Raw genomic sequence first — 70,518 nt, 5'->3', positions numbered from 1 at the left:
TTGCGGACGCTCCCATGGATGTTGTGGCTCAGCGAAGCTTGGCAACATCACATTGGTACCTGGCTTTAGTGTACCCTAAGCGGGTCAGGCTGGAGTTGTTCCCTTTGGCGGGAAATCAGGCCCCGGGGCCCGCCAGATACAAGGCTGCTATACCTAAGCCACTGTTACCTGTTTCCTCCTGTCCAGGCGACACAGACAGCGCTCTCCAATTTCTCCTTCAACTTCTGGAAGCAGCCACCACTCGGGTCCCTTCATTCACTTTAGTGGGAAGCTGGATTTGGTCCATCCAGTAGCCAATTGCGAAGTTGCTCCTGGTCTCCGGGCTGCCTTTCACTTTGGTGGGCTCTGGCTTGGATGAGCTTGAGCTGGTCAATTCCAATCTGTTCTCAGACCAAGTTTTATTAAGCCAAATCCACATTCCTTGGTGAAGACGGTCCCGGCAGATTTGCCAAAATCGGCACAGGTAGGAGGCCCTGACCTCTTCTCCCAGAGGGGTGATGGTGCGAGCAGGGAAGAGTTACGTGAGGGCTTGTGGCCAGGAGCGCCTACTTCTCTCTGTTCAGTTACAAGCTCTGTAAACTATTTCTTTCTCAAAACTACTCCAAAAATAAGAAGAAAGAAAGAAAGGGAGGGAGGGAGGGAGGGAGGGAGGGAGGGAGGGAGGGAGGGAGGGAGGGAGGGGGGAGAGAGAAAGAGAGAGAAAGAAAGAGAGAAAGAGAGGAAGAGAGAAAGAGAGAAAGAGAAAAGGCTGGAAAGATGGCTCAGAGGTTAAGAGCACAGACTGCTCTTTCAGAGGTCCTGAGTTCAATTCCCAGCAACCACAGCTCATAACCATCTATAATGAGATCTGGTGCCCTCTTCTGGCCTGCAGGCAGAACACTATATATGTAATAAATAAATCTTAAGGAAAAAAAAAAAAATGCAAACCTGAAAGAAAGAAAAGAAAAAGGCTTTTACTCTGTAGCCTAAAATGGCTTTGAACTCACAATCCTGTGGCCTCATGGCTTTGGAGAATTTTTTTTTTTTTTAAGATTTATTTGTTTTTATGTGCATTGGTGTTTTACCTTCATGTCTGTGTGAGAATGCCAGATCCTATGGAACTGGAATTACAGACAGTTGTGAGCTGCCCTGTGGGTGCTGGGAATTGAAGCCCAGTTCTCTGGAAGAGCAGCCATCTCATAACTGCTGAGCCATCTCTCTAGCCCCCTTCCACCTCCTCACCCTCACCCCTATCCCTTTTTACTTAAGGACCTGGGTTTCATTTCGAACATCCACACATTGGCTCATGACTGAAACTCCAGCCACAGGGGATATAACACCCTCTTCTGGCCCTGAGGCAAGCCATAGGTGGGACACAGACACACTTGCAAGCAAATCCCCTTTACACATAAAATACGTTTTTAAAGATGTGCAGGGGTACTTTGGGAGACTAAGGGATGAGTGAAGCTGGAGTAAAGGGGAGACCCTGTCTCAAAGGGGCTCCGGCCTGAAGAGATGGCTCAGCTTAGCGATTAAGAAGGTATCACTTTCAGAGGACCTGGTTCTTTCAATTCCCAGAACCCATGTCAGCCCATGTCAACCCATGTCAATTCCCAGAACCATGTTACAGCTCACAATTGGCTGTAACACTAGAGGCTCCTACACCCCTGACCTACACACACATGGCATATACTAATGTGTATATGATTTAAAATAAATATAGATAGGTAGAGATAGATGATAGATAGGTAGATTGATAGACAGACAGACAAATAGATTCTTTTAAAGAAAGAAGAGAAAGAGGGAGATGGGGGGGGGTGAAAGAAGTGGCAGGAATAGTTGGGAAACAACTTCAGCCACATAAAAAGCTGCCACTGGGCAGTATGTTAATAAGGAGAAAACAGTAAGTGAAACGCCACATTCCCTATTTCTATTGGTCAGAGTTCTTTCTCGACGTAGCTAACACCCTAGTCCTTTGCATTGCATCATCCAAAGACTTGGGCAATCGTCTGTGAAACTGTATACCTAGCCCTTTGATGTAGGGTTTTGTCAAAAGCCAGGCATTCCAAACGCATGACTGTTGCAGCAGCTGCCAAGAAAAGCCAACATCCTGGACCCGAAACTGGTCAGCCCCAGGCAGCAGAACCATGACCCCGAAGCAGTCAGTCAACCGTGATGATGTCCAAGTTAGAGCAGCCAGCCCTGGGGCCTAGAAGGCTGAAGAAGTGAGTGTACGTAGTAAAATATCTCCGATGGACGAATGCCCATCCTACTGTGCAGAGAACAAGAAGTTCTGCTTTCTCTGAATTCCTTCCTGGTACTCCCAGAGCAGTGTGATATGCTAGCTAGAGGAAACACATGCCTCTGTGTGTATCTAACAAAATCACTTAAAAGAAATGACATTATCAGCCAGGTTCGGTGGCACACGCCTGTACTCCCAGCACTCAGAGAGGCAGAGGCAGGCTGATCTCTGTGAGTTGAGGCCAGCCTGGCCTACAAAGTGAAGCCAAGGCTACATAGAGAAACCCTGTCTCAAAACAAACAAACAAACAAACAAACAGAAAAAGGAAAAGAAAAAATATGTTCTATATATCTTTTGGCCATCCATGTCACAGAAGGCTCAAGGGAGGATGCTTGAATCTCACTCAGAAAGGGAAATAACATAGTCATCTAAAGTAGATGGAGGGAGGGAAACTGGGTAGGAGAGAGGGTGTGGAGGGGAAGGAGGTGGGGATCAGGTGTGGGGGAGCATCTCTGGGACAAGGGAGATGTCAGGATTCTGTTAGCTGACCCTAGCTGAGACTCCTAGTAGCAGCAGGGGTTAGGGAGCCTGAGATTGCCACCTCCTATTGCCAGGTGGGACTTCTAGTGGAGGCAAGGTGACACCAACCCACCCATAAAACCGTCAGCCCAAAATTTGTCCAGCCTCCAAGATGTGCAGGGATAAAGGCATAGCAGAGACTGAGGAAACGGCAAACCAGTAACTGGCTCAACCTGAGACCCCATGGGAGAGAGCCAACCCTGCCACTGTTAATGGTCCTCTGCTGTGCTTGCGGACAGGAGCCTAGCAGAACTGTCCTCTGAGAGGCTTCATCCAGCAGATGGATACAGATGCAGAAATCCACAGCCAAACAATAGGCCGAGCTTGGGGAGTCTTGTGGAGGAGTGGGAGGAAGGATTGAGGGAGCCGGAGGGTCAAGGACACCCAAGAAGACCTACAGAGTAAACTAACCTGGGCCCATGGGAGCTCACAGAGACTGATCCACCAACCAAAGTCCTGGACCTAGACCCTCTCCCTACACACATGTAACAGACGTGCACTTGGTCAACGTGTGGGTCCCCTAATAATTGGAGCAGGGGCTGTCTTTGACTCTGTTGTCTGCCTTTGGATCACTTTCCCCTAGCTGGGCTGCCTTGTCTGGCCTCAGTGGGAGACGATGTGCTTAGTCCTGCTGCAATTTGATGTGCCAGGGTGGGCTGGTACCTATGGGGAACTTCCCCCTTCTCTGAGAAGAAGAGGGTGGGGTGTAGGGAGGGGCTTGAGGGTGGAACTAGAAGGAGAGGACAGAGGGGCTGTGATCAGGCTATAAAGTGATTAAATTAATTAATGAAAAAAAAACCTATGGCTTAAATAACATACTCTATGGCAATTATACGTATAAACTCGTTATAGGATTCAACTGTGCAGCTTCCACACAGAAGTAGGCTATTGGCAAATTACTCTTTAGAAAAACAAAGCTGGTTATTTTGCAATATGAAATTTAAAGTAAAGCTGGAATTATTACCTACCCCTCTCGCTGGACACAGGGGTGATGGGTATAATCTGAGCACTTCCAAGGTCGCACTCTGCTATAAGTTCAAGACCAGGCTGCCCTATGAAATCCTGTCAAAACCAAAACCTAAGAACCGCTAGAAGAAAGAAACTCATTCTGATTTCTCTGCTCACTGACGACTTACCCCCATAGGCCCATTCCTTTGGGAATCAGCTGGGGAGATATTTGACGTCTGCATGGGTATAAATGAAGGCCACTGCTCACAGGCCTCTCCCACCTCTCTCTCCCTCCTGCTCAGGTTTCCAATGGGAGGAGTCTTTTCAAGCATTTTACCAGTCATGCACACATGAATGACACGCTTAAGGAAGGACAGACACAGAGAAGGGACATACCAGGGTTTAAGGGTGTTCCAGGCTATTTGGTCAAAGAATTTAGGAGTACTTGGAGAGCCAGGATAATACTATCAATCTTGCTGTAGATGGCCAAGAACAATGGGTTTGATTCTGTTATTCTAGGGGTGAGGTGAGAGCTGCTTGTCTCTAGGTGATGCACTGACACTTGGGAATGATGAACTGTACATATTTCTTAAGAAAAGAATCAAACATTTTATGTTTGTTATAGAGCTTTCTTTTTGGTTTATTATCTTACAAAATCTATCCAAGGAATTTATATTGAATAGCTGATACTACAGAGCATATTTTGAGCAATAAAAATCCTCAGCAAAATGGGAACGGTATGTTGTTTTGTTTTGTTAATGCTGAAGCTGGACAGTGGTGGTGCACACCTTTAATCCCTGTGCTCAGGAGGCAGGAGGATCTCTTGTGTTTTCGGTCAGCCTGCTCTATGGAGCAAGTTCCAGGTCAGCCAAGGTACACAGAGAAATCTTCTGTCTCAGAAAACAAAACAAAAACCCAACCCAAACCAAACCAAACCAAAAACCTGAGTTTTTAATCTGCAGCAGTTGGCAGATCTCTCTGAGTTTAAGGCTAGCATGATCTACATGGTAAGTTCCAGGCCAGCCAGGGCTATACCCTGAAACCCTTTAAAATTTTTTTTTGAGGGAACTCTATAGAAAGAGATGATTAGATTATCCCAGCTTCATTTTTAAACCTCAAGATATCTGTTTTGTTTACATAGACAGACAGGTAGAGAGGCTGAGAAGATTTACCTATCTTTCATCCTCATTTCTTAGGGAGAGCCCTCGGAAAGAATTCATCCCCCTGGCACAAATGAAACCATATTTTGCTTTTATTACAAAGTTATGCTGTTTCCTTCTTCTCTGAGAGATTGTCTCTCTTGAGGAAGCAGCTAGTGACTTACTCTCTACTCAATCACACATCTAATTAGACGAGTAAAACATAGTCAACATCTAAATTTCACACTCCTTGGGAGGGAAAAAGTCGTTGGTGAATTTAGCTTGAGGTCTAAAGGAGAAGGAACAATACCTATAAACAGGAAGGCCAAAGGGAACGCTTGAAGAACAACAATCTGCCCTTAAGGCTCGAGGCCACCAAGTGGGGAAGGGGCAGCATCACTGTACTGTCAACTCAGAGCAGCAGAGCACCGCAAAATGCTCTGCCAAACTGCTGGTAAGAGAGGTGATTCAGGCCCAGCAAGACGGCTGGGGTAAAAAACCTGCTGTGCTGAATGCTACCCCTGAGAAGAGAACCTGTCCTGGTGGCACACACCTTGTATCCCAGCACCCCGGAGGCAGAGGCAAGCAGGTCTCTGTGAGTTCAAGGCCAGCCTGGTCTACAGAGTGAGTTCCAGCCACACAAAGAAACCCTGTCTCAAAAAACCAAACAATCAAACAACCAACCAAACCTGAGAGGAGAGACCTGACTCTACCAAGTTGACCTCTGAGCTACACAATACACACACACACACACACACACACACAGACACTATGGCATGCATATAGGCACTCCTACAAGCACATATCATACATAAACACACGTAATAATAATAAAGTTTAATAAAAACAAACAGGGCTTGGAGAGGTGGCTCAACAGTTCAGAGCGCTGGCTGCTCTTCCAGAGGACCCAGGCTTCATTCCCAGCAGGTGTGGTGGCTCACACCTGTGCCTCCTGTTCCAGGCACTCCAACGCCTTCCTCTGCTTCTGCAGGCACCAGGCATACACATGGCGCATGCAACGTAGGGAAAACGCCTATACACACAAAATAAAAACAAAATTAAAAAAACGTGAATCTTTCAAAAACTAAAAATGAATAAAAAAACGAAAAGTAAAAGAGAGACTTAATATTATACCTTACTTTTTTTTTCTGGATATAAACTCTTTCCATGTAGCTCAGACTGACCACCTCAGCCTCCTGGCCACTAGAATTACAGTGTGTGTCACCACACCTAGAAACTCACATTTTTTAATGGCATTTTCCTCAAGTCATTGGGTCAATTATGGCTGTCAATTTATGGCTGCTGCTTGGTAGCCATAATCTTCATCCTGCCCAAAGGCCCATGGATGCCACTACAGCTTTTCAGTATGGCAGGGTCAAGGGTCAAGGGGAGTTGCTTACAGAGAGACCTGGTTCATCTCATGCTCTGTAGACCTGGCTGGCCTCGAACTCACAGCAGTCTGGCTGCCTCTGCCTCTCTGGGTGTGCTCTCTCTGTTTCTGACTTGACCTCGAATTCACTTCCAGTCTTTTGTTAGCTATATGATTATAAACAATTACTTAGCTTCTTGATTCACAATAACTTTTATCTTCCATGGAACTAGTAAACCAACCAATAGTCAACAAAAGATTAATTTAGATGATGTAACATAAACACCTTTGACAAGGGGTGGGCTCTTTAAGTTTCCACCCACCTCTATCTTTTAAATAGAAGTGGAAATAGGAAACCACACTGTTCCTACTCTGTTATCTTTGTTGCTTAGAAATTCAAACTCACAACACAGGAGACAGTACAGAATCTAATGCTAGAATTGATGGAAAGCCAGGAAGGGAAGATGGCTGCCTTAGCCGCTCTGAGAATCGTTCAACTCTAAACAAACAAGTTCTCAAAGAGACAAGGGGGAAAAAATAAGTTTAGTTATGTTTTAAAAATATATTCCACTATGTAGGAATTTGACCTTTTGAAAGTTTTTAGAAACAGTCTTTGTTCCACACAGTAAGGAATACCTTAATGTCATCCAGCCCCTTACCTTCTACTATCATATAAAAAATGTCTCGGAAAGAATGTGATATTCTTGGCACCCAGAAATAGCCTAGCTGCTGTCCTTTCCGTCGCTGTGCTAAAAAGCTTCTTTCACTTGTGAAAGGTGTATGGTCATGAAGAGTATGAACAAGACTGAAGTGTTTGTAACAGAGGTTAGCTTGAGAATTTTGACACGTATTCCTTTTTATTTGCTTGTTTGTTTGGTTTTGATTGATTTGCTTTGGTGTGGTTTCGTTTTTGTTTTTTTGCTATTTTTCTTCTTTCTTTCTCTCTCTCTCTCTCTCATTCTTTTTCCAAGATAGGGTTTCTCTGCATAGCCCTGGCTGTCTTGGAACTCACTTTGTAGACCAGGGTGGCCTCAAGCTCACAGCCTGCCACTGCCTTCCAGTGCTGGGGTTAATGGCGTTCACCACCCCTGCCTGGAGGTTTTTGTTGTTTGGTTTGGTTTGGGTTTTGTTTTGAAACAAGGTCTCTGTTCTGTAGCCCTAGCTGTCCAGCTAGGTAGCCCAGGCTGTGAGCTCACAGGGCTATTCCTGTCTCCCAAGTGCTGGGGTTAAAGGCCTGTGACACCATGCCTAATTTTCAGCACATATTTCTAAGAGTTGAGATGCCTTATTCAAGAAACCACTAAAACATTTAATGACTATATTGTAGAAACAAATCATTTGTTATCAAAAAACATTTAATGTCCTGTAAAAAGGAAGGCTTTTCTATAAAATAAAAATCTCAGCTGGGCGGTGATGGTGCACGCCTTTGGTCCAAGCATTCCTGTGACAGAGGAAGGCCGATCTCTGTGAGTTCACAGCAGCCAGGGCTACAAAGAAAAACCCTGGCCAAGCAGGCAGTGGTGACCACACCTTTAATGATAGCACTTGGGAGGCAGATCTCTGTGAGTCTGAGGCCAGCCTGGTCTACAAAGTGAGTTCCAGGATAGCGAGGGCTGTTATACAAAGAAACCTTGTCTCTAAAAACAAAACAAATAAACAAACCCAAAAAAACAAACAAAACAAGAAACCTGTCTCAAAAACGAACACAAATTTCAACACCAATCCTACATTTGGTTACTGTCGCTGCGATAAAGTACGTTGGCATAAAGCAAGCTAGGTGAGAAAGGATTTACTCAGCTTACAATTCCAGGTTCCAATCCACCATTACTGGGAAATTAAGGCAGGAGCTTGAAGTCACAGCCATGGTCAAGAGCAGAGAGACAAGTAATAAATGTTTCCGGTGCATTGGAAGACTAAAATGGTGTGCTAATTAAGAAAGGATTTGAGGGACATAATTCCTAAAGTTTCTTTCACATTTAATTTCTGTCATAAATTTTCATAGACAATATAGAGGAAAAATGTAATCAACGCAGCAATGAACTAAGTGAAACATGCTAAGTGCAGAATTCCTTCTAGTTATCCCATTAGGCCATTATTTGACAGGTTTAAGTTTACATGGTGTTTCGTCCTTCTGAAGTGAATTATAGTCACTCAAAAGAACTGGGTCCCACCAGGCAGTAGCGGCTCACACCTCTAACTCCAGCTCTCAGGCGGCAGAGACAGAGGCAGATGGATCTCTGTGAATGTGAGGCTAGCAGATCAAGTTCTGCAGTGCCACCAAAAACAGAAACAAAAACCCTGAGATCCCTAGGGTGAAAAAGTGAAAAAGTAACATACATGTTCAATGTTTAGTATCAATTTCATAGACATTTGTTAAGACAGTCAAATGTCAGGGAAGAAAATTTAAATAACCACATTAGGTTTTGTTTCTGGTTTAGTTTTAAAAGGCAAAGGTCTCATACATCCCAGGCTGGCCCAGAACTAGACATGGGAGAATGACTTTGAACTTCTGATCTTCCTGTAGCCACCTCTTAGGGTTGAGATCACAACAATGTGCCACCACACCTGGCTTTATGCAGGCCTGGAGATGACAGCCAGGGCTTCCTTCCTGGGAGGCAAGCGTTCTACCAACCGACAGCCTCAGGCCTGTTTCTTTCATTCCTGTGAACTGCCTGCTAGAAAGTCCAGGTTAAATGAATTTAGAAGCCCAGCAAGAAGCAAAGCCCAGATCCATACCCAGGGGAGGACTCAGAGCACCACTCATTTCCCTTGCCAGCTTCTATTTAACTCTTCTTCAAAATTAGGGAATTTAATTAAATGTCCTGTAAAAGCTATTCCCACCCTAAAATATTCTCGTTGCCCTTAATAAAGGCTTGATTGTTTTGGAAATTCTAAATATTTTAAAAGGCTTTTATTTTTATTTATTGTTTGAGACAAGGGCTTACTGTGCAGTCTGGAAAAGCCTGGAACTCTTTGTAGGCCAGGCTGGCCTCAGACTCCCAGAGATCTATCTGCCTCTGTTTCCCAAATAGCGAGATTAAAGGCATGCACCATTACTCCCAGAGGGATCTATCAGTCTGTCTACCTTGGAACTGCAGTCACACTGACAGTGCCCTTTTAATAGCATTTAGATTGTTTGTTGTCAGTGCAAGTAAATTCTAAGAGCTAGTGTTTCAATATAAATTTAATTTAAAAATTTGGGGCAGGGTCTCATGTAGCCCAGGCTGGCCTTGAACTTACTATGTAGTAAGGAATGACCTTGAACTTCTGACCTCCCAGTCTTCACCTCACAGGCACTGGGGTTTCAGGTGTGCTGCTATGTTTGGCTCAATGTAGAAATATTAATATAAAATTTCTCTTGGGTTTAAAACCCATTTGCATTATAAGGTGAAATGGTATTACATTTGTCAATAAAAGGAAGAGTTGTTCGATCCTTTAGATGTAATTAGAACTGTAAATTTTGAATGGCTGTGTAAAATGGTTTTAAATATTTTATCACCCACTTATGTGACCACAGTCTCTCAATGATAATGAGTGTTCAGAATATGAGGGACTCATCATTAAAAAGTCTGAATCAAAAAACTGCATAAAGCCATTTCAACCATAAAACTCAATACTAAAATATAGTCACAGGATCAAGTTCAAAGTGATCATTTAAAAAAAAATGGGAATTTTTATTTGAAGTTTTATGCAAATTCCATGTGTAATAGCTTCCCTAATAATTTGCATCTTATTTTTTAATCACAATTATATAAAGGAAATGTTATGACAATTTTAAGTCAGCCAGCACTTAGATGGCTCTAAATCTCTTGCTGTTTACTCTAGCATGCTTTAAAAACCAATTTCCTAAGTTTGGGTCACCCTCAAGTTACACAGAGTTCAGATCAGCCTGAGCTGCATTAAACTCCATCTCAAAAATATTTTTTTTTCAATTATTTTCTAGGCAAGGTGTGGTGGTGCACACCTTTAATCTCAGCACTCTAGAGGCATAGAGAGGTGGATCTCTCTGAGTTCTAGGCCAGCTTGATCTACAAACCTAACCCTGAGTTTCAACATGCCAGGGTTCTATAATGAGGGCATAGGCCACCCACCCGTCCAACCGACCCTACTGTCCCTATTTCCCTGCCCCACAGCCCATCCTACACACCCTCATTTCAAAGAAAGTTAGGGCTACAAGAACTGACTGAAAATAAGGTTTGACAAGGCTTGAGTGTATGTTTTATAGGATCAAGAGCTGGAGCAGGGATATTTATATCTGAGATATATTGGGCCCTAGAACTGGAGGTACTTTCAGGGGGGAAAAAGCATAGAAAAATAACTGGGCATGGTTGCTCACCCAGAAGCGGAGCTTTGCCAGCTGGGTCTGCACTGTGACTTTCAGGCCAGGGCTGTTGCAAGACCCAGTTTCAAAACACAAAACCCTAAAAACCAGAGCAAAGCAAAACAAAAACAAACAAACAAACAAAAAAGGAAAATAAAAAGAAAAGCATAGAAAATAGTGCATCAGGGACAGTGGCTCACAGCTGTAATATATTGGGTAGGCCGAGCAAGAGGACCTCTTCAAGTTTGAGGCCAGCCTGAACTGCATAATTCCAGATGAGCCTCCTGTTCAAAAAAAAGTACCATCTAAAAACCATTTACAATTAGGGAAAATTCCAAAGGCGACATACTGTCTTCCCTGATGGAAGAATTTAGCATTCCAATTCACCCGACTTCTCAAATAATGGAAACAAAAAATTATTGATTATAAAGAAGTTGTAGACAACACATACACACACACACACACACACACACACACACACACACACACGGGCTGATGATTGCAGGTCTACACTGCTGAGCCTGGCCCCTGCCTGAGTTCTAACTCAGGGTGTAACTTTTCCTTTTCTCTTTCTTCTGGATAATGGTCAGAACCTTTGAGCAAGCTTTCCCAGACGCCCCAGACCCATTTCTCTGAAGAACAAACCATCCACACCTCATTTTTTCTACAGCTGCTTGCCCACTTCCACGGCCTACTCAAAAGGAGTCGTTTTCTTCCTTGTGTCTCACTTTCCAACAGGTGCTAGGATTTATAACTTGCCTACTCTGTTCTTTTTCTCCCAAACTCTATGAAGATGGTCAAACTTGAGAAAGTCCTAGACAAACATATAACATGCCCTGTACTGAAGCCAGGTAGTGGCTCTTTTCTGATCTCCCTTGCAGTGTTCCTTAGAGAAGTACGATCGATCTGGCTATCATCTTTTGAAGGTTTTGGTTTTTGTTTTGTTTTGTTTAAGACAGGGTTTCTCTGTATAGCCTTGGACTCACTTTGTAGACCAGCCTGATCTACCTGCCTCTGCCTCCCAGAGTGCTGGGATTACAGGCATGCTCCACCCACTAAGCCTGGTTCCCCGGCTCTTTTGAAGCTTTTTAAGATTGTCCTTCAGAATTGGTCAGGATTTTAGGAATCCTTCGCAGTAATCAGGCCCACAGAACGCTAGTGTTAACATGACGAATCTAAACTTTTTCTAATGTTTTCAGTCTGTGGGTGGGTAGCAGGAGAGCCTGAAAAGTGTAATACAAGTTTGTTTGTGGTAATGGAATCAGAGTAAAAAGAGGAGGCTCCTTATTTCAGTCCACTTACATTAAGGCTTAGTGACTGGTTTCTGTTTCCCAAGTAGAATGTCTATCCTTTATGGACAATACTAATGGCCAAAAATTCTTACCCTCTTCACATCGATATTCCAAACTCCAAGTCTATCTTTTGTTTTGTTTTTTGTTTGTTTGTCTTTGTTTCCCTTTATAGCCTTCACTGTCCTGGACTGGCTCTGTAGACTAGGCTGACCTTGAACTCACCAAGAGCCATCTACCTCTGCCTCACCCTGTGTACTTCCTACTTGTTAATACAAATTTTTGGGAGTTCTTGAGGCTGGGAGTGTTGGCTAGGTTTTATTCTTAACTTGATATAAGCTAGAATTACCTAAAAATTGCGGAATTGCTTTAATCAGGTTGGCCTGTGGTCACAGCTGTGAGGAATTATCTTGATTGATGATTATGTGGTGGGGGAGGCGCTGGGCTGTATAAGAAAGCTAGATGTCTATCCGTGGTGGAGCTCACCTTTAATCCCAACGCTCTGGAGGCAGAGGAGGTTGGATCTCTGAGTTAGATGCCAGCCTGGTCTACAGAGTGAGTTCCAGGACAGCCAGGGCTACATAGAGAACCCATCTCGAAAAACTAAAAATAAAAAAGAAAGCTGAGCATGAGCCAGAGGGCAAGCCAATAAGCAAAGATGGGCTATGGTTGCTGCTTCAGTTCTGTCTTCATTTCCTTCAATGATGCTCTATGACCTGGAAGTATACAATGAATTAAACCCTCTCCTCTCCTGGGTTTCTTCTGGTCGTGGTGTTTATTACATCCACAGACAGAAGGCTAGAACCGGGGTATTGTGGAGCCAGGGCTGCCTCACTCCCCTCCTTGTATCTGAATGTCCTTCAATTTTTTCCTTTTTGAGGCAGTCTGTAGCTCTGTCCTGGAGCTAGCTGTGTAGGCCAAACCGGCCTGGAACTCAGAGAACCTTCTGCATTTGCCTCCTGATTATTGGGATTAAAGCCACACCTGGCTGCCCTGATTTATTTTTTAGATTCTTCACGTCCACCCTCCCCCCACCCCACCCCCCCCCCGCCCAAAAAACAAAACAAAACAAAAAAACCCTGGGATTAGCTGTATCAATGAGCCCAGTGTGAAAAAGCGGAGGTCCAGGCTAGGGCCACAGGCCTTTGCCTCCCGACTGCTGGGATTAAAGGCATGCGCCCTGACCGGCTGCAACTTTATTGAAATACAGATCTGCCTATTTTTTTTTTTGCACGGTCTCACTATATAGCACTGGCGTCCTTCAACTCCACGTGGGCCAGAAACCCACCAGCCTCAGTTTTCAGAGAGAAACGCCCGGCCAACCTGTAGATTGTTGAGTGTTATCACCGGTGTTGGGAGATGACCTAAGCCTATGTTCACTTTTATTTGAAAAACTTAAAACTCCCAATGATTTGAAATCCCTCTGCCGGACAGAGAAGTCGCTCGACTTGTATTTCGTTCACATGCTGCACAGTAAAGCTCAGGACAGATGGCCACCTCAGAGGAGACACAAGCCACTGCCCAACAGGTAGCGCCCCGGGCCGCACGGCCTCTGGACCACTCGGGACCCCGCTGCGCCTGACTCCCGCTCGCTAAACGGTTCCGATCGGTAACGTCTTAAGGCTTTAAACGTGCGAGCGGCCTAAGGGAAAAATCTTATTAAATCGGCGGAGAGTGTGTGCGCGGCTCGGGAACGTCCGTGTCGCAGGGCTCGCACCGTGGGCCAACCCAGAGGGCGGCGCGGCCGCGCTTTTCAGACCTCGCCCGCGACCCTCGGGGCCTTCGCGCACCCTGAAGCGGCAGGACAGAAGAGCGGGGCCTTCCGGAGGGCACTGGAGTGGGGTGGAAACGGGGCCGCGGGGCAAGCGCGCGGGGGAGGGGCGAGAGGCGCCAGAAGAAAGGGAAAGGCCTTTCTCTGGGCTGACGCGCGGTCACGCGGCTTTCTCCCGACGTGGGCGCTCGCCATTGGCCGAGCTGCGGCTGACGTCGCCGCAGCCGCCCGGCGCGAAGCGCGGCGAGGGCGGCGCTGCGTTGGAAGTTGGCGGGGAGCGCGCGCGCTCCCGCGGCCCGGCCAATCCCCGCCCTCCGCTCTCGGCCCGCCAACCCGCTCGTCCAGTGGCGCGCCGCCTCGGCGTGGCCCCGCCCCCCGATGGGCGGGCGGCGCGCGGGCGGCGCATCACGTGATTAGTAGCCCCGCCTCTTCCTCTCGGTCCCATATTGAACTCGAGTTGGAAGAGGCGAGTCCGGTCTCAAAATGGAGGTAAAACCGCCGCCCGGTCGCCCCCAGCCTGACTCCGGCCGTCGCCGCCGCCGCCGGGGGGAGGAGGTATTAGGGGGAGAGCGGGGGGTTGCTGGGTAGTTGCCGGCGTGGGGGGGCTTTGGCTCGATGGGAGCGGGGAGGCCGGGGGGAAACCGGGACGACCGTCCCGCGCTCTGCGCTGAGGGCGGCGGGAGGGGGAGGGGAGCGGTCCGGGTGGCCTCCCCGAGGCTTCCCCTCGCCCGGGCCCTCTCGGCCGGCCGCACCGGCGGCCTTCGCAGACGCGGCGCGGCCGGGGAGGGGGTCCGAGGCCGGGCGGGGAGCCCGCGGGCTGCGCGGGCCTGGCTGGCGAGGCCGCGGGCGGCATGGCGGGCCTCGGCGGGAGCGGTTGGGAGGAGGCGGTGGGGGAGGGGAGGAGCACATCCGGGCGAGCGAGCAGGCGGGCGGCGGCCGCCACATTGACATTGATCTGCTGCCGCGTTACGAAATGGCGCATTGGCCCGCAATGGCCGCCGCCTTGCTACGCCGCCGAGGAGGAGGAGTGCGCGGGATTGGAGGGGACGGCGGGAGGCGGCCCGGCGGAACATGGACGCCGCAGACGGCCTCGGGGCGCGGTGCTCTGCGCTGGGGTGTCGCGGGCGCGGAGCGGGGCCCCGGCGGGCCTCCTCGCTGACGACAATCCGCCCAGTTCTCTGGCCGGGTTTTCTCCGCGCTCGTCGGGGGATCCATTACTGAAAAAGCTTGCTGCTTTGAGGTGCTTCCTAACCCGCTGCTTGTGCTCAAGTTTTTGGGGCGAAAGTATTTCTAGTGCCCTGTGGTTGAGTCGTTAATAACCTTTTCAGGGTTTGAGGGTAGATGAGTGTTTATTTGGAGTTTAGTACTTTTATTGGTCTGATCGTACTTGGGATTGGCCCGGATTCTAGTTTTAACTGGATTTTGGCTTTAGAGAACTGCGACCACGTTTGAAGATTTTCGCGGTGATGAAAATTTTGTGTGTGTAGGGATGCAGTTTTTGTGTGTTGTCAAATGCATTTATCCGAGACTTGAATAAATGGTTCTAAGGAATTAATGCTTTGGGCAGTTGATCACTTAACGTGTTTCTGGTATGTGGCAGTCTTTTTCGTGCTGAATGCTTTAACACATCTTTCTAAAAGGTTGAAGACTTTTTAAAATGTAAATGTGATCCCACTTTCCGTAAGGACTTGTGTTGATTGTCTTAATGCGTTCATTAAAAGCTGTAAACTTTATTGTAAAACCTTCAAAACGGAAACCTCGGGCTAGATGCTTATTGTTTCGTGCCTCATCCCCCTGGTCAGACAGTATATGCGATACCTTGTAAATTAATGTACTTGAATTGGGAGTTGCATTCGAAATCATTTAACTGTGATGTAATGGGTACACACCAAGTTAAATTGATTACAGAGAGCTGAGTACTGAGCCAGGTGTGATCGGTGTGTTCACACCTGCTGTCCTAGCACTTGAAAAGTTGAGGTAGAACTGCCTCAAGTTCCAGGGTAGCCTGGCCTAGAGGGCCTGCCTCAACACCCCCTTCCCCCCTCCGGCCCCCTCTCCAAAGTATTAGGGGGTAGTTTTAAGTCCTAGCTGTGTTTTGTTCTTTGTGGGATATGCCTATTTTGCCTAGGAATGTCTTTTTAATACTGATATGGAATGCTGGAAATCTAAATTTCTCTATTTGCCACTCTTAACTCTTTTAAGTTGTATTTCACAGATTGTTTTTAAATGTTGAGTTTGTTTGTGTTGCAGACAGGATAGTGGAAATGGCATGGTTTCAATAATGCTCAGTCTTGAATGACTTGTCTGAAGTGTCTTTCTAGACTTTCAGTTGTAGCTTTTAAAAATTAGTTGCTTTTTTTTTAATTCTGGGATTGTTAGGGGGTTCAGTTTATTTAAAGTTTAAAGTGACCCATTTTTAGTTTAGTTGGGTTTTTTTTTTTTTAAGACAACCCACTCATGTATCATATTGGCCTTGAACTGGATATGTAGTTCAGGCTAGCCATCTGCCTCCCAAAAATGCAGAAATTAACTGGTGTGTACTATCATGCCCAGCTTAGAGCAGATTTTAAAAAATCAGATCGAGTATTGATGATACAGATTTTAAGACTCATGAAGTTTATTTGCTCCAAGAAAAAATAAAACTATATTGATCTTTTTCCTCAGGGCCATGATCCAAAGGAACCAGAACAGCTGAGGAAGCTGTTTATTGGTGGTCTGAGTTTTGAAACCACAGATGATAGCTTAAGAGAACATTTTGAGAAATGGGGCACACTAACAGACTGTGTGGTGAGTTCGTGGGGTAAGAATGGTCTTAGGAAGGGCTGGGGAACTTTAGGACTATTTAATACTTTGCATTGTTTGCTTTGTAGGTAATGAGAGATCCCCAAACAAAACGTTCCAGGGGCTTTGGTTTTGTGACCTACTCTTGTGTGGAAGAGGTGGATGCTGCAATGTGTGCCCGGCCACACAAGGTGGATGGGCGTGTGGTGGAACCAAAGAGAGCCGTTTCTAGAGAGGTATTTTAATAACATGTTGTATAATACATGGAATTTTGCCAGTTTGGTTTTTTTGACTTAAAATTATCTTGTTTGCAGGATTCTGTGAAGCCTGGTGCCCATTTAACGGTGAAGAAAATTTTTGTTGGTGGTATTAAAGAAGATACAGAAGAATATAATCTGAGAGACTACTTTGAAAAGTATGGCAAGATTGAAACCATAGAAGTTATGGAAGACCGGCAGAGTGGGAAAAAGAGAGGATTTGCTTTTGTAACTTTTGATGATCATGACACAGTTGATAAAATCGTTGGTAAGTAACAGCTTATTGCACATGAACGATCTGTTTTCAGCTGAATTCACTAACTTGCTAATAGTTTTTGAAAGGATATGATTTTAGTTTTCATAAGTCATCTATATCAGTGGTTCTCGCTCTTCCTAATGGTGACCCCTTGAAACAGTTTCTCATTGTGGAGACCTTCAACCATAAAATTATTTTCATTATTCCTTCAAAGCTAATTTTGACTGTTGTAGAGGATCGTGTAAATCTGATAACGCAGGATATCTGCCATGTGACTCAACTATAGGCTGTAGATTGAGAACCACTAATCTTTCAGAATATCCACTCCTTCACTGCTCAGTCTACTACCAGTTTAACAGCATTCTAGTTAATTGCATAGTGACAAAGAGTGTGACTTTAATGTTGTTTTCCAAAGAATAACTTTTTTTTTTTTACTTTAAAAACTTAGTTCAAAAATACCACACTATAAATGGGCATAATTGTGAAGTGAAAAAGGCCCTTTCTAAACAAGAGATGCAGTCCGCTGGATCACAGAGAGGTGAGTGGGACCAGGTATACATAAATAGTGGACTAGAGTAGTTGGGAAGATTTTGACTTCTTTTCCTCCTTAATCTTGTGTTACAGGTCGTGGAGGTGGATCTGGCAACTTCATGGGTCGTGGTGGAAACTTTGGAGGTGGGGGTGGTAACTTTGGTCGTGGTGGAAACTTTGGTGGAAGAGGTACAGTATTGTTGCTTATTTAAGTACTAGAGCATCATAGGTTCCTAGTAAGTTGAAGGTATGATTTTAACTTCCAGCTTTAATTTTCCCCAGGAGGCTATGGTGGTGGAGGTGGTGGCAGCAGAGGTAGTTATGGAGGTGGTGATGGTGGATATAATGGATTTGGAGGTGATGGTAAGTATTAAAATGTTGAGTTTTTGGCTTTTTAATTTCTACATTGCTAGGGATAACACATGGCCTCAAATGCTAGGTGGTAGGGCTTATTACCATAAATGTGACGGTGTTGATTGTTGTAACAGCCATATTCAAAATGACACTTTGCAGTACTAAAACATTGAGTGGATTGCTAGAATATAGTTCCTGACTAGTACCACAGAAGAGGAAGCCTCTTCCTGAGGATGGAAGTAAATGTTAGTCATTGTGGTCAGTAGGCTTTATTGTAGTAGCAGTAGAGCTAAAGTTGCTTTGTGTGAGGCTATAGGAAAACTGACTATGATTAGATTTTGGGGTAAAATCAGTTCAGTGATTGGTTGCAAGACACAGTGTAGTATAAAGCCAGGAGTCTTTGGGCCCCCTGAACATTTGTTTTTGTGTGGCTCTTTTCAGGTGGCAACTATGGTGGTGGCCCTGGTTACAGTAGTAGAGGAGGCTATGGTGGTGGAGGACCAGGATATGGAAACCAAGGTGGTGGATATGGTGGAGGAGGAGGAGGATATGATGGTTACAATGAAGGAGGAAATTTTGGTGGAGGTAAGTTAGAGATAATTTGGAATAAATGCAAACCAGATTTTAAGTTAAAAATCTCTGTAGTACTCAAAAGTGCTTAAAGATAAACCAGAAAAGTTTGAAGTATTAACAGCCATATTAAACACAGCTAGTTCATCCATATAAAATGTACAGCATAACCTTACTGGCCATGTCCATTATGAAGTTGTGGGGAAAAAGGACCCTGCATGCATTTCACATATAGAAAACCATTTTTAAAGGTAGTTATGCAGGACGATCTTACATTCAAGATATTGAGACACTAACAGCCCAGCTAACCTGGAACTATGTATTAAACTCAGGTTTTGATTCTTTCTATATCCAATACCCAAGTGCTAGGATTATAGAAATGTACCATATCGGGCATTTAAAAAAAATTTTTTTTTGCATTATTTGTGTAGCTATGTAAATTGGCAGAGGAAGCTTTGCTACTTATATAATGAAATAGACATTTACTAGTTAGTTACAAGGGAAGTTTTAAAATCTGTATTATTGCTAAGTTTTTCTTCAACTCTTAAGGTACTTTTAAACTTGTACAAGTTGTTTGAATTCTTAGATTTACTAAATGAATAGGGTATTCGCTCTTGGAATACTTTGGGTGTTACTGTATGTGTTAATATGTTTGTTATTTACTGGTATTGTACCATGGAGTGCAATTATTACATATAATGTAGAGGAGAAACTGTTGAGCCTAATTAATAAATGTGAGCGGCTGATCTTGCAATACTTGCTATTGCTCCTTTAAAAGCTGCATTGCATCAGAATTGCATTGAATGTTGGCGGTTTGATGGTCCACGTAAGGAATGTGTGTGTAGGATACAACATCAAAGAAAAGTGTGTGTTCCTCAGATATGCTGAAATTTGATAAGCTGCTTAGATAGTGCTTTTTAGACATCTTCCCCTCACTGGTCCCCTTTTTACCTGTTGATTAGATCAGTCCCTAAGACCGCCATTAATACTTGCATGAAAATAATTATAGTACTTGCTTCCATGATTGTCCAAATAGTTAAAGGAGGAGTAAATAATAATTATCTTGGAAAACTACAAAAAAAATAATCTTTGGTTTCAGGTAACTATGGTGGTGGTGGGAACTATAATGACTTTGGAAATTATAGTGGACAACAGCAATCAAATTATGGACCCATGAAGGGAGGCAGTTTTGGTGGAAGAAGCTCAGGCAGTCCCTATGGTGGTAAGTCTTTTTAATCAAATTCTTTAGAGCCATCTTGGTTAACATATTATGTGTATTTTAAAACTATGTGTTATTTTCAGGTGGCTATGGATCTGGTGGTGGAAGTGGTGGATATGGTAGCAGAAGGTTTTAAAAAAAATAAAACAGCAGAAAAGGTAGGTATCTCTATATTTTTTTTAAATCATGATGATAAAAGAATGTATGGAATTGTTCACTGAGTGTAATAATTTTTTTATCCTGTATTATTCAACAGGCGACAGTTCTTAGCAGGAGAGAGAGCGAGGAGTTGTCAGGAAAGCTGCAGGTTACTTTGAGACAGTCGTCCCAAATGCATTAGAGGAACTGTAAAAATCTGCCACAGGAGGAACGATGATCCATAGTCAGAAAAGTTACTGCAGCTTAAACAGGAAACCCTTCTTGTTCAGGACTGTCATAGCCACAGTTTGCAAAAAGTGCAGCTATTGATTAATGCAATGTAGTGTCAATTAGATGTACATTCCTGAGGTCTTTTATCTGTTGTAGCTTTGTCTTTTTCTTTTCATTACATCAGGTATATTGCCCTGTAAATTGTGGTAGTGGTACCAGGAATAAAAAATTAAGGAATTTTTAACTTTTCAATATTTGTGTAGTTCAGTTTTTCTACATTTTAGTACAGAAACTTTAACAAAATGCAGTTTTGAAGGTGTTTCCTTGTGAGTTAACCAGTAAAGAAGATCATTGTTAATTACTATTTTGTATGAATTTTGCTAAAGTTAACTGTAAAGAAACACCTACTGACTTGCAACTTAAGGGGAAATCTATTCTCCCCATTTCCAAAACCATAATGAATGGGCACTGGCACGTGGAGAGAATAGAAACTTGTATGTTTGCGATGTGTGTTTTAGACAATTAGGATTGGGTAATAAAAGTAGCCTTTGTGAATTTAATAGCATTAAGATTACCTTCAAATGAAAAAGATCTCAAAAGTTCCTATTTGGTTTTTGTGCATTTTCTTTCAAAATGTAATCATGGTTTTAGTGTGTTAGATTTATTGAGGGCTAGCCATGTTAAGAACATCTCCACTGCAGACATTTACCTTGATCACATTGAAACTGCTGCCAAGTGTTCGGGGCCTGAAGAGTTTATACTGTCCTCTACTTACCAAGGGTGATAGATGGGTTTCATCTCCCAGTTTAACAGTCTTTTAATACATAACCACCAAGTTTTGCTGTGTCTGGGTAAACTGGTGGGTACCTGGTTTGTTCTTTCAAATCTAAGGTCTCAAAGCCTGTTCGTCACTTCCCTTGGATAAGTTCCCACACACAACTTTTCAGAGCAAAGGAATTAAAAAAAAAATGACTGGTTTCAACCCTTGACTGGCTGGCATGCCTTCCTGTTTATACACTATTCGTTTTGCTGGATGATGAAACCGAGGATAGTAAGGTGTCATTGTCCAAACAAAGCAGCAGAAAATGTAGCACGGTTGCTTAGTGTAAGCACCCCACTTCCCAAAGATCTGAATTCAAATTCAGATGGTCTTGAGTGCTTAAATCCCCAAAGAACACATGGTTATTCTTTGTATATATCTCATCCTAAAAGATGTTGGTGTGAGTTACAATTGTTTGGAGACCCTGGTTGAGAAGAGTTTTATATACTGAGGTGGAATAGATGAAGAATGTCTACTGTTGCGCCAGCTAGTGCTTAACAATTTCATTCAAGCCCTATGTGCTCTGCTGTTACTTTCTTTGGTAGTTAAACATTGAATTAAATTTTTTACTTGGTTTTTAAAGTATAAGCTAAACAAGCAATAAAAAGGGAAATGGGGCGTGCTAGTGTTTGAATATGCTCTCTTGTTGCTCTTAATTCTGTGCATTATTAATATTTGGATGCATGCAATGCTAGCATGGAACTTTGGTCGTCACAAATATTACAGTTTTCCAGAAAACACAAACCAATAAATGTAACAGACAACATTCCATTTGTTAATGGGCATATGTGAATAAGCAGTGTAGAAAATAGGCTCATGTTAGAAAATGGTTACACCCTTGATGACTAAAAGTGTGGTTATATAAATGGACACTGTCAATGTTCATAGCTTAAACCTGGGTACCTGGTCAAAATACTTAGGAAACATTAAAATTGAGCTAAATTGTCTCAAGTCCTTTTATTCATATAATAAAGATTGAAGAAATGGGGGAGGCTGACATTTCTTGGTTTTGTTTGTGAAATTGTTGGGCACAACCTTGACAGTATCCTTTAAATGTCATAAGGTCAATTGTATTGCTAACCAACTTTTTATGTTCTGGAACTAGTATAATAGTGAAACATTTTCCAGTAAGTTGATGTTTACAACCTATAATCAGGTGAAATCTGTATGTGACCTGTTTATAAGTTGTAGTAGGGTAGCTTTTGTGAACAGTGTGTAAGTGAGCCATGAGTGGATTAACCAGCTTTAAAGGACAGAAGTTGTGCTTTTTAAGCACAGTGTGCATCAAAGGAAACCCACTAAGACAGGAAGGACTTCAGCAGCCTTTTGAGTATGGACGAGTCAGCATAAATAAAGAATGAGAAGGCAGCAGCAAGAGCTTCACCTGCAGAGAAGTGGAGGCATAAGATACTGTGGTGATAGTGAGCATCTTAACAAAGCTAGTTAAATCTGCTTATTGCAACTCAAGTGGCGAAGAAAGTGACAGGAAGAAGCTCCGCCCCTTGGAACATCAATGAGATAGTTGCCACAGTCAGTAGGTCTAGCATTTAGACCTGCAAGGAAGGGCAATAAGCATTAGGTAAGGCTGAATTTGAATTTTTTCACTAATTAAAGAGTACGTTTTTGTAAAGCAAGGTAAGAGTAATCTTTTTGATTTGCAGGTGAATGAGAACCCTACTTGCCTAAATGAGGAATGTCTTTCCTACCATCTTAAATACGAAGGTTTCTGGCTGGGTAAGGTTTGTAGCTCACAGTAAAAACCTGATGGCACCATTGGTTTCCCAAAAATCAATGTCACAGTTTGAAATATTAACCCTCTTAGGTACATCGGCAGAATTGTGGAGTTCAGAGTTTTGTCTTGGTACCCAGTTGAACAAGTTTTAAGTCTAGGCAGTTACATTCTACAGTGCCATGGGTATTTGTCATGAGCCAGATGCGGCCTCTTCATGTGTACCAACTCTGATACGTACGGTAAAGTCAGCTTTCAATGATGGAAAGTCATGTTGGCTTTCCAAAAAGTTTTGACTTCTAATAAGCTAGTTCCCACCCTAGGGAAAACTTGCATTCACAATTGCCAGAATTGTCTTCCTCAAAGTAAACTTGCATAAAAGTTCACTATTATGTGAACAAGTAGGAATTGTCTGTCCAGTCTCCTATCCCTAAACACACAGGGTCTCTCTCACAGTTCTAGCCTGCCTCTTACCTCCCAAGTGCTGGGATTTAAGGGTGGTGCCTAATTGACACGTTTGTTTTGTTTTGTTTTTAAGTCCCAAAGAACAGTTGGGACTATTCAAATATGTTGCTGATTGTTTGTCTATAAGGGCTATTTTTGCTGCCCTGAAAGGGCTGCTTTGAAAATTGTGTAATTCAGGTTACTTTCTAGTAAAATATCTTCAGGGGACAAATTTGCAAATACTGGCTAATAAGTTACAGGTGTACTCACAGGTTTGCTTTGCATTTTAGTCAGGGCTGAACTTAGACAAACTAGTTACTAATGGTAGCCATCTTTCAATGATAACTCCAGAGATTTGGAGAAATGTTTTTTGGTTTTTTTTTTTTTTAAAGCATTTACATTCCAGTTTCTGAAATAAAATGATTTTACGTAATGTGGTTCCACTGTCGTTTCTGCAAAACATCTTGGCAGCAAGGGTGAGGTGATATGATGTAGTTTGACCTGTAGGATACTGGTCCCAGGTGACAGGGTCTAAAAGCTGTATTCATATTCATGCCTAAGTTAGCATGTGATAAAGAAGTTGTGGTAGGGAACTACAGGGACATGGGCTTGGTTTTCAAGAGTCTGATGTCACAATTGGAAACAGTTGGCACGGTCAAGTACATGGGGGTGTGCAAGGTGGTGTGAGGGGTGGTAGCCTGTCCACAGTTTTAAACTTCACATGTTTTCTGATCTTTATGACAGCGGAAGGTGATCTGTAATGAATTTAACTGTTCCATTTGTAGCATAATGAAATGTTACAGAAATGACTTTTTCATTAAAATATTTTTAGAAATATGTGTGTGGTTTTATCACTTCGCAATATTGCTTTGATGCAGTTTTATGGGTTAATATAGACTCATAGAATGAAGTTTGGGACAAACCTTGATGTGTATCAAGTTTGCTTTAAATAAGGAAGTAGAAAAAAGTGTACTGCCACAAGGACCACATGGAATAATTGTTACAAACCTTCTAGGAGGTAGGAAATTTGGAAGGCTGGGGTGGGGGTATGAGTTCCACGTGTGACTTGGAACAGCAGTTTCTTCGATGAACAAAAGAAATAGGGGAAAGGTAAAGTTAGTCTGGGTCCATACTGCAGGTTACCCCGAGTAGATGTAGTTAGTGATAGTTATGAGTTCCTAGCACACTTGCCTTTTAGGACAGTCTAGTTCTGAAACCCAGGCTGCCCTCGGTACTTGAGATCCCATTGCGTTGGCTTAGGTAGTGTGAGGATGCCTAACCACACGTGACCACAAGTGAGTTACTTGGTAGGATATTAACACTTCACTGGTTTTGTGTGTGATTGGCACAGGTTGTTTACCTTTGATTAGTGAGTCCTGGTCTAAAGGAACTTTATTTTCACCAAAAAACACTTCCTCGTTATTTGCCTAGAGTGTACAAGATTCTGAGAAAAGTTCCTTCCCTGTACACACAGACCTACCAAACAGGAAAGGATGTTCAAAAAGTCTAGTCGTTAGCAAAAACAGGCTGTTAAGCAGTAAGTTGGTATATTTTTAAACAGGCAATGGCAGTAACTTCATAGAGCTTCAGTGGACAGTTTTGGGAACCGGAAGGTAAGCATTCATCCATGCTATTTAGATCCTAGAGGATCACTAAACAGGCAAATTTGAGCTTTAAAATATTAAAGGATGGGAATAAGTTTTGTACTCTGTTTTTTGTATAACTGTTAAGGATTGGGTTTTGCTTGGGCGCACATAATGTGCACACCTGGTGTCTCTTAAAATACAGAAGAGGGCTTCATTCCCTGCAGCCAGGTTTTGAGTTACTAGATGGGTAGGTAACTGAGACCCAGACCTATGTGTTCTGCATGAGCAGCAGAACCATCTCTCCAGTCCCTTCCATTGCAGTTTTTAGTGGCTCTATCTGGAGTTTATAATAGGTAATTTTGTTGTTAGGCAATGAGTTTCCTTGGTTAATTGAAACATCCTTTATGCTTCAGATAGGCTGCCTGCTGTGAATTAAGTTGTCTGTGCCCTCATTTAGTAAATACCAGGGTGCAATTAGGTTCTGTCTAGTCTTTCAAGCCTTGCCCATCAAGTTTAGATTCTGAACTCGTCCTGTGGGCTTGAACAATTTATTTGAGGGTTATTTTGTGTTTCCTGAGCTGTTTCATAATGCTAACATAAGATACTGGGTTTGGGGCTTAGAGGCTTAACAGTATAGCTTAGGTTTGGTTCCCAGCACCCACATGTGGCAGCTCAACTGTCTACTTCTAGTCCCAGGGGATCCAGTATCCTCTTCTGGTCTCTTGAGAGTGCCAGGCATACAAGTGGTGTGGACAGACATCCAGACAAAAATACCCCTAAACTTAAATTTTTAAAAATGTATTTGCTTGGGAATTACAGTATATGCCTTTAACCCCAAAATTTAGGAAGCAGAGGAAGGTCTTTTTTTTTTTTTTTTTCCTTTTTTGGTTCAAGATCAGCCAGGATTATTTGGTGACACTGCCCTTTAAAAAGCAACTTTTTTTTTTTTTTAAGTTCATTTTGTTTAGAGCCCAATCTGGCATCCATCCTTTGGCTAAAGCCTTCCAAAACTCTCGAGTTACATTCTTGAACATCCAGTGTTTGCACATGCCTAAATGTTGTCTACAGTTAAATGTTATCTTGAAAGTCTTAGAGGCTGAAGAGATGGCTCAGTGATTCAGAACACTGGCTGCCCTTCCAGAATCCTAAGTCCAATTCCTAGCACTAAGAATCTGATACCATCTTCTGGAGTGCAGATGTGCTTGAAGACAAAGCACTTTTTTTTTTTTTTTTTTTTTTGTAAGTTATAAAAGCCTTTCCTGGCTCAGCAGTAGGTGTTTTATACATTTAATCTTTATTTCATTTGGTGGCTCTTAGGAATTTACAACATTACTAAGAATGTTGAAGCTGGGCACAATGGCACACACCTGTAATCCCAGCACCAAACGTGTGTGTATAATATATATGTATGTTGCTTTTTTATTAAGTCTTGATACCTGTTGAGAAAATGGCCCAGTGTATATGAGCTCTTGCTGAGCAAGCATGAGACCCTGAGTTAGACTCTGCAGCACCAATGTAAAAAGCCAGATGTGATCACATATGCCCACTGGGCCTTGCTGGGAGCTAGCCTTGCTCTAGGTTCACTGAAGAGATGGTGTTTCGAGATAAGGTGGAGTGAAGGCAGCACACCCCACGTCTCCTGGCCACATTTGCGTATATACTGCACAAGGTGATTCCAAAAGCTAAATTAACAATGTTAAAAACTATGCCAACAGTACTGCCTTAAGTTAACTGAAAATTGGCTAAAAGTTGTTTTGGTAATTGTTTTTTAACATCCTGAAAGCATATCTAAACCTACGAGGTTACGAGTTAAGCCTATATCTTGTTTTTTTTTTTTTTTTTTGTTTTTCCTTCAAGCAAAGAATTGAAGTCATTAAGTCTTTTCTCAACTCTTCAGAGTAATTCTATCAACTGAAACTGCTTTGTTTTGTTTTGGAGACAGGGTTTCTCTGTCCAGCCTTGTCCTGGACTCGAATTGTAGTCCAGACTGGCATGGAACTCACAGTGATCCTCCTGCCTCTGCCTCCCTGAGTGCTGGATTAAAGGAGTGCACCACCATCCCCAGTGAAACTTAAAGTCGGAAGAATGATGAATTCTTAAAAAAAAAAAAAAAAAAAATGGACACTCGTCTCACAATGTAGTCCTGATGGGCCTGGAGCTCTGAGATCTGCTTGACTCTTCCAAGTGCTAGCAGTAAAGTTGTGTATGTGTGGTTACATCCAACCTCATCATCACATACATTCGAATAGCGTCTTCATCCATTGGAAAGCGGATGGGCAGGCCTTAGATGGATGTGATTAAGTGGTTAAGAGCATTTGTTGCTCTTGCAGATGATCAGTCCCACATGGTTCACAACCATCCATAAGTCCTGTTTCAGGACATACGTGCAGGCAAAACCTTTAGAAACATAGTCTAAGGGCTGGGGAGTGGCTGGAGACGGCATGGCTGTTAAAGAGTAAGTACTGCTTTTGCTGAGGGCTAGACCTCGGTTCCCAGCGCCCAAGTCAGATAGCTCACAACCACCTGTCACTCCTATGTCAGAGAATCCCAACACCCTCTTCCGGTCTCCACAGCCACACATATATGGGCATACACATAATTAAAAGTTTAAAAAAAGATTTAGAATACAACGACATAACCTCAAAGGTGCATGTTACCCTACAGAATTGAATTAAAAGTTCAAGTAAGGTTTAAGCAGTTGGGCTACATTTGTTACTTCAAATGCAGATCAAAGGGATTTTTGTTTTTCATGGTTAAGCTAGGATTTGTTCTGAACTTTTCTATTTTAAGACTGTGTATGGGTGTTTTGCTGCATGTGTGTCTGTGTAATTGGTACCCACATAGGCTAGAGGAGAGGGTTGGGTCCCCTGGAACAGCAGTTACAGATAGTTCTGAGCTACCATGCAGGTGCGAAGATTTGAACCCACATCCTCTAGAAGAGCAGTCAGAACATTTAACCAGTAAACCATCACTGCTCACTGTAAGTTTAGGTACTGAAAGGTCCTATGGTCAGTTCCTCTATGAATGGCAGAATCATCCAATTGGACTGTGAATGTGCTTAGATGGATGCAGTCTATTCCTGTGTGCTCCAGATGGGGCTGCTCCCAAGATTCCTGTCAGTTTCACTTTCATTTGGAATAAAGTGTCTTCTAGGGTCATCACCCACACCTCTAGAGGAGATTGACAGCGTCAGAGAACCCAGGGAACCTATGAACCCTAAGTCTACTTTCAGTGCAACCCTTCAGTCGCAGGTTATACTCTCACTAGTTTTTCACCTTTCCAAAAATAAGGTTTGAAGAAGACAAAGTGTCCTTTTCTGGGTGTTTCCATCTTAGAGCTGAATGGAGGCTGAGTGCTGAGGTCATCCTTTAGGAAATGACTAGCAACCTGGTTCAATCTGGTGCCTGGGCTACTAAGTACATTACTGGCCCTAGTGTAGCCATAGGATTATTGGAAGATGATTTACAAGATCAGAGTTACAACTCTGAAGTGCATCTATCTCCAGAACCCCCTCCCCGAACACCCTATGTTTCGTAGCCCTGGAACTGGTCAGGGTTTGAACATGGGATAATTCTTCCTCCTGAGTGCAACCATCACGCCCTGCTCTTTTGTTTTTTTCTGAGACAGGGTTTTTCTCTGTAGCCTTCACTGTCATGGACTCCCAAGCTAGCCTCAAACTCCCAGAGATCTGCCAGCCTCTGCCTCCCAGAGTGCTGGGATTAAAGGTGAGCACCACCCCGCCCAGCTCCTGCTCCTAACTCTTAAAATGGCAACAACAAAAAAGCCCCACTACAGTCATGAGATGGAATTGACCTGGTGTTAGAAGGGTTGTTTGCACATTTTAAGATCAATTTTAAGGGCTTTTTAAAAAAAGGATCTACTCATTTATGCAATATTCTGCCTGCATGTGTGCCTACATGAAGAGGGCATGTAGATGGTTATGAGCCACCGTGTGGTTCCTGGGATTTGAACTGGAGACCTTTGGATGACCAGCCAGTGCTCTTAACTTCTGAGCCATCTCTCTAGGCCCCAAGGGCTTTGTTTTTATAGCCTCTACATGCCTAATCATTCTCCACCTATACATATGTGAGCCAGTTTTCCCACCATTAGAATTTCCTCATTCCTGGGTAAACTCAATTCTTTGATTTTAGAAAACAGTGGCTCATCTTTTAATCCCAGCTTTCAGGAGGCAAAGGCAGGCAGATTTCTTGAGTTCAAAGCCAGTCTGGTCTACAGAGTAAGTTCCAGGACAGCCAGGAATACAGAGAAACCCTGACTTGAGAAACCAAAAATAAGGAAACTATGCATGTTAACCTCACAATTGGTGTCTCTGGCTCCATCCCTTGCTTTCTGGACTGCTCAGATGACAAACCAGAAGGGAGTCTCAAATCTACTTCAACCCTAGCTCCTTTCTAAACACTGCCCACTGCTATGCTTTTTATAGCTCTGTTCATTTCCAGCAACTGGGGCTTGCTCAGCTTTTCGTCTGTGGAGTTGCTGTTAACATATAATGATCTGAGCCTGTCTTGACCTACACCTTCCAAGGTCATAATTGTGATGCTTTTGTACTAGTATTTACTTTTTTTTTTTTTTTTTTTTTTTTTTAAGAAAAGGTCTCTCTACATAGTTCTGGCTGTCCTGGAACTGCCTATGTAGACCACACTCACCATGAACTTGCAGATTGACAAGTCTGAGAGTTCTAAGAGTTCCAGGGATTGAAGTGAGCCACTATGCCCAGCTCTTTAAATTTTTATTTATTACAATTTATTCATTTTGTATCCCAGCTGTAGCCCCCTCCCACTCTCTTCTCCTCCCATGCCCCTCTCCTATACTGATAGGGGAGGTCCTCCTCCCGTTTCATCTGACCCTAGCCTATCAGGTCTCATCTGGACTGGCTGCATTGTCTTCCTCTGTGGCCTGGTAAGGCTGTCCCATCCCCCAGGGTAGGTGATCAAAGAGCCAGCCCCTGTTCCCCTTACTAGGGAACAGTTTATTTTTAAACAGGCTCTCTCAATCTTTTTTCTTAACTTAATATGCTTCCTTAGAGTGCCATTTCTAAGAACACAGGGATAATAATATTTTTGTTCTTTGTGCTAGAGTACTGCAAAGCAGCATACCATTGTTTTGAATAAACACTCTCACTGCAAACACGTACAATTCCTTGGTATGACAATCCCAGTAAACCACATTTGGTATAAAAAAAAAAGTCTTATTTTTGTCTTTTTTGAGACAGGCTCTCACTATGTAGCCCTGGCTCTCCTGGAGCGCAGAGATCTGCCTGCCTTTGCCTCCTGAATGCTGGGAATAAAAGTCAGGTAAAATCATACATAACTATAAAATGCTTCTGAATTTCCAAAACCATTCTGAAAGTATAAAATAGTCAAATGTGTTAAATGGGTGATTGGCCAGTGGACAATACTGTTGTAAATAAACTCAAATAATCCAAAGTAATTTAAGTCATGATATTCCTTTATTAGTGCCAGCTCCTTTAATTTTTATGAGCTAAACAATATAAAAATGCCATTTCTTGTTCATACAGTATATAAAAAAGTATAGTGGTTTGGTTAGTTCTCAATAATTTGCTTTTAGCCAGATGTCATATAAATCTATGAATGTAACAAATAAGAACAGTATAAATAAGTTTTGTAGTATTTACACTTACACAGAAACTAGCCCAAATAGTGCCCTAAGAAATTAACTTGGGTTAAAATGAAACAGATTCAACATTGAGACTTTAATGCTTTGTAAAGTTTCATATTATCTCTACACTAGCTTTGGCTGTAATTCTGCACAGTTACTTATAAAGTGTGTTTCTGCATCTCACATCACAGTAGGAAATTTTAGCAGTACAAAACAAACACTAGATCAGAAAAGGCTCCATCTTCCTGAACCTAGTTTTTCTTAGTATCTGGCTTCTTGCTTTTGGGAACAAGGAATACATTGCCATCTCTGGTTTGCTGCAGGGAGTATTCACTGGGAGAGTAAGGCTTCCCATCCTCATCACGTAACATACTGAAGACTTCAAGATACAAGGTGCTGAGCTGCCTCTTCAGTAGATGGAGGTTTCTGTCGTTCTCTCCCTTTTCTCTGAGTAGTTTTTCTCGCTCATCTTTTAAGTGGCCTAAGTCTTGCTCCAGTTCTACTATGTTCTCCAGTTTCCTCTTTCTGCAGTTCTGAGCGGCGACTTTATTCTTCCCTCGCCTGCGTATATCTCGGATTAATGCAAGTTGAGCTTCGTTGAATTGCTCCTTGGACATCATTTCATTGAAGTCGTCAACAGGGAGGTTAATGATTTTTTCCACAGGGAATGGAATATGGAGAGCTTTTGCCCTAAGCTCATCTCTTGTGAGATGAGCCTCTAAGCGGCTTGAATGTTTGTCTTTCGTGAAGGGGATTTTTTGATGACCAGGACTGACAGGCATTTCTTTTTTGGTTGTGTTTTCACACTGGGCATCATGCACAGAAATGTTGTGCCCTTGAGCTGGTGACAGAGGTTGCACTGTATCCCCAGAAGACTGTGTGGGCTGTGCTTTCGGACCATTCTGTTTGACACTTCCAGGGGCACTGTCTAGCTCTTCCATCTCAGAGTCACTGAACCCAGGCGGTGGGTCTCCGTAAATGGAAGACTCCACAGAGTGCTCTGGGGATGCCCTGCTGGGACTAGTGTTCAGTGAGATGCCAGAATCCGAGTCATTGAACTCTGCTGTGCTGTCAGGGTGCTTCTGGTTGAAAGCTTTACAAAGTGACAGATCACAGCCCTCAATAGGCCCAGCCAGAAGTTCAGAGAGGGACTGGCTGATGGCAGCAGAGGAAGGCATGCTGCTACTGCCACTGGGCTCTGCTATGAAAGCAGAATAAAATTCATCACCAAAATCTGTGTTTAATGTGGAATCTGAGTCTAAGGAGTTCAGCTGGCAGGCATCATCCGTAGAGAGGATGCTGCTGAACGAATCCTCGAAACCATGAAGAACATGCGGACTGCAGCTGCCTACTTCTTTCTCCAGTGAGGGGATGGACGAGTAATAATGGTAATTGCTGTCAATTTCTGTCAGTTTGGCTTCTGTGCTGGGAACAGTGGTAGTCTCAACCAGCTGCTTGTTTTCAGTATTAAGACACTAGAAAAGAAGTTCATACTGTATGAATAGAGGCTAAGCATTTTTTAGATCAATTCCCTACCCCCACTTCCAAGGTGTTCTTTTCAATAATTCTGATAACTCCATTTTCAGTTGATGATGGTATGACTGTCAGAGCTCTAAATTAGCATTCAGGCTTAGAACAAATTTATTCTAAAAATATACAGCCTGATTAACTAAAAACTGTATGTGTTAAAGAAAGCCTAGGAAGCTCTCATGAATGGTTTTTGTTTGTTTTTGAGACAGGGTTTTTCCACGTGGCCTTGGCTGTCCTGGTAAACAGGCTGGCCTCAAGCTCACAGAGATCTGCCTGCCTCTGCCTTCCCTGAGTGCTGGGATACAAGCATGCGCCATTGCGCCTGGCTCCTCTCATGCGTAATTTAAACAAACCATCAATTTCTTCCTGTAAGTAGGTGGCATGTAAATAATAAATAACCAGGGTGACTAATTTGAAGGCCGCAGAGGCGGCGCTCGGGCTCTCTCACCTGTAGCTCGGGAATGGACAGCAGCTCCTGCCACACCTGCTCCATGTCTTGCTCTACGCTGCTTAAATCAGCCACTGCCTCCAGAGAGCTAGCAAGTGACTGAGCCTGCTGGCCAGGGGCACTGAAGACTGGGTTTTCAACGTGGCTGGGAATATCCAGGGCAAGCGACTGAAATGTAGGTGAAGAAACCTAAGATTGACAAGGCACTTCCATGAGTGAAAGCCAAGGCAGCCACAGACAGCAGCAGCTCTCTCATTACTGACAGTAGCTTCTATAAAATGAGACATTTCTTCCTTCCCAAATGACCTCACATTTACAACTTACTAGGCTACTTCATCCATGTTTTTAAGGATAGACTTCAAAATGGACTTCATTAGGACTTCATTTGTATCTATAGTATCTAGCGGTGTTCTTCAAACAACAGATTAAGATTGTTAATCAAAGTTCTGGTTGATAGCTGCTCTTTTCTGACCAAAGTATTTTATATACCTATATCCATTTCCATGGAAATTATTCTGATCCATGTTTTAGCTCTACAGTAAAATGGACTTGTGTGATCAAATTTTTCCTTCTATAATTTTCTTTTATTCTGTTAGAGACACATTAAAGGGACTAATACCAGATAAGGGAATTTTGCTGTTAAGCAAACAATTTTATACCTCATGGTCATCTACAAATGGGAATGTCTCTGCCAAAAGCTGCATGCAGTCTTCAAAGTACAAGGCATCTGGTTTGGGAATGTGGGCAACCTGGAATAAGAGGGAAAGGAAAATCATGGATTAATGTTCTAGGCCCAAAAGTCATGACTAGCACTAACAATTGTTCATACAATCACCAAAGATCTCATTTCGAAATTCAGTTTCTTGCACAGATTCAAACAAGATCAACTGGGTTCAGATAGTAGCCCCTCCGCCTTTAAATAAACAGTGCTGGGGTGGGGGCTGAACCCAGGGCCTTGTGCTAGGCAATAACCTCCCCTACTTTTCTGAGTGATCTGGGAAAATTATTTAGCACTTTTAAGCTTTGGTTTAGTTGCTCATCACCATATAACATGGGAGTCATCTTAACACAGGTTACATCAGTGCTCACTCAGTGAGGGCCGTGCCTGCACAGCACTGTGAGCAGCCCGCTCCTGTTAGTGCCAACTGCATTACTGCCGCTGTCTGCTCCCGATAGGGGGCCCGTAACTCACAGAGTGCTCCCTGTGGGCTGTGCCCTGCTCATCCCAGGAGCTCAGGTACTGAACTCACTCAGGTACTGAAGCTAAGCTAGGAGCTTGACTTGGTCACAAAAGACACAGTAAATGGCAGAGCAACAAGTCAAATACAGGTGTCCGCTTTCTCTGTCCATTTGCCTCAGATCCCGCCAGTCTTTGCCCAGAAGCAAGCGCACCTGGGAGTAGCTGGCAGATGCACTGGTGTCTGTCTGGATGTGTTGGGCTGACTGAATTGGGAGGAATTCTCCTGTCTCCTCATCCAGCTGTAACTGAGCGAAGAAGGCCTTCTCCTGTTCCTTCTGGAGTTGCTCTTGTCTCTCCTTTTCAAGTTTTTTCTGTTTTTCCAGTTCATAGTCCTTCTGCCGTTGACTGAAGTCAAACACTTCTCGACTTACCCCAAGGTCGATGTCTTGCCTCCAGAGGATGTCAATCAAATCCATGTCCTACGTTTAAAACAGAAAATGATGGAGAAGCCATGGTTTAGATGGTCCACACGGTTGTTAATTCACACGCCACCGCTGATGGGGAAGAGCACAAACTCTGAGCGAGAATACAGACTAGCAATCTACAATGACACTCAATTCCATTCACTCCATCTGCTCACTAAAAGCAATAGCACCTGTCTACAGCACCCATTCTAATCACAATTGGGTCATTAATGACCGAGTAACAGCAGTAATAGACAAAACTTATGCATATTTCTCATTAGTGTGCTTTAAACTGAATCCTACACCTCTTCAGAACAGAAACTATCGTAAATACACCGAGCCACTAACGTCTGGGGAAAAGATTTGGCTTCGACGTGTTCGGCAAATACCCCACTTACAGAGTGAAACAGATTTGCTACTGAGCGTTAGTCTTTAAGACACAAGCAGAAGTGAAGCCTACTCCCGTCAAGGCTTAAAGGTAGTGTCTGCTAAGCACTGAGCTGGACCTCAGACCCTGGAAATGTTCCTAAAGGACAATCACTGTCCCAGAAAGACTAAGGTAATCATATTTAAGACATGGGAACCTTACAAAGACAGGCCAAGGTTTCATTTTATTAGCATTACTATTCTGAGAGAATGCCTCACTCTGTAAGCCCAGACAGTCCTACTCTACCTGCCAAGTGCTGGGGTTAAGGCATGTGTCACCAGGCTTGCCACTGGAGCAGTCTCTCCAGCCCCAAAGCAATTCTTCTGATACAACTAAATTATAGTTTTTGGAAAAGTCTGAAAAGGTAGAAAGTTTAAGTCCATTTCTATTTAATAGATCCCTTATATAGAAAGCAATAAACTGAGGATAGACACAGGCTTGTTGGTTAGGAGCACCTGCTGCTCTTCCAGAGGACCCATGTTGGTTGGAGTCCCGGCACCCACATGGTGGCCCCCCAACTGTCTGTAACTCCAGTTCAGGGAATGTGACACCCTCCCTGGCCTCTGTGGGAACTTGAAATGTGTGTGATATGGTTACATACACATCGGCAAAATGCTCATAAAATCTTTTTTAAAAAGAATGTACAAACATCTTCCCTGAACTCTAGTTTCAGTGTGTAAGACAAGTACAGCTTCCTCCACCACTTTACCACATGTATCAAATGTAGAAAATGTGGTGGGGACTCCCCCATGCCCACCCCTGACTTAGGGATCCTTCTTCCAGCATGCCCAGGCCTGCCCAGAGGCAGATGGGGTCTCTGAGTTTGAGGGCAGCCTGATCTACAGAGCAAGTTCCAGGACAGCTAGAGTTACACAGGAAACAAACAAAAAGATACCCCAGAATCAAAAGCGAATATTCAGTTTGTTTTGAGACAGAGTTTCTCTGTGTAGCCCTGGCTGTCCTCAAGCTCACAGGGATGACCCCGAGTCAGCTGCCCGAGTGCTGGGATTAAAGGGATGCACCACCCCCACCAGGGCAGGTTTTTGTTTTTTGAAACGGGGGCTCATATAGCCCAGCGGACCTTGAACAACTAACCCTTCTGGCTCCAGTACCAGAAATACCAACACCTAACCCCCAGTTATGATTCTGTACAAACAAGGACTGAAATAATTTCTGTTGGACCACCTGCTTACACGTCTGACTTCCTGAGCATCCCTAGGACCCAGCCCTTAAGGACTGGGGGACAATTTCTAATGGAACTTACTCTCAAACTACCAGTATCAGCCATGCCAAGAGTTGACTTTACCACAATTTATTTTTTGTTTCCAGTAAATGATAATGCTTCAAACTTCAGAGGGTGTTAACTGTTCTTTCTTACCCCAGCATGCAGATGGTTGCCAAATGAGACAAATGTCTTCATAAATATAAAATAAGCAAGTATGATAAGTGTTGACAGTGATGGAGATGTGCTGTAAGCAAGTCCAAACTCTAGGCCAACAGATAACAGTGGAACTGGGGCATAACATGGGACTAACTGAGAATTCCAAAATCATGGATGGTTCGGCGATGGAGCTGCCACGTCCTTCCTTGAGACATGTCCACACGTAGTGCTGTTGTCCTTGTTTTTTACAGGAGTTGAAACAAATTAAAACGTATCATTTTGGTGGCAGCTGAACTGCTGAGAGCAGTGAGTACCTCCATGTACTTTACCGTCATCATGGGCACGGCAGTCACCACCAACAGGTATGATGACTCTACCTCAGTGCACATCCCAAACCAACTTGGTGTGCCTTTGTTTTAAAATTTCCCAAAACGTGAGTAGAAAAGAAAACCCGGGAGGGTCCTCAAGAAGCAGGAAGGCCCACCTGGAAACAGCAGCTCCCACAGCGGAGCACCCATTTCCAGCAGGAAGGGCACAGAGAGGGGTTTACACCTAACTGGTCTTTGTTGTTCTTTGCTTTTCAGACAGTCACATGTAGCCCAGGCTGGCCTCAGATTCATTCTGTAGCAATGAATGGCCGGGGAAAGGGGAAGGGAAGGGGGAGGGGAAGGGGGAATAGGAAAACTGCTTTTTAAACCTAGCTGGGGAGAGGGTTCAGCAGTTTATCATGTACTGCGCAAAGAACCAAAGTGAGGTTCCAGAACCCACATGAGGTTGCTCACACCTGCCTGTCACTGCAGCTCTTGGGGATCTGACACCCCGAGTTTAACACACATGCACAAACAGAATTAACAATAAGCTTTAAAGAGTAAAAGCAGGCTGAATTTTGAGAAACTTTTATCCTTTGGTTTCCCACACACCATACATTCTCCTTCCAGAGTAAAGGCCAGGGCTGACCCTGCTTAGCGTGAACAGACTGGCCGTGTTCAGAGCTGGGGTCACAGGCCTGAATGTACATACTCTGAGCAGAAGGCAGCAACAGTGTCTAACATGCTTTGCTGTTTTTAACTTCCACACAAGTTCCAGAAAGAAAATGTCTGAAATTTAGTATTTTTTCCCTCTTAAGACAGGATTTCACACTGCAGCCCAAGATAGCCTCAGGCGCACAACAATCCTCCTGCCTCAGCTTTCCGAAGCTGGAATAACACATGTGTGCAACCATGACCTGTGAAACATTCGCAGTGTTACACTGGGAAAAAGCATTACGCAGAAGTCTGTAAAGCTAAAGCTCGGCCCAGAGGCCCACAGCTCTTTTCTGCCATGACCTAAGCACGGAGCACTTCCTGAAAGGAGCCCTGTGACTGGCGCATGACCTCCACCACAAACACCATCCCTGAGCCTCTGCACTGTCAGGCCTGCATATCACCTCAGAGGAAATACTAGGGCGGAGCCTGCCACAAGCCAGAACACGACAGCAGACAGCAGGGAAGGGAAGTGCCCAAGGAGAACCAAAACTGCTCAGAGCCAAGATTTTGATGAGCAAGCTGGCTGCCAGACCCCCAGCCCTGTGGGTCCCCAGGTGGGAAGTCTGGGGAGGGAACAGTTAGCATAGCCTTCCAACACACATTTTCTCAGACTAGAAAACACTGCCCCAGCATAACACAAGGGCCGGGGTGAGCCTGTGACACAGGCAAATGCTGCCTGCCACTTACAGTCGCAAGTGTGTGCTCTTCATTGCATTCTGAGTATGTTCCAAATCCCACTACAAACTTAGCTCACACGAGAGGGAAACAAAATGTTTGGACAATGTATGTTAAATCGCCATCTGGTCTAACAAAAAGTTACATTGGGAATGTGTAATCATCACTTGCTGTCTGGGTAAATCCACCACAGGCTTCATGGAATGCTAGAGCTGGACAACAAATTCATGCCATTTTGAAATAAACATCTCTGCACAAGGTAAACAGAGACCTTCAACACTGAAGCCATACTGTGTTTCAAGCCTATTTTAGTTCTTTGAACAAACGCTAAGATGATCTTAAAAAAGAGGGGGAAAATGAAGCAAAGATATGATTCCCATTCTAAATTAAAGCTTTTCAGTAAAACTAGCCCTTGGTATATTATTAAAGCTAGATCTTAAAATTTTTATTTCTTTTATTGTGTCAGGGGGTGGGAAGCACAGAGTAGGAATGGAAGTCAGAGGCCAGCTTCCGGGAGTTGTTTCTCTGCCACGTGGGCTGAACAATGGCCATGAGGTGGGAGCAGGCGCCTTTATCCACTATGCCATCTCCACCACTGCAAAGCAGCATCTCAAGACACTGTTAGAAACAGTATTGTGCTTGTCCTTTAGCACAGAATGAAAACTGATCTTTGATCCCCTCCCCTTCACAGAGACAGGATCTCACCGTGGAGACCAGGCTGACCTCAAACTCATCATCCTCTTGACTCAATCTCCCAAATGCTGGGCTTACACACAGGTGCATTCACACCCCGAAAAACACACATTCCAAAAGTCATTGGAGTGCTTCCCTGTGTTCTCTTTATCATCCAAATATTAGTTACTACAATTCTCAAGTGGGAAGCACTGTCACCTCTCACATAACCCAGCTCACGTCCAGGTGAATACATTTACCCAGAAGATAAATCTGTTTAGTAACCCCCCCAAGACAATTCTCAAATACTTCTGAATAAAACCAGATAGCAAACATGACTCATGAGAGCTAGCACAAACTATAAATGCAATGTGGGGCATGCCTGAAACTTAAGAACTGGGTAAACAACAGCACAATTAGCCCTCACAAGGTTCTACTCTGTGGTCAGAATGCTTAATAAATAAAGTAAAATGACTCCAAGCAGACATGTCTTTAAAAAAAAATCTGTCTTACTTCTGACTGTTGCACTTCTAAATATTTATGCATTTACTTCTCTAAAGCCCCTGGCCCATGCTGCATTACCTGGTGACAATACAATGCCACCTGTTTTTCAACAAAAATCCCAGAGGCGGTACACTGGAAAGAATAACTCATTTACACCTGGTGGGCTTCTAACACTCGACACTGACCCAAGTTTTCCTCCTACACAAACCCTGCCTGAACAGTCAGCAACTAGAGATTTTCACCACCTAAAAATTCCCAAATTCACAGCAGGAATGAGTAACTCGGAAGTCAAAGCCGGGATCGGAATGTGCCATCCTTAGGCTGTGGCCGCTCATCCAGGCTACCGAGTGGTCTGCTCCCCAACCGGCAGGCTCCCAAGCCCAGCACCGTTCACGGGCTGCTTCCTGTTCCCATGCAAGGTTCTTAGCAATGACTCACTCAGCCCAAGGAATCTGATCCGGCCAGCTTACTGGAACTCTCACCCATTAGGCTGTCCGTAACCTGCGACGCATGATGCAAGACAGCGCAAAACTGGAAAGTGAAGGCAGTCAGAACCGAGACTTTCTCTGCAGGCATGCTTGCAACGTGATCAAAATGAAAGCACAAGACCTTTAGCTACTTTCCAAACAGCGGGCCTGCAGCAGACCCCACGCACTCTGACTCCTCCAGGGCAAGTTTCACAGTAGGTTTTCAATAATTAGTCTGGTTGTGCTTGAACAAGGCAGGGCTAGGGCTTTGTAGGGGTGACAGAGGGCAGCCCTCCTCTGTCAGAACAGCTCGAGGTAACAAGTGACCTCTGGGATGTGCTTGTCTAATTGTCTGCATCCTGAGTGAGCGAGCAGCCCAGAGGAAGCCTTTGATGAATGTTCTTCAGTTACCGTTAGACTGACATGCACATGTCACTACCACAAGCACCCTCAAAAACGCTGGTTCCCTGTTAACCTCCTTCACCTCAGTGGAAACAAACTCAGTAGAGAAGACAGGCAGCTCAGTGCCTTGCAGTCTCCACCCTTGACTTCTGTGACAGGGTCAGCTCAAGGGGGAGGCCTCAAATCACAGAGGCTCTCCACAGAAAGCTCCGATGCACCTACTGCTTCAGGTTCCTTTGTGTTCTTTTAGGGTCCCCACACCAGATTATCTAGTTTAATCATTTCCAGACCTAATTACTTACCAATTAGCTAAAAATAGAAATAATCAAGACCGCCCACCTCGTCCACCTCATCCACCTCGGCTTAAGGGACACATGAGCACTGCTGCAGACATGGCCGCGTAGATGCCAGCAACGCTGAGGGACATGAGATATGAATACAATGTGCTGAATTACATTCAGACCACACAGAACTCCAAAAGCTTTTTTTCAAATGAACTGGGAGTACTTTTAGGGTACTCTGCAAAGGGTCTGCTAACTTTTTGAAACTGGGAACTTATATAAGTATGATCCCTAACCCCAGACAAAATTTTTGTGTAGTCCTGGCTACCCTTGAACTTGGAGATCCACCTGCCTGTGCCTCCCAAGTGCTGGGATTAAAGGTGTGCAAACTCCCCACACCCACTCTCAACAACTACAAATTTTGTTTTGTTTCTTCAGACAGGGTTTCTCTATGTAGCTTTGCTGTCATGGACTCACTCTGTAGAGCAGGCTGGCCCTGAACTCACAGTGATCCACCCTGTCTCTGCCTCCCTGAATGCTGGCTGGGATTACAAACCACAGCGCCTGGCTTTTTTTTTTTTGACTCTGTAAAATATAAGGAAAACCTCACAAATTTGTCTCTATAAGGGCACGCTAACCTTAGTCTAATTTTCCTGCATTTTCTGTTCAAGACAAGAGCAAGCAATATTTCTTGAGGTAACACGCACTACTGGCTAACTCTCGTCTAAAGTGGTGTTTATAAAGATGGTGGTGAAGACCAACAGGATTAGTGTGCAATCTAACCCAAGTGGACCTTAGTTTAGCTACCCACTGAATAATACCCACATACAGGTGACATCTAAGGGGTCAGGGACAGCGCTGGGTGCTAGGAATGCAAAAGTAAAGAAGCAGTCTGTGGCCCAGTTATGAGAAGGGATGAGCAGCACAGAGAAGTGCCACCAATGAGAGCGGGTATGGCCCTCAACACTGGACATACACACAGGTGAAGCCTGCATTTCTGGCATGGTCGCACACCCCTGTAACTCAGGAGGCTGGAGCAAGGATGGTCATGAGTTCGAGATGAGCCTAGGCAAGAGCACCGCTGTCTCAAAAACAAAACAAAACACTATTCACAGCAGTGAATGCACACAAAAGTCAACACAGCTCCAACTTTCCCACTTGACAGTGGCTGTATTTTCCTTGTTCTCAACTGTGTACATCCCCAGACTCCCCAAAAAAGAGGCTTCAATTCTCTAGCTCATGAAAAATTCTCATCCCCGGAGACTTCCTCCTTGCATCTGGACTTTTTGGTACTCGTGACTCAGGTCACATGGGAGGCACTGTTTACGCCACACAGTCGCAGAATGCCGCCACTGAATGGGCTGTCTCCAACACCCACACAGGACCTCTACTCCTGCAAGGAGCTGAGATAACCTGCCAGGGGCAGAGGGCAAGAATTCTGAAACCACCTCTAGTCCACCTGTCTATTTCTATCGTCTTTACCAAGCTGGCAGAAAAGAAGGACGCACCACTGCTTCACTAGCCCTTCTCAATGAGCTGTCTATCTGCTGGGGTGTTTTTTGTTTGTTGTTTTTTTTTTTTTTCCAAGACAAGGTTTCTCTAGCTGTGCTAGAACTCAGCAGAGCAGGCTGGCCTCAGACCCAGGGATCCACCTTCAGCTGCCTCCCAAGTGCTGGGATTAAAGGTGTGAGGCATCACACCTGGCATGTTTTTGTGCTTAAAATTTTTTTCCATGTGTTTTTGTGTGTGGGTGCATATGTCAATACATGCAAAGGGAGGTCAGAGGACAATGTCTTCATCATTTGGTCTACCACTTTGAAGAAGGTCCCTCCCTGGATCTGGAGTTCATGTCTTTTGGCCAGGTTAGTAGGCAGCAAGCTCTGCTGATCTAAGACCCTGGGGTGATTCTCTGGACTTTGTCAGGTTGTTCTCTGAGTGCTGGATTCCAAACTCTGGTCCTTAGAGCTGTGTGGCAATCACTGTTAACCTCCTTTCCAGCCCCTACGATGTTTACAGGAGGGCTTCTGTATGAGGGGGAAAGTCCAGACACTGTCACCCTCATGTCTTAATGAGCTCATTGAAGCTTTAGGGGAGGACCTATGTCTCTCGAATCACATGTTCAGCAACCAACAGAGTTAGGACTCCAGCCATGAACTTCTGATTCTGAGGGAGAGAGGGGAGTGTATTTTCCAGATGCTCAAGCATGTTGGCAACTTGTTATTCATATGAAAACAGGCAAAAATGTGGCATGGAGAAATGGCTCAGTGGTTAAGAGCACTCACTGCTTTTCCAGAGACCCAGGTTCAGTTCTCAGTACCCACAGCAGGTACTGGAGTTACAGGCTCACAAATGCCTGTAACTCCAGCTCTAGGGAATCCAATACCTCCTTCTGGCTTCTGGGGAAAATGCATATACATTCATATATACACACGTGCACACACACATATAAAAGTCTAGAGGAAAACTAAGACTTGGGAGTCTGCCTTCTGGTTGCCTACCTAACAGAGGGGGCTCAGATCAGGACTTGAGCATCTGGGCTGCCTAAGGAAGAGTTTTGTATTGAAATAAATCTCATCGAGTCAGCATCTGTTCTACACTGTTTACATGTCTTACCAAGGGGGTTTCTAACAACGGTCTGATGACACTGAATTCTTTTAAGGTTTTGGTCTCTGAAATTAAAATATTTTAGTTTCAGTCTCTCTCTTTTTTCCAGACACGGGTTTTTGTGTAGCCTTGGCTGTTCTGGAATCCCTTTGCAGACCAGGCTGGTCTTGAACTCAAAGATCTGCTTGCACCTGCCTTCCTGAGTGCTTGGATCATAGGCGTGCGCCACCTTGACAGGCTACTGTTGCTTCCTCCTTCTCTACCTCCTTCTAAAGTCTTATATAATATAGCCCAGGATAGCCTCAACCTTACTATGTAGCTGAGGATGACCTTGACCTCCCAAGACACTGTAAGTACTGGTCTGCAGGCACATGTCTTTACACTTACCTGGCATATTTTAATTGAGATAAACACTGCCAAGTAGCCCTCCAAAGAAGTTGTGCCTTTTGCACTCCCACCAGTGGGAGTGTCAATTCCCCACCTTTCCTAACTCATCAACTCTGTATCTTACATCACAAGATGTAAGAATGTGGTACCCACTCAATAAACAAACACTGGGGCTTGGGTGGTGTGATCCAATGGCAGAGCACTGGCTTAGCATGGACAAGATCCTCAATATCTTTATCTGTAGATAAACACATGCTCACACAATTTGTACGGGGCCCCCTGTAATCTGAAATAAAGTCTTTCTTACTTTTAACAATGATAGTGGGACTACAGAAGAGAATAAACTCCTCCTTTAGAAGCATTAGCAGCACTTTTTCAAGGAAGCCATGCCCAGCCATGCTTGAGCCAAGATCCTCTTGCTCTCACTGTCTGCACATCCACAGGGACAAAAAGCAGAGGCTGTGGTATATAAAGATGAGAGTGAAGTCCTAGCCTGGGCTAGACAGCAAAAACCTGCTGTGTGGGGTTTTCTCTGCAAAGCTCTACTAACAGCCTGTGAAATCCTATTATCAGAAACGCAGCTGACATCTGACCAGATAGTGCCTCCAGGGACTCTGCACCTTTCCTTCCGGAAGCCTTCTCCAGCAGCAGTTCTGAATAGCATGCCTAATTCAGAAGAGCCTCCCAGTCCCCAGTCTGGCCTCTCTCTAGAGTAACCAAAAGACTCAAAAAGGCCCAAATTGAACAATGCGGGTCACATACCCCCGAAAAGCTGACTGCTCAGCCCATAGCTTCCCAAGACTGGGGATCAGGCTAAAAAGCCATTGGGTACTAGCCCTGACATTCAGGTGTCTGAAGGTCACAAAACATTCACTTGCATCTTTATGCCATGTAATCCCTATGCCTCTCTGTGTGAAGGTCAGGGAGAGAAAAAGATCCTGGGGGGAGTAAAGACTGAATGCACATGGGCTGTCTGCAGTTGGAGCCACCATCTCCACACCTAAGGGCTCCGGTCACAGAATACAAGCCGGAGCTGGAGAATCAGAACATCCTTTCTCTTCTCTCTCTCTCCTCAAAAAGTAAGTAGCACTCTGGTTTGCTCAACGTAGCTGTAGATGGCCTCTTCAAGACAGTTTTACAAATGATACCATGAAAATGGACTAAATTTTAAGCGATCTGACAACTCCGAACACATGAAGTCAGATTCTTTGTCTTTCCCTTAAAAATGAAAGTTATGGATGTGGTGAAAAGAAATCTATGGCTCCGAGTCAGGCAAGATGTCTCATCCCCCAGCTACCAAAGCCTTTAACTCTAGCACTCAGGAAGTAAAGGTGGATCTCTGAGTTCAAGGCCAGCCTGGTCTACAGAGTGAGTTCCAGGACAACCAAGGCTACACAGAGAAACCCTGTCTCAAAAACTAAACACCTCTGGCTTTGGGAGGAAAAGACTTATGTTAAAAATAGGAAAACCAATCTAGAGTTTTTCCAACATGGATGTGCACACTTTTATTGTTCATTAAAGTGTTACTACACTGCCCCAAAATAACACACACGGTGAACACCTATTGAGCAGTATCCTTTCACTGGTGGGGGACAACAGCCACGGGCCTCTCTACCTGCAATCCTGCCTTTTTCTAAGGACCTGTCTTCTGTTTGTTAACAGGAAGGAGATGAAGCTGTGGTCTACTGTGTTGTCACTGTGAAGATGACCAGGTGCTAGGCCCTACCTGAGACTGGGTGCCACCAATTTATAGAAATATTGAGCCTTGCTTTCAGCACCTGCAGGAGGGCAGAGTTAGACTGCAAGATATCTAAAATGCCTTCTTCTAAGTGCTTGATTTTATGATGTCCAAAATACAACTGAAAATTAACTTTTTACGTAAAAATATATGCTAATTTTAGCTTATAGGATGTTCTAAGGCAACTCTAAAGTGTAATGTGAATGACATATGTAATGATATTGTGTGCAGCTCAGACACGATCACAAAAACACAGTGACTTCAACTTGAACAATGTATTTAATCCAATTTGCTCAAACGGTATTTTAACATGGTAACAAAACTTGCTGTGCTGTTAAAGTGACAAACACACTGAAGCACAGGACAATAATCCTGCCCAATGAGACAGCAGGACATGAAGTCCACAAAGGAATGCCACAAGCCCACTCCTGAGCTGTGTCAGGGACTGCCTACGGCATGAGATAGAAAAGTGGTTTCTGCTCTTTGTAAATGTCCAGTTCACTAAAATTACAACTCGAGCTTCTCAGCTTCATGTATCGCATCTCAAGACTGCCAAGTGGCCAGTGACTGCTGCGGTGGCAGCACAGCTCTGCAGCGCCTGCACTACGGCCCGCACTCCTCGGGGGTGCTCCAGCTAGGCAGAGGCTTCCGTGAGGCTAACGACTCGCCCGGGCTGCAGCTGTGGACATCAGCCGTCCCGGGTACTCCAGGTATCGGTGAGCCAGCTTGGTGAGTGTGAATTGCAGGATTCCTAACGACTAACTCAACAGGTTATTGTGCAGTAGTGGCATAATTTACACGAGATGATTACCATGCTTGCTATACAGACCACATGAGGGACAGACAGAAACGAGGGGCTCTCCATTCCAAAGAAATTAGCCCTGAGCTTGGAAACTGTATTTCACCTCGTTTCATACATACACATCTGAAATGCATACAGTACTCACGGCTGCTGCCGACTGCCACAAAGCAGGTCAGGTCTACTCAGAAGGACTATTAGGACGTGAGAGCCGGCTAAGCCAGTCGCTCGAGCACTCGCTGCTGTTAAGACACGCTGGGGTCTGTTCCTGAACCCACACGGCACTTCACAACCATCTGTAACTCCACTCCCAGGGAATCTGATGCTCTCTCTCTTCTGGACGCTGAAGGCATCAGGTACACATGGGGTACACAGACATGCATAAAGGTAAAACACCTATAAAAAGTAAATTAAAAATCTACCATATAGTGTGTGAGACACTGGTCAACACTGGGCCGTGAGAAGGGAAGGTTCCGGTGTGGACAGTGTGAGTCCACATGAAGCAGGCATTACAGCGCAATGGGCACCATACTTCCTACGTGCTCAAAAAACTTGTTCCAAAACTTGTACCGCCTTCTCTGAATGCACAGCAATCCATCAAGTGGCCAGTATGTCACCATCATTCTGGAGTGAGAAAACGAAAGCACGAAGAGCTTTAGCACTTTTGCCAGCGACCACCTAGCACACTGAGAGTGAGCTCCAGAGCAGGCACGGTGACCAGCACGTGAGCTCTCACTCACTCTAGAACACAGGCTCCAACTCCTCAGCAGCCCCTTTCTTTGGGGAGGCTGCTCAGACACTGGACAGCACACTCTACCCTGGAAGACTTGGGCAACCTTTGCTGTAAACCGTGGGGGTCTAACACAACAGAAAGCCAAGATGACACCAGTCTTCACAGCATGATCTTTTGTGTCAAAAAGTAGGTAAATGCATCTTGAAACTATAAAGGAGAGGCCAGGGTGTGACAGTGACACTATCAACACATCATCTCTCGCAGCAAACGGCAGTGACTGTGAAAGCAGCTATGTTTTAGGCTTCCGGGTGAGGCCACTGCATGAAAAACACAAGATGAGGCCATAGCTTGTATCGGTACCCAGCTCCTGCGTGGCAACAGACATGGCAAATGTAAACACTGTTCAGCAGTGCTGTCTCTTCCAGGATCCTGGGAGGTTTTCTTTTTCTTCACTGCTCTGCTGAATTTTGTAAAGGCCAAGGTTATTTTAGAAGCGCTATTACAAAACAATACTTTAAAGCCTTCATCGAAGGGTGGGGGTGAGGAGAGGACAAGGGATGGGATGGCTCAGTTTGCGTTTGGATTTAGCCGGACACCAAACTCATTGACCTCACTCGCCAAGTTTCTCTATCCAGCTGCACTGACAGGACCCTAGGTTCCTAGGCCAGTGTCCCCAAGTAATAAATCTTGTGCAAGTGAAGAGTCAGGCCTGGAAGGCCTTCCACGCAATGACAAGAAGGTGGAAGGCTGCCCAGGGGAGCCTAGGCAGTGAGTGGCCTTTGTTGCGCTAAGATACATGAAGGGCCTGGCCAGGGGTTGGCTTTTAGTCCCAGGAGACCTCAGTTTCTAACCAGGCTCCATATAATGAGGTCAGGGAGTGCACATGGAAGGCTGCAGAAAAACAGGACATTTACGGCAAAGAACACAACAGAGCAGCAAAGCCTGATCTCTGAGGAGGCTGCAAATGGAGGACTCAATCTGGCTTTCAAGAGGCCAATGGAAATGTCTATTGCTACACATTCAAACGTTCCTGAGACAGAGTCCCAACCACTGCAGCTACTGCTGTTGAATGCATGTGCCAGAGCCCACTGCTGTTTACTGATACATCACAGACACAAGCCACAGTAGAAACCACAAGACCCACCGTAACGAGCTATCCATAAGGCCCCTCTCTAGGCCCCAGTTCTTTACTGAATGAAGAGCTCCTTCTATCACAGGGTGTAATAGGATTGTGACCAATAAAAATAGTTTGTTAATGCACACAGCACCAGTGTCCTGGGAAGAGCCCAGGACACTGCAGCTGAAGTCAGGATTTGTGTTTTCATTTTTCCTGGGTGAACACTAATAATTAGTGTGACCGAAGCCAAGGATAGGACTGCTACAGAGAAGCAGACAATACACTGACCCAGAGAGGCCCAAAGCAGCACTCCCTCCATGCCATTTCAGAGAAGAAAAGCAGGTATTCTGAAAGCAATGGAGCAAGACCAATCTTCCATCAAGGGAATTGAGCATGCTGGCATATGAGTTCCTTACCAGAACTTGCAAACATGGGCCCTGCGAGGCCGAGCACAGCCGATTTCACTTCATGACCAATGAAGAAAATCTACTTCCTTCAAAAAAAGTATTTTAGGGTGTGTGTGTGTGTGTGTGTGTGTGTGTGTGTCAGAGAAAGATGAGACAGGGTCTCATGTAACTCAGGCTGGATTCAAACATGTGTAGCTCAGGCTAGCTTTGAATTCTTGGTCTTCCTGCCTCCACCTCCCATGCGCTAGAAATGCAGGCATGTGCTGCCATGTCTGGTTCTAAAGGTTTAAACTGAAAAAGTATAATTTAGCCACCATCAGAGGTCTTCAGTCCATGGGTTGGTGGCGAGTGAACCCAGCTGCAAGAACAATGTTCATGCCTGCTGTACAGCAGGGCCTCACTCTCCTCCAGCCTCCAAGCTGCCCATCTGGCTCACTAAACTTCCTCATCCACAGCCAACCCTGTCCTTTCCAAAACCTCCCAAGGCTTTCGGGTGCCGTATGGGCCAAATGCAGTCTGATTGCACAGGCGAACTGGAGCCCACTACCCCACCCCCAACCCCAGTTACCCTTCCCTGCACCTTCAATGCTGGGGTCCTGCTCATACCTGCTGTCCCCTAGCTTTCCTAAGGGCCCATAAGCTGAAAACAAGTGAAATCTACATGCTAGAAAATTAAAAAAACATAGTAAAAACGCTACCACCTCATAACATCCTAATGCTTCTCCCCAGGAGAAAGTGACACTTTCTCACGTGGTACTGTCGTGGCTCCCGTGGCTCCCGTCACACAACAGACCTGTCTATACTGAGTACCAAGCTCCTGAGGGTAGTTACTGAGCAACTACAAAACAAGCACCAAGCATCGTAAGAATGCACGCACCCCAGGAGAACAGACACCATTGATGAAATTACACTAATCACCTTATAAAACGCACCCTGTAATTACGGAGCACAAAAGCCAAAGGGTTAGCGTATGTAAGTAGAGTAAGCAGAAAGGTCAATGCAGAAACTTGTGTCCTTGGAGAACAACTGCTGCACTGTCTCGAAGACTGAAGCAAACCTTCATGCCATGCAAGTCTGAATGCAGACCTCATATATATTTGTGGAATGAGTAGGTGTACATTATTTATTCTCAGAATTCAGTATTTTCATTATAAATCAGAGATGTCTGAGGTTACAGTTCAAATTACCAAAGCAACAAACATAATTTATGACCAAATACCAGTCACAGAAAATGTTTTCCCTCAACCCCTATAGCAATACTTGGACATTACTAAGTACAAGAGACAAGTATTATATTTTAGGGATATTAGCACACACAGCTCAAGATACAATCAATCTCTTAGGGATGTTGCCAGACACGGAGCCTCCGGCCTGGTGTGCGCTAGGCAAGCACTCTAGTATTCCCAAGCTAGACTTCCAGCCGTAACACTGCTTTTTAAGAGAACAAATGCAGCAGTATCTTGGAATGTCCACTAGAAGAATTCTGTCTCTGGATGCTGGGCGTGTGGTGCTGGCCTGCAAGCTCCGCATTCAGGAGGCGGAGGCCAGATGACTCTGTGAGCTTGAGGCTGTTCTGGCCTTTCTGGAGCATTCAAGACTAACTTTGCCACTACAGCGAGTCTGTCCAAAAAGCCAGAGTGAAACACTTGCAACCCAGGGAGGCGATAAAAACAAATTAATCCATCACTAATTGCCGATTTGGTGTCTTTTCTTCATAGCACAAGTGGTTTCCCCCAAAAGAGTTTGCACCCACAGGCTAGCTTTCTTTAAAGTGCTGCGCTATCCCCCTGGCACCACTGTAGTGGCTCAGCCACTCACAGCTGTCCTCGCTCTAACCTCACAAGAACTTGAGGAGAAACAAATATGGCTTTTTTTTTTTTAAACTCTGTCTCCTTACACTAAGCAAGAGTAATGTCATCTTCTCAGGGCGGTCGCCTTGTATCAGGGTTCTAACGTACTGGGAAACACTGTCCTCAGCGGGAGGGGATCTGGGTAAGTCACTCTGCTTGAGTCAAGACAATGTGCCGGGTCTCCTGAGTGTGTACTATCTCTCCTTTTGTCTCTGTTCCTGGAGAATAAAAGGTACAAGCAGTTCGCTCTCTGAGGAGATGGTGGGTTGCCCTTCAAACAAGGTAACAATCCTCCATCAATGTTCCGCAGCCGGGAGTATACGGGAGGCAGAGGGGGTGCCTCCACTCACCACAGGCCTGCTCTCCATGGAGAAGCTGGGCACAGGCGCACACAGTGCCCATGGCAGCAACTCTGTAGTACTCTGTGAAGAGTGCCTCATTCTCTGTCAGCTAACAGAAGAAAATGCTTTCACCCTTAGAGAAAGACAGAATGAACTACAAATGAAGCAGTAAACCAGGAGCCGGGAAACAGGGACACAGCAGGGACATCTGTGTTCCCTGTTCTGTCACATGCGAACAGTGTGATCCTCGAAAGCAGCTTAACCACTTCCAGTAGCTTTTGTCAACTCATGGGCTGTCAGACTTCTTATCACTGTTGTGTGATGTGTGTGGATGGCCAGGGCAGCTCTGTGGAGTCAGGTGTCTCCCTCCAACTTCACATGGGTTCTGGAGACTGGACTCAGGACGCCAGGCTTACAGCAAACGCTTTACCCGATGGGCCGTCTTGCCAGCTGCTATGCTAAAAGCAAGCAGCAGAATATGTCTAGCAGAATGTCGACCTGTCCTGGAAACCACCAGCACTAGTGTTGTCGGCCCGCCACAGCCCAGGGCTTCACACCGCCAGTTTACCAACCCTCAGCTGAAAGAGTTCTTTAAATTGTCTGTACTACATATGCCTTATTGCCCCTAACAGCATAACTGCTGTTAGTGAAGTGAAGCATTTCCACTTCGTCAGGTAGGAGAGTTAAGGGTGACTTACATCTTACATCTTGAGCACCTGAGGAGTTCAGTACCCACAGGTTCCACAGGCCCTGAGACACTGAGGGACACTAGAGATTGGCTACCTTCCCAGGCAAAGGGGAAGCTGGTGACAGAAATCCAGAGTCTCCTCTCCGTTATAGTCGTTTGTAGCTCACACCCCGGCACTTTACAGCCACAGCCTTATCAAGCGAACTTTGAACAATCGAAGCACACAAGACAGACTCCTTGAACTCTGGACTTCCTGCAGGGCCGGGACAGAAGAAGGCCAGGTTTGTACTTGGAGAAGCCATTTTAAGCCACATCTCTGGAGACAGAGGACTGTACTGGTCAAGGTCAAAGAGACAGAATCAAGCCGCCTGGACACGCCTCCTGCTCTGCAGACCAGGGAGAGGCCCCTGCAAGTCGGAACCAACCGCTCCAAGCCAGGTAGAGCTTTTCTAGTGACACGTGGTGACACTGTCCCTAGAGAAGGCCCACTCTCAGGTACATGTGAGTTGGTGCAGGTTCCCCCAAAGCCAGCACCACAAAGTAACGCAGGCCTCTTGAGAGTGGCTTTCAATGTGTATTTCACTGTTTCACTGAGAAGCACCAGCAACAAAAATAAGACCTTCAAAACTTGACCGTTTTTCCTACTGCAGATAAAAAACGGTGACTTGGTTTTCACTACCAAGACTATAATGATTTAACAACAGAATTTTGTGATGCTCCAACATTATTCACAGAATCAAGATTCCCTGCTGCAGGGAGCACACCTGTAACCACAACACTCGGGATGCAGAGGCAGGAGGATCTTGGTGAGTTCGAGACCAGCCTGGTCTACAAAATGAGTCCAGGACAGACAAGGCTACACAGAGAAAGCCTGTCTAAAAACAACAACAGCAAAAAAGTTCCCTGCCTTGCCAGGCCTGGTGAGCTCATACCTGCAAACCCAGCCCTGGGGAAGCTCAAGTAGGAGTACTGTAATGAGCTTCGGGTCAACTTTGGCTACCATGAGATCCTGTCTCAAGAAAACAAAACAAAAACAAACAAACAAACAAACAATAAACCCCTGGGTCCAGTACTACAAAACAAACCAACAGAGTCCAAATTCCCGGTCGCCCATAAGCACCTCAGAGGCCGACCATTCCACAAGGCAGCCACAGCCCCGCAAGCCTCTGCTCGCAGCAGGCATCAACCACAACCACTTCCCCTCCAACCTAGAGCCTCAGGCAGGCAGAGGTCAGCTTCTGCTTCCATATGCAATAGCACACATACCACGGAGGCTGGGCAGACGGTCAGAGCTCCTTCTTCGGGGTGTTGCACACTTAGATACACCATCAATATGGCCCCTATTGTTCTTTTCCACAAACCCACGCCAGATGTCAAGTCTTTTAAGAATACAAAAATAAGACACCACTTTTCAAAATCTTAGAAGTAACTTCTGACAGGTGACCAAATTATACCTCACCAAGTTGCTCCGGGAATGGCTGGGGTGGAGCCTGCCAGCTCTGCCTGGAAGCCCTGAGCAGGGCAGACAGTGGGGGCAGAGGTGTACACGGCAGCATAGTGGGACCCCCCCCCCCCATGTACCCACCAGCGCAGGCAGCCTGTAGGTCCAAATGTGTGAACAGAAAGGCACTGTGCTCAGGACTCTAAGGCTGCCTAACAGTCAGACACAACCAGAAAATGGAGCTGTCAAAAGCTGGCTTGGGGGTGCGATGGTGTCCTTCGGAGCAAGAAAACAAGGCCTGGGAAGGAAGAGTGTGGAGGACCCACATTCAACACCCGGCGTGAGCGCTCCACTCTCCTCCTGCTTGTCTGCAGACAGGGCTCTAGGCTGCAGGCCTGGCTGTCCTCCATCGCCTGCAGTCCTCCTGGTAGGCTGGGGCTGCCGGGTGACCCACCACACCTCCAGCTCTCACCACCTTTTAACATTACGTGCCTGTGTGTGCAAGTGCACACCAGTGACCTCGGGGCCTCGGGAGCTGTAGTCACAGGCCACCTGAACTCGGACCCTCTTCAGAAGCAGCAAGCACTCTTAACTCAGCCTTCTTTCTAGCCCCGCACTGCCATTCCTCAGCGACCTTACGCAGGTTATCCGCACGCCTGGAAAAGTCGTAGAAAGTCCTCCTGGTTCTTTGGGGAAAGCCTGTTGATACCAAGGTCCTCGTTCAAATGTTCATGCGGTGTAGTTAAACACTACCTCCGGCGTACAGCGGGTTCTGTGTGACGTCCTCAGAGTCGAGTCTCAATGTTCCCGGCAGCTAGAACCCAGTGGGCCGCCTTAAAACAGCACCGGTGCCTGACGGCATCCCCAGACATTTAGACGGAATAAAGAATACAGCCTGGGCACCAATACTGAAATACTGGAGCTGAGTCTAATGAACAACACTTGGAAGCATAAAAATGTAGAAATAGCTCAAATGTTCCTCAATTTGAAATGTGGTCTGACCACACAGGGACATTAAAAAGGAATGACGCTGGACACCTGTGATAACAAGGGGCGTCTTCAGAGCATCATGTCAAGCCAGTCATTGGATGGTTCCATTTCCACGAAATGTCTGGCGTGGACAAATCCAGAAGGAAAAAATAAACAAACAACTGAGTGGTTATCAGGGGTTCAGGGAACTGGGAGAAAGTAAGTGGCTACTAGTGGCCCCGGGTGTCTTCTGAGTGTGAGAGAAATGAGCAAAGTGGTGACCGCACAACTATAAACACACTGGACTGCTGAATGGGTTTTCCCTGGGCGACCTGGGTGGCGGGTGGATTACATTTCACTTGAACAGTCTTCAGAGGCAGCTGCTGCTGCTGGACTGTAATGATGTGGGAGCCAGTCAGGCATCAAAGGGGCCAAGATGGGCTAGGTGCTCAGGATGCTGCCTGGCCCTGGACTTGTGTTCACACTAGCATGGTCTGGGCTAAATATGCTTACATTCTAGCACAGAGACTGAGAGCTGGGAAGGTAAGCTTAGTGGTGGGGTTCGTGCCTAGGGTGTGCAAGGGCCTGGGTCTATCCCCAGCATTCCCCAGAAAACAGACTGTAACTCAAGGCTTTGTGACATCAGTATCATTGGTCATATGCTAAAAAAATTAGATCAACACTGCTGCTCCCTGCTGATGGGATTATTCAAATTCTCAACACTGCTATAGCAAGGCACACAGAGAAGCCCAATTTAGGATTTTGTTTTTTTTCTGAGGGACAAAGTCTCATAAGAATGCACTTGTATTTTCCATTAACGTCAACACATTTTTGCCTTCCCGTCTATAAAACATGCCGTTGCCAACTGTCCAAGCCTTTCTTGTCTTTGTACCTTAAAGCCCTCTGCTAAATGCAGTTGGCACTTATGGTAATGAAATTTCAGGTCCTTCTGGATATCACATCATCAAAATAGAAACTCCTCTGCATGCCACAGTGAAACGATTCCTTTCACAGCCACAGAGAGAGAGAGAAGCAGGGTTATCACTAACAAACTCCAGCAAACCCACCTGTCCCCGCCGCCCCCAACCCTGTGCGCATTCTGAAGCAGGTGACCCAGGCATGGATCTGGAGTCACATACACAGAATGCAGGTAAATCATCCCCCAAACCCTGACAGTCCTTCGAAGCATATTTAATTCGGACAATAATTCCTAACAAAATTTAACAATTAAGACCAGAAAATAAAGTACTTAATCTTCAAACGTACTAGTCTCAAAGCTACAGGTAAACCAGATAGACTTGAGCCTTTAATGCTGGTTTCAATTGGTAGCTGGCAAGTCAGTGGATTAGTTTAGTGTGAGCTAACAGGTTTCTGCTGGCCGCTTTTAACTCGCCTCCCCACAACCCCAAATCCACTTTCCCTCAAACTTGTTTAACCCTGTTGGCCACCCTGTACATGTCCTTACTTACTGAACATAATTTTGATCATCACCCCAAAGTAAACACAGGAGAATGGGTTGCAAAAAGAAGCAAAGACGCCCTTAGCTAAAAGATTTAATTTAGAAAAAAGGAAAATGGTCACGTGAAGCAGACTCTCAGATGCTGCTTTTAAAGCGACGACTACAGGACAAAAGCATCCTGCCTCTCCAAATGGAAGCCGCCTGGGCTGGCCTGTCTTCCTGGACAGGACACAGGCACCAGGCATTGCCAGCTCACTCACTCCTGCCGCAACTGAAAGGATCTGCTCCCTTCCACATGGTCGTTAATAACCTTTACGTGGAGAAGGGGCAGACCCTACCTCAATCATCCCAGCCTCTCCTACAAGTTTTGTTTTGTTGTTGTGTTTTCTGTTTTTGTTTTCCCCTGAATCTACCCACTTAAAAGGGAAGCTTTGTGGCTCTGCTTCAAATTCCCTTTAGTTCAGTTTGAAGATTCAGAGCCCTTGGAGTCAGGTTGTTTGAATTTTATCTTCCAACAGCTGGGTGACCCTGGAGGAGTCTTGGCGTCCCTCTCTCCTAACCTGGAAACGGAAGATAAAAAATGTTTCCTGTGGGGTTACTGAGAAATTATATTGTTTGACTTGCAAAGGAGTGTCCGCTAACTTAACTAATATCTAGCAATATATATAAGTCCCAAATTCTTCCTGCATCCTCAAGCGTGTATTTATGAAAACCTTTTAAATATGCTTTATCACGAGGGAGGAAACTTCCAGAAATAGTAACTGACCAAGTGCTCCTTCCTCCTGCAGCTTGCTAAGCATAATTCATTCTAAATAAAAATAAATATTAAGAAAAACCTTGAGCTGATGCACACCTTTAATCCCAGCACTCAGTATGCAAAGGCAAGGATATCTCTATGAGTTCGAGGCCAGCCTGGTCTACTAAGCGAGTCCAGGGCACTCACAGCTACACAAAGAAATCCTGTTACAAAAACACCAAGAAAGAAAGAAAAGGAAGAAAGGAAGGAAGGAACGAAAGAAGGAACGAACACATATCTGGCTTTCAACTCTTCCAGTTAATCCTAAGAGGGTTGGTTCCCCAGTATTGTTTTTAAGGACCACAGTTAATACAAATGGAATTTTAAAGTGGCCCTCCTTATTTTTAAGTCAGAGACTGATGTAGTCACATGTTTATACACCTACATGTAGTTTCAGTAATGTCTCAGAGACATTCCACGTATCTTTAAAGTCAGGTTGTTCTTAAGTTGTTTTCCTTCGTTCTGGAGGACAGGCCCATCCTCTGTCTCTTTAAATACAATCTCTTATGTCTCATTTAAGATCAACTTCATCTCTTGTCTTCAAAAGTATTTTATCTTTCCAAGACACCAGTGGAAGAGTAATGGATGGTTCCCCCTACCTGAGATGAAGAATCATTGAACCTCCTGTTAGGAGCAGTTAAAAAAACGCACCCTGCAGCTGGCCTGGATAGCTCAATCGATAAAGCTCCTGAATCTGACAGCCCTGGGTTCAGGCTGCAAACGTGGCCCTTGGAAGTTTTATGAGTGGCTCAGACTGTGGCTTAAGGAAAATAACACAAACAACAACAACAAAACATAGCCTGTTTCAATTAACTACACAACTGGCTGGCTTCTCTAATCATTTGTTCAAATCTGTAACTCAAGCCAAACCCTTCTGCACTATCCAATGATTTTAGGATGAATTATATCTTCTAGTTCTTTTTTCAAAGTCTTCAAGTATTTAAATCAATGTTGGAAATAACTAGAAATATCGCCGGCAAACAACTAAAACTTTCACATGGGAGAGAAAGTGGTACACCTGCCATTTCTGTACATGAATTGTTATGCTGCTCAGAAAAGAGAAGAAAACTTTAAAGTCGAAGTTTGTTTGCATCGTGCATCCCGTGGCCAGACAAGCATTCCTTCTGATTACTAATGAAGAGCAGAAATCAGAAAGTAGAGTTCACTTATTCATCCTAATGAAAACCAGGCTACAACCCCAATCATTTCTGGGGCCAAGTTCAAGGGAGGGAGTAGAATTAATGCGTGGTAAGTAACTTAAAAGCTTACAACAAGACTTTCTCGGAGTCAGCCTAAAACTTCACATTTAAATAAACTCACTGTTCACCACCTTACACCTTGCCCTGGGCTAATAAATGTTTTTCTCTAAGAACAAATACGACACTTTAAAAAAATTAGTTCTTTAAAAGTTGCCTGAAGTATGACCAGAAACTGGTTCTCACTTACATAACAATCTCCAAAACTTAGCAAGAAAGTGTTATGAAACGCAAGCGTCCCATCCACTGTCTTCAAACAAGTGCGCAACATGCTAAGAAACTGAGGCAAAAAAAAAAAAAAAAACAAACCCTCGAATAGCAAAGCAAAATGTACTCAGGATGCTAAAAGCAAAACAACAGTATGAAAAGCAAGAAATTCTAATCTATAACTCTTACCCTTGACGGCAAGGAACAGAATATCCTGCCTTACACATTTTGGCATTGCAACTCTGTAATGGTAAATCCAAAGACAAAGCCGCCCAGGGGAAAATAACAATTGCGCAACAGATCAACAGCTCCAACTTGTCCCTTGGCCCCAGAGCGGCAAGGTTTGCACGCTATAGAGCAGGAAAGGGCCAACCGAGGGCCTCTGTGACTGCCAACCGGCCGTTGTCACCCAGCGGAGGCCGGGGCCACGCACTCAGCGTGGGGAGCCCGCGAATCGCGGCGCTCGGGACACGCAGCCCCCCGTGGGGACCGCTCGGAGCCCGCCGCCCGGGGCCGCCCGTCCTCGCGCCGGCCGCCAGGCCAGCCCGGGATCCCCGGGCGGACGCAGCGCGCGGAGCCCCGGCCGCCCGTCGGGGCGCCTCGGCACGAGGGCCACCCGGTGACTTTCTCCTCCGCCCCCGGAGGGCTGGGCTTCTCGAGACCAAGGCGGACAGGCGTGATCCCACAGACGGCCGGGCTCTCGGAGGCGGAAGGCCAGGGCCGGCGGGGCCGGCGAGGGCACCGCGCCCCGGGTCACGGCCGGGGGCCGGGGAGGGCGCCGCGGCCGGGGAGACCTCAGCTCCCCCGAGCGCGGCCCCGTGACGAGGCACATTCTTACGGGCACCGGGAAGCCACGCAGCCCCGGAAAGGGCCGGGCGGCGCCGGTTTGGACCGCCAGCATCCACCCGCTCCTCCCGACCCGCCGCCTCTCAGCCTCCGACCCGGCGGCGCGGGGTCGGGTCTGCCCGTCCCCACGAAGCCCGAGCTTCCTCCACACCCCAACCCCGGCGCCCCGGGGGCCTGAGGCTCGGTCCCCGCTGTCGTCGCTGCCCTTCCCGGCCCGACGGGGCAGGTCCTTCCGTCCAGAGTCCCGGCTCAGGCGGTCCCTCCCTCCCTCCCTCCCGGGGCCACTGTCCCCTCCGGCTCCTGCCCGCTTCCCGGGCCAGGTGAGAGGCCCGAGGGCCGCGACGGCACCTGCTGGGGCTGCAGTCCCGGCGGTGGCAACTCCAGGTCCATCATGCTGAGGGCTGACGCTGCGCTGGGGCTCCCCGACGGCGACGCGGTCCTGGCTGCCGAGGTGCGGCGGCGGCTGTAACTCGTCCGAGCTGCCGCGAACCAGCAGACAGCCTGCTTGCCCGAGTGGCAGGCCGGCCTTAGCCCGCCCCGCCCCCGCCCTGGGGGCGGAACGAGGACCTACAGACCGGGCGAGCGCTCAAGGGCGGAAGAAGGGCTGAGGCAAGGGGCAGGGGCGGGGCGCAGGGGCGGGGAACAGGGCGGGGCAAGGGGACAGGGCGGGGCAGAGGTGGGAGGACCAGGAGCCTGGGGGCGGGGCGAGGGCCCGAGGGCTTCCGGCCGGAGTTCCCGCGTTCCCCTGGGCTCCGCTGCTGACCCCCTCCGTCCCACGGGGGCGGGGTGCGGGCAGGAGGCCCTCGCGGCTCCCCTGCTGCAGATTAGCAGCTGTTTGCCGAAGGTCTCTGGGGCTCTGGCACTTTCTGGAAGCAGTTTAAACAGCAAACACCCGGGGAGCCCCGACCCGGGCGCTGCTATCGGAGCTGCCCCTCCCTGATTCGGAGGCGCAGAACCTTGCCCGCTTTATCTCGCCCCACCGGCTGACTGTGGCGCCAGCCCGGGGGTTGGGGCTCCGAGCTGGGGGCCGGGGCTGTGCTAGCGGCCAGCTGCTCCCTGGCCCTCGGTGCCGCTCAGTTGGTGGTGCCCGGCAGCTCTGCTCCCGGGAGGAGTCCACGCTGCAGACTCGTGCTCACTTGACTCGAAGGCCCCCCACGTCTCCCCCGCTAACGCCCTCGTGCCCTTGGCTCCCCGCCCTTTGCCGGCAGGCTCACTGTCCCTTCGCCCACCCAGAGCCCAGCAAGAACGGGCACGAAGCGCGCACACCACAAATAGCACCCTTGGCCGGTGTGGATTTCTTTTCGTGTACTCGTGATCTAGGTGTTTCCTCTCTCCCTTCAGTTTTCTTATTTTGGGGTTTGAAAGAGGATCTCTTGAAGCCCCAAGTGGCTTTGAACTCTTCCTGCTTCCATCTCCCATGGGCTTATATAGCAGTAGTTCTCAACCTTCCCCAGGCTCTGACCCTTTAGTACAGTTTCTCATGTCGTGGTGACCCCCAACCATAAAATTACTCTCGCTGCTACTTAACTGTGATTTTGCTATGAATCGTAATGTAGATATGTAATACGGAGAATATCTGAGACCCTTGCGGTTGCAACCCACAGCTTGGGAACCACTGTATTAAAGGATATGCCACTACGTTCTGTTGTTGGTGGTGATGGTGACTGTTTTTACAATGTCCAGTCTCAAACATACTTCCCTAACTGCCCCTGAAAAAATATTCAACTGGTAAAACAGTTCATCTGTGCCTAGAAAAAAAAAAAAAAGGCCGAGGGATGTTCACTAATGGGGTAATAGTTAAAAACCCAGAGTCACCAGTCTGACCATCAATAGACTTAGCAAAGAAGACCCTTTTATTCACATAACCAGCGCTCCATCTCCACCTGGGACTCGGTATTCTCCAAGGCAGAGCCCAGCCACTAAGGCAGGAGTTTATAAAGGCAAAGAATACCAAGTTACAATTTTCTCGGGCAAGCAGAAGGTCCTCTCCTGCAAAACAAGCTTTTGTTTATAAAAGCAGAAACAGCAGTAAAAAATTTAACCCCTAACAGCCCTTAATAGTTGGAGCTCTAATTTTGCTTTGTACAGTTCACTTAAGCACAGAAATTTTAAACTTTTAAACATAAAGCTAGCCATCAACATGACATTACTCATCATATTCCCCCCTTGAGTGAAATCCCTGACTTTGTGGCAGGTACCTGTTCATACTGGGACTTATCGTCAGCCAAATAGCTCCTCAGCAAGAACTTATACATCTGATTAAGGCATTAATGGGGCTGGGGCCAACCTCAGTCAGCAGGAAGGAACAGGAAAGCTTAAGGACTGGATGATAGCAGAGTTATCAGCCAGGAAGACCCCGAGAAAGAAAACCAGAGCCATTTACCTCCTCCTCGTAGGGCCTTTTCACTTTCTGTGAGACATGTTTTCAAAATTGGGCCAATTTATCTCTGATAGTCCCTGAGTGGTTTGCATAAGACCATACTGTAACCTCCTTGTTCTGCATAAAGCAGACCCAGTGCCCTACCACGCTGTCAGACGACCTCAGCTGACAAGTCCACCTGTTCTTCTACTTGTGCAACAGACTCTCCTAATGCAAATAAACCCCGGGTTATTTGACCTCCATCGCTGTGCCTGCTGCCTGGCGAACAGCTTCAGCTGCTGCCAATCCTAAACTTACTGTGGGGGGTAGGAGAGGAAGCATACGTTTCTTTCTGTTGCAGACTTTCTGCTGCAGAGGGCTGGAAAGACTTGGAAAAACAATACTCTCTCCATGCTACACCGGCATACACAAACATCTGGGAAAACAGGAATACTACGATACAAAATTCGGGGGCGTGATGCATACGCTAAGCAGCTGAGCAGGGTTGTACCCCATCATCAAATGTGAACAGGTCAAGGTCGGAGCTGTGAGACGTTCATGTCCAGTTTGCATCTGCTCTTCAAGGGGCATCTAGACACATACCCCATAAAAGAGCAGGAGGGAACGTAAAAAGGCAAAACATTTTTAGTCGACAGCCCACGTCAGTCTTATCTTCAGCGGATCTCCTCAGGCCTTCATGACAGACGGTTTATCTGCAGGTGGGTCCTCGTCCCTACGACACACCTGGGCAGCAGGGTCCTAAGAATAATGAGGTATGCCCCTTTTAGTGGGGTCCCAGTTTCCTTTAGACCTAACATCCCAACCTTCTGCTGAGGATAAGGGGCGATGTACTCTCTTCTGAAACTTTCTCAGCTGAAATCAGGAAGTTGTTGTCAGGGTCTAGGAAGGCTGAAATGCTAGTCAAAGGCCCAGGGGTAGGGGATTCGGGCAGAGGGAGTCATTTCTCAGAAGCCTCTGGTTTACTGATCCAGCTGGAGAGACAGAGAGAAATCACATTAGCTGGACTAGTTTCTGTATCAGCTTTCAGCAAGTCCAGGTATGGAGCTGTATGGAGCAGTCTGTAGTCCACAGCTGATTCCTGGATGGTGTCTGTCAGCCAAGTGGAAATCTGCTGGGACACACATAGACGAGGGATGGAAGTTAAAGTTCAGGAACTTTAAAGTTTAGGAAAGTTAAAGGAAAACCGTACATTTAGAACTTCCCCTCAGGAATAAACAGTAGGAAGGGAAAGCATAGCTGTGGATTGACAGGGGGACTTATCTGGAGTCCATTTAACCTGTGACAGGTGAATCCAAGTCTCAGCTCCTTAAAGTGTACATGAACTTTAACTGTACAAAACGAGATAGAAGTTTTAGATATATTAGCATTATCACTATTTGTAATCTGTACAGAAATCCACACTGCAGAAAACAACAGCAAATCCATACCTTTGATTCATAAGAAAAGATTTGGGACCCCGCAAAAATGATTTTGAGTTAGAAGCATGAACATATTTTCCTATGTCCAAAGGATGGATGGGACATACATATATATCCTTTATATATATGATATTATATATATATTATGTTCTTAGCACAATAAGAAGCATCTTTTAGTCTATACTTAAAGGAAATTTTAAACTTTGATCTTGTGACTATAATAGTAGTCAGTTCTTTTCCAGTGCCAGATTGATAGCTTATCAGAACTCCATTGATCAAAATGTTAAACCTCGGAACCTCTGAAATCATATCATAAACCGTCTCTAAGTTTTATTATTATTATTATTATTATTTAATTATTTTCTTGAGACTCTTAAAACTTACATAAACCTGAAGCCTTTTTCCATTCCGTCATTTCCATAAGGCACAAGGGGTTGATTACTGAGGGCAGTCAACACAAAGCAAGTTCTTTAAACAGAGTAGTCAAAATCGCTTGGAAACCTGTGTGATTGCCTTTCTCACAGGAGGCCTAACAGCTCTAGGAAAGGCAAGGCCTGTGTTGCTATGAAACGCATTAACCAGGCAGCTACTGCTAAACTGATAAAGCTACAGCTGGCCGTCCACACCATCAGAGATCTGAGAAGGATCAATCTGAGCAGGAAGTATAAACCAAACGGCCACTGTATCGACAGACCTACGGACTACCTCAGTGGTGATTACCACAGGCTCCTCCTCTGCAGTCTCAGCGATCTCCATGGATGCAGACTGCCTTCAGTCTCAGTGCTCACACAGGACAGCATTAACAGGGTGACAGCTACCTTCAGCGACCAGACACAGAAGATAACAGGGACTCTCCTGTGGGTGAGGTACTTGCAAGGCTGGCCCACCTTGATGAGGCAGAGAGGGCAGTCAATTCTCCAGTGTCCAAGCGGGGCCCTGGAGATGGGTAAGGCCTGGCGCGGTTCCACCCATTGGTGTTACCACAATCCAGGTAGGGTCATTTCCTTTGGAGAAAAACCTAGGGCTGCTCCTAGAAGCTGGATTGCTTTTCTTTTTGGTCTAATGCAAGAAACCCTTTTCACTAAACGGTCTGATTGCCATATTCAGCAGACCTCTGAGGAGCTTCTATTAAGTACATCTATTAAGTACATCTGACTTTAAACAAACTTGTTTTCTAGTTACTTGTTTTAGGCTTCACCTTGAAAACATGTAAAGAAGGTTAAACAAAGCTTATCCCTGTTGATGAATTCTATCTGTTCTTGGCATGACTACTAGCATAATTCTGAGCATGATGAAGAATCTGAGCATTTATAAGGTGACTATTAACCTGATATTCTAACTATAGCCTTAAAAAATATAATCCTTGAATCAAAGCTCCTTTAGTACCAAAATAAAACTTCAAATCATAAATTCAGTATAGAGAAACTGTGAATCTTAATTTTTGACCCTTTTATACTACATCAGTATAGAATATCACAGTTTTTTGCATGACTCAATTTATCTAAATAGGTAAAGCTTCACAAAGTCAGCAGAGACAAAGAGGTCAGATATAGCGGTGGCCCTAACTCCTTAGCTTCACATCTCCTTCCCCACAGTTCTAATTTTTTTTTTAAATCCCATTTCATCCCAGTCTGCCCTGTTCCTATAGCCTCTGTTATTTTTTATCTAGAATAATACTGATCTCTCCATCTCAGTTTGTCCAAACCCCTGGCCAGAGTCTATCTCATGACATCAAACCTCCGCTGGTTTTTTAAAGTCATACTTTTAATCAGAAGCTCCAAATAAGGGTGTGGCATAGTGTCTAGTTCCTCTGGGTCCTAAGCTGGTGTCTTCTATCAGCTCAGGTATGTATCTGGCTACAGCCCTCTGTCTAGAAGAATCTTTGCACATATCAAACCACCGACACTTGCAGACTCAATGAATTTTTGAGAACATGTAAATACAAACACTCTGGTTTAACCCATGACATTATTCTGAGATAGAGCAGACCATTAGCCTTATTTTGCAAAAGAGCAAAGAGTTACTGGACACAGTAAACAAAACCTCATTTATGTTGCCTTGATTGGGAAAAAATTTATTACGTTTTTAGGGGCTGGAGAGTTGGTTCAGTAGACAGGAGCTCTTCTGCTCTTACAGAGGACGCAGGTTCAATTCCCAATAACTCACCTATTTCACAGCTATCTCTATACTGCAGTTGCACATGTGGTGCACATACATACACACGGGCAAAACACATATAAAAAGAATACATCTGATTTCAAAAATTACGTTTTTAATCATCATAGCCTTTTCAGTGTTGTTTCCCAATTTTTAAAAAAATAAACCTTGTTTTATGATCTTCTTTCTCATCTATTGTTTATATTGTCAGGACAAGAATCCCCAAACAAAAATCCATCCCAATTCAAAGTCAACAAGAGTTGACTCCAAGTTATCCATACAGTACAGTAGTAAATTAAGATTACCTACGTGTAGATTTACCTTCAACACTGATGCTTTTTTGGGAGAAAGGGTTTCTCTGTGTAGCCTTGGCTATCCTGGACTCCCGTAGCAGCCTCAAGCTCAGATGCTTTAAGTTTTAAGGTGACTTTTTGTTCACAGATTTTACAGATCTTTAACCATACCCAATAAACTTACAAATCTTGAGGTATAGAAAGTTTACATAGTCTTACAGACCTTGAGGTAAGAGTCATACTTTAGCAAAAAGTTTAGCATTAAACTAAAACCAAAAACAATATGAAATGAGTAGTTTTGTCTTGCTTTGCTCGCCTTTCTCTGTCCTCACATAATTGGGTGCCCCTACCCCCTGACATGGGACTAAGATTTGGGAGAAACCTTTAAACACGAAGAGGAGCCATAACCCATCTCCAGAGGCAGCTTTTCACGGAGGCAAAACAGCGTAGAACTGCAAATCACTATTACCTGCACCGAAGACACCCGAATCCCTGTAAAACTGAATCCAGTGACCAGGGGGAGGGGACACCGTAAGCTGGAAGGAAGACAGCTTAGAGATAAACACAAACAATCTAAGCAACACAAAACAGACCAGTTTGTTGGCCACCCAGCAATTTGGGAATCAGCAGTGTCTAGGCCTTGTTCAAGTCTCACTAGTACACACTACAAACAGGTCCTTACCTAGACCTCTGGAGGTTTTCTGATGCCTCTTTCCTCACAGTCTAGGAGCTGAGAACCGGTTGGTGGGGGTGGGGAGGTCCCTCTGAATGCTGAACCTATCTGATGCCGTGGCTCCCAGCAGTCGAGGAGCCTCCAGGGTCCCAAGGCCAGCCAGAAAAAAAGAAGGTGGACTTGGCTGAACACCCAAATCTCCGGGTTCGTTTAGAGCCTCACCAGTCTAGCCATTTATAAATATTAACAAAAAAGAGGCTTTTATTCAAATCCTGGCACTGGTCTATACCTAGAGTTCACCTACAGGGACTCCATTCCCAAATGCAGCGCCCGCCACCTCAGCCAAAGGTTTATAAAGGCAAAGAATACAAAGTTGCAGTTTGTTCTGCTGAAAGCAGAAGGCCCTCTCCTGCAAAACAAGATTGTTTACACAAGCAGAAATAGCAGTGAAAATTTTAACCCTTAATAGCCCTTGTCATTAACAAAGTCTAATTTTGCATTATAATTCTCTTAGGCACAGAGATTTTAAACTTTTAAGCACAGTTAATCATCAACAGAATGTTAGCCATCACAACCCTAAGTCAGACGTGGTGGCGCATGTCCCTAAGTCCAGCACTTGGGAGGTAGAGGCAAGTGGATCTCTGAGTTCAAGGCCAGCCTGGTCTAGAGAGGGACTTCCAGGACAGCCAGGGCTATACAGAGAAATCCTGTCTGGGAAAACAAAACAAACAGCAGCAGCAACAAAAAGTAAAAATCATTACTCACATTGCCTAGGTGTGATGGTGCCAGCCTTTACACACACACAGTGTTATATGACACAGCTGCTCACCCCAGGCAGAGAGCCCACGACGGACCACAGCACAGATACCACCAAAGTCCAGTTTGGTGAACCAATAGATTTTATTGCGATTAGTCTCAGAAATATGGCTGAGGAGTTACTTACAGGGGCTGAAATGAACCAAAAGACAGTTGTGTCACCAAAGCCCACCCTAGCATGGCTGGGAACCTGGAGCTTACGGTACAGCCTGCAGACAGTGCACCAGGTGGGAGGGTCCTTTCCTGGTGCCTCAGTTGGTCTAAGCCTTTTCCAGGAAGATTGGGTGACTTCTGTTGCCTCCAGGCAGCTGGTCCGTCCGCAGTTTTCTTCACAGCTTTTCTGCGACAGGGATGTTCGGCTTACGCCCGTTGACTCTGGCAGGGAGGGCCTAGAGAATCCTGTCAGTTTCAGGGACTTCCAGAAACCATTTTGCGTTGTTTACCTTCCTGCCTAAGGATGTGTGTCTCCTAAGGAGGAAACTGTTACACAACACCCATCCCCGGGAAAGCAGTTCAGCTTAATCAACCTAATTTACATAATGAATTCCTTCTCAGCCAGGGTAACGTTGTGAGACCCTTCCTCAAAGGGGAAAAAGAAATCATTGCCTATAGAAAACATCAAGAATGAGCCAGAGTGCTGGTGCACGCCTATAATCACAGCACTCAGGAGGCAGAGGTCTCTGTGAGTTCAAAGCTAGCCTGGTCTACAAAGCAAGTCCAGGACAGCCAAGGCTACACAGAGAAACCCTGTCTCGGAAAGAAAAAAAAAAGAAAAGAAAACACCAAAATTTACAAACCATAATTTGAGTTCATAAATTCTTTTAAAAGCATGGGTTTTGTGGTTTCATTTATGCTTTAACAATCTAACTCTTTAAACGTGAGTCATAGTTTTTACCTCCTAAGGATTATTCAAAAACAATTGAAGCTGGTAATTTTACTGTTTCTTTAAAAAAACTGAGAAGAGTGTGCACACTGACTATAGCAGATCAACTCTCAAAAAAATTTTCGGACTTACTTTCTCTTGGCTGCATAGTTTGACACTCCCAGGATTTCTATGTAAACTTTATTGTTCAAATATTCCTTGAGATACATGGAGTCTAAATTCCTTACCTGTAATCGATGCAAGCTTCTCCGACTTGAATTAAACCTTTCATCTGCTTAGATGAAAAGCCTACAAAATGATCTGCACAGCTTGGGAGAAATTATTTACAAAGACCTTGACACAAAAGAGGGAGCAATATAATAATAGTGAAATAACAGACATTTCTGCATCAAAGGAAGAGGTAACATGGTATAATGTTAACCATTCAGGTTACTCATTAAAACTACCGAGTCTGAAAAGGGCCCGGGAGGTGGACCATGCCGAAGTCCTGTGTGACACAGCTACTGCCCCAAAGGAATTCACAAAGTGTTTTCATTTCCTTGTTAAGCAGTATTACCATGGAGTTTAGGCGGAATGAAATAACCATCACAAAATAACTTTACTGGGCATGTATTCTTTCAGGCTACTGCAGAGTACATTCTTTCAAAGGGAGGAGGACTGTGCGATAAGAGCCCAGACAAGTTAGAGAAAGAAAGCAATCTAATCACAGCAGAAACTCTTCCTCGGTTCAGCTTAAGAGACTGGAACCCCAGTTTCAGACCACCCAAGGCACGGAGGCTCCCAATCCTTGCAAACGGAGAAACACAATTATCCTCACCAGAAAGCCCAGGCTCCCTCCTCGCCCTGTCATGGCACCCCCTCTGCTAGGGGAGCTCCCGTGCGGCTGGTTTGGAAGCAGCACCAGGGGAGCTGAGAAGAGGATTTGCTGGTTCCACCTCCTCTTCTGATGTCAGGAGAGCTGATTTACTGCCAGGCTCGTCACTTGTTTTTTAAGGGGCATGGAGGTGTAGAGCTGGGATCCAGACCAGGGCCTCCAGCATGCTCTAGGCAAAGTGCTTTATCACTCAATGACACCCCTGGTCCTACTGTTTCATCCTCACTCCAAATTGGCCCCAGTTAGTCTGAAATCCTGCTGATCCTTGTACATTTCCACTGATGTCTGAACTCCTTGTTGTCTTTGACATGCCTAACCTCCACGTGTGCTTCAGATGGGCAGAACTTACTGCACCTCAATCCGGAGTTGACCAGGAAGTGTCATCAAAGAAGGCTTCCTAGGGCACCAGGATTGGATATTGGTGATGCCCTGACCCCTTGTTCTACCTTCCCTGGCTCTAATCTACATGCTTCAAGGCCTCAGGAATCCACCAGCTGATTCAAACTCCTCCAAAGCTTCAAGGCTTCTTCCTCTTCCTGTCGTTTTCTCGGTTCTGTTGTGCTAGAGCTGGAAAATCTTCAGACCCTTTTGGAGTGACAATTGAAACCCTCTTTGGTCCAGTACGCTGAGTCTGCAAGTAAGAGCCAGTGACAAGCCCTCCTAATAGCAAGCTACACGCGCCCCAGCCTTCACATGTTGAGTCAAGGCTGGCTTTGAGGCTTATTTGCTGAAGGGTCCAGAAGCAGCACCTTGCCACATCCCAGCCCGAGCCTGAGAAAGGAGACTCTTAGAAGACAGCCACCTTGTTAGAAGTCTGACTAACTTGGGGGAAAGAGAAGCCAGGAAGGACAAAACCCTGAGCAGGGAGCCCATGACAACTAGACATGCAGTGAGTGAAGAAAGCATCTTGGAAGGTGGACACCAGCAATCAAGAGGCAGGAGTGTCAACACCAAATTGAGGACAGCCTGGTCTGTGGACGTTCCTGGCCTGCCAGACCTTCACAGAGAGACCTTGACTCAGAAAACAAACAAAAAATAAAAAAAAATAAAAAAAAAAGGAAGAGGAAAGGGAAGGGAAGGAAGAAATGAGACACACAGGATGACTCAGAGGGGTCCTGCAAGTTATCTTCTGACCTCTGACCTCTACACTTGTTCTATAGAAAGCATGCTACACAAGCTGGCACAGTGTCACACGCCTGTAATCCCAGCACCAGAGGAGGCAGAGGCAGGCGGATCACTGTGAGTTTGAGGCCAGCCTGGTCTACAGAGTGAGTTCCAGGACAGCCAAGGCTACACAAAGAAACCCTGTCTTGAAAAACAAAAGAAAACAACAACAAAAAGAAAACACTATACAGTCGAGTGAGCACACATACACACACCAAATAAGATGGAATAAATTTTTTATACTTTAAAACAACAAAAAGAAGAAGCTGCCCTGGCCCTTGGACCTTCCACAATCAGACTGCTGCCACTCAATGGAAGACTGCCTGTTAGGGGCTTGTCCGGCCCACAGGTCTGTGAAAGATTACGTAAATTACTTCCAGCTGCTGAGTATTAGGTGGTTTGTTTCGTAACAGCCGGTGATCTGAAAAGCATAGGCTGCACCTCAGAGGCATCATGCCTCCTGGGTGCCTTGTTTATTAACCGCCACTGAGTGCGAGCACACAGACTGCCATTCCTTTAAACAGAGTACTCAGAAAAGGCCTCAGAAAAGAATTCACCTCCCCGACAATGAGGGAAGGATTTTTTCCCACCGTGTATACCTGTTGCTGCCAACAGAGTAAATGACCTCATCACACCAGGCCTTAGTTTCCATCCAACGGACAGATGCTGGTGAGAGGCCCCTCATTAAACATACACACAGACACATCCAGGTACTGACCCTGCCTGACCTCATTTGAGCCAGTTACGTAAGATGCTTGTGAATAGCTTCGAAGGAAATCTGAACCTGAGGAGCCTCCTGCCCAGCAGATCAACTGAACTCCAGCACAGCAGTGTTCGGGATAATTAGTGTGTTAACATCCAAACACACCCATTACGTTGGTTCTTGGGCTTGGACACCTCGCTGTGCAAACTGCAGGTACAAAGAGCTGGAAGTCTTGAAAGCCAGCTTCAACCAGTGTAGTTTCCTGTTCCTGGCAGAAACAGAGCCCTGAAGCAGGATCGGTGCTGCGAGGAGAGAAAGAGAGCAGAAGTTTGAAAGAGATCTTAGAACTACACCTGCTGACCTCCACAGAAATATATGCCAAATGAAAACAGCGAGATGAATGTCTTCCAAAATGTCCACCAAAATGTCCACCGATTAATCTTGTTTGCTGGAGACTGATGATTTTATTCTTCTTGGTTTTGCCTCTCTATAGTTTCCTAAGTAACTTACTTCCGTAAGAGAAAAAGTGTGTGTATGTAGGGGGGTTAGATAAAATGCAGAGATGAGGAAGATGATGCTTGCTTTTTTCCCTAAGTAACTGAGTCTATTTTATTTTCAAACTAGATTTTATTTATTTATTTAAAAAAATTTTTTTTCTCGAGACAGTTTCTCTATTTAGCCCTGACTGTCCTGTTCTCACTCTGTAGACCAAGCTGGCTTTGAACTCAGAGACCCACCTGCCTCTGCCTCCTGAGTGCCAGGATTAAAGTGTGCTTCACCACACTTGGCTCTTTTTACATTTTAGAAAATTGCATTTATTTATTTGTGTGTGCATGTGTGCTTGTGTGTGCACATGTGGTGATTTGTGGAGGTCAGAGGACAACTTGTGGGAATCAGTTCTTTCCTTCCACCATAGCGGTTTCAGGAACAGAAGTCAAGTTATCAGGCATAGCAACAACACCTTTATTAGTGTCGTTGATAGCCAGCGCTATCTTGCTGGCCTTTAATTTTGTATTTTTCTGTGTCCAGATTTTCACAGAAAATGATTTTAGAACAAAGGGAAAGTGATTAAACAGTTTTCATTGTGGACAAACAGAAGCCGGAACGCAGTGAGTGAAAGAGCAGTGTGTCCCTGTAAGCTGGCCTTGCAGAGGGCCTGACAGTCACAGAAGCGTATCTGCTAAGAGAGCTGTCTCCTGCCGTTGTTCGCTTTCCCATGGACTTTGACTTTGCCCTTTGAATAAGGTTAAAATTAAAAGGAATCTTAGACATCTTGTGGCTCCGTGATGACCAGCTTTTTCCTTTTCTTTGTCTTTCTTCCTTTTTCCTGTCTCCCTTTCCTCTGTCTATCTCTCCTTCCTTCCTTCCTTCCTTCCTTCCTTCCTTCCTTCCTTCCTTCCTTTCTGCCTTCCTACCTGCCTGCCTTCCTTCCTTTAAATTCTTGTAACAGGATCTTGCTAGATAGCCTCGGCTGGCCCTGAACTCACACTGTCTTCCTGCATCAGCCTCACCAATGCTGGGACTATATGTGTACTAATGTATCAAAGAGAATGGGTTTCATTTAGATTGCCAATTCAAATCTGTTACACAAGGGCTGCCTACCATACTTTATCGAGTGTTCAGAAGCAGTTATCCAATGTTCCTTACGTGAAGCCCCCTCAGCTCCACTGCCTCCATGTTGAAGACTAAATCCAGAACCTCACACACACCAGGCAATCTCTGTATTGCTCAGCTGTTCGGCACTCTACTTCCTAGCTTCCCAGTTTGGCATAAAAGATCAGCGATTTAATATTAATGTCTGTAACGGCACAAAAATTACAAGACTAGAACATTTATTAGGTATTTTTCCTAGTCAGCCTTTTACTTTTAT

At 45.3% G+C, this 70,518-nt stretch overlaps 2 protein-coding genes and 1 long non-coding RNA gene across 12 annotated transcripts; 1 reads left to right on the top strand and 2 right to left on the bottom strand.

Moving 5' to 3' along the window:
- Positions 1-14,044: 14,044 nt before the first annotated feature.
- Positions 14,045-23,804, top strand: Hnrnpa3 (heterogeneous nuclear ribonucleoprotein A3). Of its 4 annotated transcripts, none has more exons than XM_060390430.1 (11): positions 14,045-14,192; positions 16,302-16,424; positions 16,508-16,654; positions 16,733-16,943; positions 17,380-17,469; positions 17,556-17,651; positions 17,745-17,825; positions 18,258-18,401; positions 19,486-19,608; positions 19,689-19,763; positions 22,456-23,804. In XM_060390430.1, exons 1-10 carry the CDS (start codon positions 14,121-14,123, stop codon positions 19,739-19,741), a joined length of 1,140 nt encoding a protein of 379 aa, XP_060246413.1. In that variant the 5' UTR covers positions 14,045-14,120; the 3' UTR covers positions 19,742-19,763; positions 22,456-23,804. The 4 variants fall into 4 exon arrangements, with proteins under 4 accessions (XP_060246413.1, XP_021514348.1, XP_021514349.1 ...); XM_021658673.2 differs by lacking the exon at positions 22,456-23,804 and adding an exon at positions 19,862-21,741; XM_021658674.2 differs by lacking the exon at positions 22,456-23,804 and adding an exon at positions 19,862-21,741 and having other exon boundaries at positions 14,059-14,126.
- A 6,200-nt stretch (positions 23,805-30,004) lies between these two features.
- Positions 30,005-64,530, bottom strand: Nfe2l2 (NFE2 like bZIP transcription factor 2). Of its 7 annotated transcripts, none has more exons than XM_021658678.2 (6): positions 57,636-57,880; positions 45,600-45,801; positions 33,564-33,830; positions 32,831-32,920; positions 32,172-32,360; positions 30,005-31,668 (listed from the first exon to the last, which is right to left on the bottom strand). In XM_021658678.2, the coding sequence occupies exons 2-6, from the start codon at positions 45,600-45,602 to the stop codon at positions 30,445-30,447; spliced, it is 1,773 nt and encodes a 590-aa protein (XP_021514353.1). In that variant the 5' UTR covers positions 45,603-45,801; positions 57,636-57,880; the 3' UTR covers positions 30,005-30,444. The 7 variants fall into 7 exon arrangements, with proteins under 7 accessions (XP_021514353.1, XP_021514355.1, XP_060246412.1 ...); XM_021658680.2 differs by lacking the exon at positions 57,636-57,880 and adding an exon at positions 56,631-56,795; XM_060390429.1 differs by lacking the exons at positions 45,600-45,801; positions 57,636-57,880 and adding an exon at positions 64,218-64,530.
- Positions 64,531-65,089: 559 nt separating this feature from the next.
- On the bottom strand, positions 65,090-66,795 carry LOC132656063 (uncharacterized). Its single transcript, XR_009594011.1, has 2 exons — positions 66,135-66,795; positions 65,090-65,413 (listed from the first exon to the last, which is right to left on the bottom strand). It is a non-coding gene; the product is annotated as an uncharacterized LOC132656063 (long non-coding RNA).
- Between the last annotated feature and the right edge of the window lie 3,723 nt (positions 66,796-70,518).

Source organism: Meriones unguiculatus, chromosome 8 (genome assembly GCF_030254825.1).
Source record: "Meriones unguiculatus strain TT.TT164.6M chromosome 8, Bangor_MerUng_6.1, whole genome shotgun sequence".
In the NCBI taxonomy this organism is placed as follows: domain Eukaryota; kingdom Metazoa; phylum Chordata; class Mammalia; order Rodentia; family Muridae; genus Meriones; species Meriones unguiculatus.
The sequence above is the reverse complement of the archived record's forward strand: the minus strand, read 5'-3'. Positions and strand labels throughout refer to the sequence as shown.

What these genes read in the sequence shown, in the direction of transcription:
- Hnrnpa3 (XM_060390430.1), top strand. Translation starts at nt 14,121, where the DNA reads ATGGAGGTAAAACCGCCGCCCGGTCGCCCCCAGCCTGACTCCGGCCGT. An exon ending in GTCCGCTGGATCACAGAGAG is followed by an intron (nt 17,470 to 17,555) that starts GTGAGTGGGACC and finishes CTTGTGTTACAG; the next exon opens with GTCGTGGAGGTGGATCTGGC. An exon ending in AGGAGGAAATTTTGGTGGAG is followed by an intron (nt 18,402 to 19,485) that starts GTAAGTTAGAGA and finishes CTTTGGTTTCAG; the next exon opens with GTAACTATGGTGGTGGTGGG.
- Nfe2l2 (XM_021658676.2), bottom strand. Translation starts at nt 57,680, where the DNA reads ATGATGGACCTGGAGTTGCCACCGCCGGGACTGCAGCCCCAGCAG. An exon ending in CGGGACTGCAGCCCCAGCAG is followed by an intron (nt 33,831 to 57,635) that starts GTGCCGTCGCGG and finishes TTTTAAACGTAG; the next exon opens with GACATGGATTTGATTGACAT. An exon ending in TGTCCATTCCCGAGCTACAG is followed by an intron (nt 31,669 to 32,171) that starts GTGAGAGAGCCC and finishes CTTCTTTTCTAG; the next exon opens with TGTCTTAATACTGAAAACAA.